The sequence below is a fragment of the Nelumbo nucifera genome, chromosome 4 (genome assembly GCF_055504915.1).
Source record: "Nelumbo nucifera cultivar China Antique chromosome 4, China Antique-T2T, whole genome shotgun sequence".
NCBI lineage: Eukaryota > Viridiplantae > Streptophyta > Magnoliopsida > Proteales > Nelumbonaceae > Nelumbo > Nelumbo nucifera.
This window is the reverse complement of record NC_142652.1, coordinates 65,916,431-65,975,939: the sequence shown is the minus strand read 5'-3', so window position 1 is coordinate 65,975,939 and position 59,509 is coordinate 65,916,431. Positions and strand designations below refer to the sequence as shown.

Below are 59,509 nucleotides of genomic sequence, written 5' to 3'. Positions count from 1 at the left end.
AGGCTGACACTGATGTGCCACCAAGTCGGTTGGGGTGGTCTGTCTCAGCCGCCAGGGTGAGACCCTTGGCACATACAGTGTAGGATTAATTGAATCTTTGAATCGGACCCGATTTCCAGTATTGCCCTAGACCTTGGAGATTAATGGGTAACACTAGAAAGTTACACCTGACCCCTAGACTTGATTATGTTACTGCACTAGGTGTTGGATTGGACTGTCTTTGATGTACCAATCAGTGAGATCTTTAGCGGGGGTCAAAACTTGGGTATGTTGGGACAGTTTGAAAATTCATCTGAGTGGGTGATCATAGTGACAGGATCAACCCCTTTGTCGGACAAAGGTAATGATCAGGATGCCCTCTCTCTGATGGAAACCAAGACTGCCGGCAGCCGATTTCAATCGTTGAGATTTGTTTTTGCAAAATATATTTTATATGAGATATAAAAGTATATATATTATGGTTTCCAAAATGTTTGCAAAAGCTTTTAATTCCCGGGATCCATATAAGCAGAGAGTGCAACACTGTTCCTTGTAGCCGAGGGAGAGGTCCTCTCTTGTCGGGCAGTGTTTGATCATTATGGGCTGAGAGGTTAAGTGTAAGACCATTGAGGGTAATACCTGATGGGCTAACCTTGCATCTTCCCACAATCCCTGGGTGTTACAAGTTGGTTTGGCCCAGGGACCACTTCAGGTAAGTGTTGGGCCCATAGAGCCCATGTGATGGGTTTTACGGGGTGCACTGTCCATAACAGTGTATTCGGCCAGGCCTTGTAACAAAGGCTGGGCTGAACCCATGTGGCTGATGTGTTGATCAATGTTTGGGTCCCACGCCATACAAGGAAGCCCAACTGGGCAGCAGTTAGGAAGGCTAAGTGAGCACATAATCTTAGTGGGCCTAAAGCCCATTTCGAACTGGGCTAATTTAATTAGTTAAATATGGGGTGAATTTTGGGAATGGATTGGCGGATAGGATACCTTTCTATTCAGTTCCTCGGCCTGTTGCAACATGTTGCTGAGCTCTTGAACGCTGAAATTCAGCTTGTTCATATTGTAATTCATTATGAACGGATTGAAGGACAGAGGCAAGGAGTTAAGAATGGCATCTATCTGTGTGACCAGATCTAGCCCAGAACCAAGGGCCTCCAGCTCGTTAATGTGACCCATCATCCGGAGACAATGGTCATGAACTTGCTGCCCCTTGGTCATCTGCGCGGTCATGAACTGCTTCAGGACCTTTTGTCGAGTAGAACGGTTCTACTATTCGTACATAGTCTTTAGACTATCCAATTTGTCCTTAGCGAGTTCGATCTGATCGAACTGCCTCTGTATCGGATTATCCAAAGAGGCTATGATCTAGCAGCGGGCTAAGGAGTTTTTCTCCTCCCGTTCTTGGTTTTCTCCCGCACGATTCGGTGTAGGATTCTTTGCCACCTTATCTAGTTTTTCTGAAGTCAAGACCAGCGTAAGGTTTCTGTACTAGTCAACATAGTTTGGGCCCTTAAGCTTGTTGTTGTCAAGCAACTTAGCAAATTGTCCATTTGCCATTTTTTGATAAAACAACAAAACGTCAGTCCACAACCTTAGTTTGATTCATGTTACCTACATAGATATGGCTTTTAATCAATGTTCCATTTCCATTTGTTCATCTTTGAGATTTCCCTCCTATCTCAGGGAAAGAGATGGTGAAATGTCTCTGCAAATGTGAGAAATCACATAGGGTGCGTGGAGCCAACTGTTTCAGCTGCATAACTGACAGGTTGTCGAAGCCCTCAAAATTAATTCTAGTCCCACCTTACTATAAACTTGTAGTAACTGTGGTACCAGGTCGAATCCCACAGGGAGCCAGTAATTAATTTCTCAGCTGAATGCGCAATATAAAGAGTGGGTAATTTGAATAATTTAAAATTCTAAAATAACAAAAGAGCAATTAACAACTAACAAGGAAAATTCAGTCTTACCGAATTCTGATCCAAGGGTTCGGATTGATTCAATTGGTCATTGATCATAGGTAAACTTCAGCAGTCTTGCAATTCAAGTATTTAACCTTAAGATTTATTAGGATAGCCATAATAATCCTCATATTTTCCTGAATTAGTTGACCAAACCCAGCATTCGATCAACACTTATCATTAACCGACTGGGTATGATAGCATTCCATATCAATTAATGATAGCAATAACCTTTGTGAAAACATTTAAACCAAAATAACAATAATTGAGATAGCTGCAATTACCTAATTGCTACTTGTACCACTATTCGTGACAATTACGGATCATCGAACCATGGATAGCAGTAGGAAGATCAACATTAATTAACTTGTCAGACTAATTAACATTAACATCCATAAGAGCATGCACAAGAATCAACGAATACTTGAATTAAAAGCTAGAATTTAAATTAAACACAGAACTTCATGATGACACAATTGAATCGAAAATCCCCCTTGAATCAGAAAAGAAAAGCTTAACCGCTCATGGTTGTCGACTCCCTCTTGCTCTGCTTCCCAGATGGATGGACTGATCTTCTGAATTGATTGAGTGCTTCAGTGATTGAGTGATGCCTAAAGCTGGTCCGACCCCCCCCCCCCCCCCCTTTATATAGCTTTAGGAGGAGGGGCTCTCTCCAACTCCTCTTAGGAGATTATCCTCAAAAATAGAAAGTTCTAATCAGTTTTGATCTAAATCTATCCTATCTCTTATCTAGTAATCTAATCTTATCTAGTAATCTAATCTCAATCATCTTATCCTTTTAGGATTACATTTGAAATTTGAATCTGATGGGACTCTTTATTCTTGAATTTGAGTTGGGCTCTTTAATAACTTGGGCCGCTACAAGGCTTTCCTGCGAATTGGGCTTCAGTTGTGAACTGGGCTTTACTATGAATTTGTTCCGACTTCGGGCCCAATTTTGACCTTGATGCAGACCGAATCTGTCAAAACCTGACACATGAGACTTGTGGAGTTATCCCTTATCTTTCCAGTGCATCTTGAGTCATCTCAATCGGAGTCCGGAGTTGAGAGTTATGCTCCGATTACTGAACGGTGCCAAAACTGTGCAAAATCATCCGATTAGCCTTGTTTTCCTCCATTTGCCTTTTTGCTTGTCCTAAATCGAAATACAAGAGTAATGAGTCTAATTAAGTGCTGATTTAATGTAAAAGAATGAATATTTGGGGATAAAAATATGATACTTTTTATTCCCATCAAATCCCCCCACACTTAAACCTTGCCCGTCCTCGGGCAAGACAAAACTCAAGCAAAAAAAAACAATCTAACTACCTACTGATTTTTAAAACTTTCTCTCTCAACATGATGCTTGGCCCCTCACATGCTTCAATCCAGACTTAATAATCTTTTCATTTTCCACTTCTTTCTCCTCTTTAACTTCTCAAAGAGTAATCTCAACTCACCATTCCTCATGAACCCAAGTTAATTCAATAGTCAAGGAAAACAAACATTCCAAAACTGAACATTTTTGGACTACAATAGGCACTCATTGTTTTAACAATCAAATGCAGCCAGATTCAAATATCTCTCTTTGTTTTTGAGGTATCATTAGTCTCTTAGGTCAAAACAAGGTATGTTATTACCATAAACTTGCTTATGTATCAAATCTCCTCCACTTAGCATGAGTTCAATGCATCAAAAATTGAAATGGAGTGCTAGGGGTGAGTGCATTTTATGCTCCATCTCACCCTTTTCTTTTGTTTCTAAATGTGAGTGCATCTTTTGCTCCATCTCACATTTGTCATTCGCTTCTAAATGTTAGTGCATTTTATGCTCCATCTCACATTTGTCATGATTTTTTTTTTTTTTTTTTGCACAACAGTAGACATCACCATTTCCTTTCCGATCCATGAACTCATTGGCGTGGTCTCAACATGACTACAAAGCAGGCCTTTAGGAGAAAAAAATGCTCATAAGGGTTACATTTGTATTGTATCTTGCTTATTCCCAAATTATGAGGTGCCTTACGTACTCAAAAAGTTTAGTTAGTCCTGCTTGCATCCTGTCTTGTCTATTCAACCTAAGCACATAAATCATGATAGTTTGAAATTACTCAAAGATAAGTTTCTAGGGAGCAGAAACTTCAAAAAGCAAGGTTAAAAAGTGATGATCGAAGCATGCTAGAGTTACCCCAGAAATTATCAAATTCCCCTAATCCCCCCACACTTAAGGTATACATTGTCCCCAATGTATATGACTGTGCATACGATAGAAAGATTTAAGGGATACTCCCTGAACGCCTTGTTGAGATCCTTCCGATGTGAAATCAGCTGCTAAACATGACCATGTTCCTAAATTGAAAACAATAAAAATAATTGAACAAAAATAACTAAACACAATGGGTTGCCTCCCACAAGCGCAATTGTTTAACATTGTTATGCTCGACAACCTTCTTTGCTTCCTTAATTCGATGAATAATGAAGAAGATTCAATGAGATGTCTTCCAAGGAGGAGACAATTGCGTCCTCATGGAACAACTTTAATCTATGCCCATTCACTCTGAAAACCTTATTTGTATCAAGACTTTTGATCTCCACTGCACCATAAGGAAACACATTAGTAACAACAAATGGACCTATCCACCTAGAACGCAACTTACCTGGCATGAGTTGGAGACGAGAATTATATAATAACACCTTTTGACCAACCACAAACTGTTTCCTTAAAAGCAAATTATTGTAATTGGAGCTTTCTCGAATTCTCATATGCTTCTAACCGCAACTCCTCCAATTCTTGTAATTGGAGCTTTCTTGCCTTGCCAGTTTCTTCTATGAACATATTGCAACGTTTGATTACCCAATATGCCTTATGTTCGATTTCAACTGGTAAATGACAAGATTTGCCAAAAACTATTCTATAAGGAGACATCCCTATTGGTGTTTTGTATGCGGTCCGGTATGCCCAAAGTGTGTCATCTAGACGTAGGCTCCAATCCTTTCAACCTGGATTCATTGTCTTCTCTAAAATGGACTTGACCTCTCGATTGGAAACCTCAGCTTATCCATTCGTCTGAGGGTGATAGGTAGTGGCGACTCGGTGATGCACCCCATACTTTTTCAGCAAGGCTTCAATGGCTCTATTGTAGAAGTGGGTCCCTTGATCACTTATGATGGCTCGAGGAATACCAAACCTACTAAAAATGTTAGATTTGATAAAACCTACAACACACTTAGAATCATCAATTTTGGTGGCTTTTGCTTCCACCCATTTTGAGACATAATCAACCACTAGAAGTATGTAAACAAAACCACAAGAGGAAGGAAAGGGTCTCATAAAATCAATACCCCAAACATCAAAAATTTCGCAAATAAGAATGGGGGTTTGGGGCATCTCATTTCTGCAAGACAATGCACCTGTTCGTTGGCATCTTTCACAATTTTTACAGAACAAGTATGCATCTTTAAATAAAGTTGCCCAATACAACCCACTATCTAAAACCTTCCTAGCAGTTCTTTTTGAAAGGGATGGTAGAATCCATCGTATGGACACCAAAACAGTTGCGGAATGGGTAGGCGAATTTCAAAAATTTTCTTCCTACCTTTCAACTGGGAATCGCATTCCCTAATTTTAGAATCAAGATTCAAGGATCCTATTTGAACCATAACCGAACCAGATCTGAACCAAAAGAGAAGGGAATAATTATACCTGATCCAGAGAAATAATATCTCCCAAAGTTGGTGTTCACGCCCAAAGAAGGCACCAAGATCTGCTCCTGTTGAAGATGGCACAGCAACGGTGGAACAGAACCAACAGAGTGCGTCCTACACACTAAATCCTTCACAAGAATCCTTTGGATGACAATGAGCACCAAACAGAATCAACCTTTCAACAAAGACTGATATCAAGAACTTTTCTGGATCTCTCTCTGACAGAGAAAATGAACTACAATAGATAGTGGCGGCTGCAACAGGAGGGAGCTAGAGAAGAAGATGGCGAACTGCTTTTTTTCTCTAGGGTTTCTGAGATCCTATCTCACAAAACTGCAGGGTGTTCTGTGTAAAATCCCCTAGGGTTCGAATTCTTTTCCTTTGAATATAGGGTTTCCTCCAGTTTACCCTTATCCAAATCTGTATTTGGATTAGGACTTTTCTTAATCCTATCTACAAATTTGATAAGCTTTTGGGCTCATCCTAATCTCAGATCCGTCCCTTGTTAATGACTGATCAAATCAGCCCAGTTTGAAATGGGCTTTAGGCCCAATAAGAATCAAGGAACAATGCTGCACTCTCTACTTACATGGATCCCGAGAATTAAAATCATTTGCAAATATTTTGAAACCATACTTAAATATATATCATATATTTAAATTTTGCAAAACAAAATTCCAACGATTGAAATCAACTACCGGTAGTTTGGTTTCCATCAGAGAGAGTGCGTCCCTGATCATTACCTTTGTCCGACAAAGGGGCTGATCCCGTCACTATGATCACCCACTCAGATGAATTCTCATACTGTCCCAACATACCCAGGTTTTGACCCCTGCTAAGGATCTCACTGATTGGTATATCAAAGACAGCCCAATCCGATACCTAGTGCAGTACCATAATCGGGTCTAGGGGTCAGGTGTAACTTTCCAGTTTTGCCCATCAATCTCCAAGGTCCAGGGCAATACTGGAAATCTGGTCCGGTTCAGGGGTTCAAAATCCTACACTGCATATGCTTTGGGTCTCACCTTGGCGGCTAAGACAAGCCACCCCAACAGTTGGCAGCACACCAGTGTCAGCCTTGGTAGGATAAATCTCCCCAGACTTATCCAATGGCTGTGAACATTTATAACCAACACAAGTCTCATTAACTGTCCAGTTTTAGGGTCTTACACACAGAAGTATACCATACAACATGAATCAAACATGTACTTCATTTATTTACATTAAATATCAAAAGTACATCAAAACTGATTGAAGGTAAGGCCATACAAGAACTATCCAACACTTTTGGGCCCAAAATGACCTCCACAAGCATAATTATGACAAAAATTCAAAATCGACATATGTTCACTTTCAGGGATACATCTCCTAATCACTTGATCAGAGAAAAATTTCCACAAATAAGGTTCATCCCAAACATAATATTTTGCCTCATACCAGATTTTGTCCTTCATCGACTTGCTAAGATAATTAGGCAAAATTCCAGTAACTAAGTAATTCACGATATCAACATATCAACGGACCATAACTTTTATTCAGAACAGTTGCTCATCAGGAAAAAGCTCAGAGATGGGTAAGGAGTCTTCATCTTTTACCAACTTGCTTAGATGGTCGGCCACTGAATTTTCAGCTCCCCTTTGATCCTTGATTTCTGAATCGAACTCTTGGAGCAAAAGTATCCACCGTATTAGCCTCGGCTTTGACTCCTTTTTCGCCAATAAGTATTTCAAAGCTGCATGATCAGAAAACACAATCACTTTAGAGCCAAGCAAATATGATTGAAATTTTTCTAAAGCAAAAACAATTGCTAGTAGCTCATTTTCGGTGGTTGTGTAATTGCATTGTGCAGCATTCAGCGTCCTCGAAGCATAGTAAATGACATGGCTCTTCCCATCAATCCGTTGACCTAGAACAGCTCCTACCGCATAATTCCTTGCATTGCTCATGATTTCAAAGGGCAAGTTCCAGTCTGGTGGTTGAATAACGGGTGCAATCGTCAGCAAATTCTTGAGCTTATCAAATGCTTCCTTGCATTCATCCCCAAAGTCGAAAGGCACATTTTTTTAAAGCAATTGGACAATGGTAGGGCAATCTTTGAAAAGTCCTTGACAAACCTACAATAAAAACTTGCATGTCCAAGAAAAGCACGCACTTCCCTAACATTTGTAGGGTAAGGTAAGCTCACAATTAAATCAACCTTTGCCTTATCGACCTCTATGCCTCTTGCAGAGATAACATGTCCCAACACAATGCCTTCCTCTACCATAAAGTGACATTTTTCATAATTCAAAACCAAATTAGTTTCCACACATCTATCCAGAATTTTACTCAAATTATCTAAACAATCATCAAATGAATCATCATAGATAGTAAAATCATCCATGAACACTTCAATGCACTTCTCAATAAAGTCCAAAAATATACTAATCATGCACCTTTGAAAAGTACCTGGAGCGTTGCACAGACCAAAAGGCATCTGTCTGTAAGCGAAAGTGCCGAATGGGCAAGTAAAAGTCATTTTCTCTTGGTCCTCTTGAGCAATAACGATTTGATAATAACCTGAAAATCCATCGAGAAAACAAAAGAATGCCTTGCCGGCTAACCTTTCTAACATTTGATCTATGAAGGTGATGAGACTTAGAAGAACCTTATTTTGTCCCCTTAATTTCATCCTTTTACACTATTTTAGCACTTAAATGCACTCATTACTCTTGTATTTCGATTCAGGGCAATAAAGAAGGCAATTGGAAGGAAACAGGCCAATTCGGGTGATTTTGCACAGTTTCGGCGACAGTCAGTAATCTGGGCCTAACTCACAGCTCTGGACTCCGAATTGGGAAATTCAAAAAGCATTAGAAAGAAGAAAGAAAATCCCACAACTTTACTGTTTTGGGTTTTGACTGATTCAGCCCGCATCGAGTACAAAAGCGGGCCCGAAGTCGGAGTAAGTTCGCAATCAGGCCCATTTAACAGCTGAAGCCCAACTCGCAGAAGAACATGAAAGCAACCCAAGTAGCAGAGAAGCCCAACTCGGATACAAGAGTCTAGAATCCTAATTCGAATGTAATCTCCCAAGAGGGAGAGAGTCTTATTAGATCTAAACTTTGAATGTAATCCTATAAGGATAAGAAGGTTGGGGATTAGATAAGAGATAGGATAGGATTAGTTCAAAAAAGATCAAGACTCCCTAAAGATAAGATGATCTCCTAGAAGGAGTTGGAAAATAGCCCTCTCCTTTGGCTATATAAAGAGGGGGGTGAACCAGCTCTAGCATCACTCATTCCAAGATCCAAGAGATCATCAAGAGGCCAAGAAGCTCAAGAAAGCAGTTCGGCTATGGAGAAGAAAGGCATGGAGATTGCGCAGATCATGAGTAGCTAAGCTTCTTTTTCTGGTTCAAGGGGGGAGGTTCGATTGTGTCATTGTGAGGTTCTATAGTTAATTTATTTTCTTACTTTTTAATTCAAGTATTCATTGATTCTTGAGCATATTTTTAGTGGATGTTAATGTTAATTAGTTTGATAGACTGAATTAATGTTGATTTTCTTACTGCTATCCATGATTTCGGTGATCCGTAATTGTCACGAATAATGGTACAAGTAGCAATTAGGTTGAAATCTTTTTGGGTCAATTGTTCGTGACAGCCTTTGACCAATGTTTTAACATGGTTCAATCTAAAAGGAATCAATGGAACAAGATTCAGTAATTGCAGCTATCTCAATTATTGTTATTTTGGTTTAACTGTTTACACAAATCTTAATGCTATCCCTGTTTAACATGGAACGCTATCGTACCCAGTTGAGTGGTGATAAGTGTTGATCGAATGCTGGGTTTAGTCAACTGAATTAGGAAAACACAAGGTTTATTATGGTTATCCTAATAAATCTAAGGTTAAATGCTTGAATTGCGAGAATGCTGAAGTGTACGTAGGATCGATGGTCAATCGATTCAACCTGAACCCTTGAACCAGAATTCGGTAAGACTGATTTTCTCTTGTTTGTTTAGTTTGTTATTCTTTTAATTTTAGTTATTTAATTTTCCCACACAATTACTTTACCCATTCGGCTAAGAGATTATTGATTTTCTCCCTGTGGGATTCGACCTAGAACCACTTTTACTGCAAATATTTTATTGTGGGACTAGTAATAATTTTGAGGGCTTCAACAAACCCATCAAAATTTTGGCGCCGTTGCCGGGGAGCAACGTTAATTTCTTAGCTATTACCTTCTTTTTGTTAACTTTCTTGTTTTATGACTCGTGCTTCTCAATGAGGTGAACTCGAGTACAACCCCGAAATTGAGAGGACCACCCGTCGTTTAAGGAAGGAGGCTAAGCAAAGGAAGAATCGTTCACCTAAGAGGTGAACTCAGATCTCGATCTACCCACTTGTGATTTTCCCATCTTCGAAGAAGTAGAAAGAATGGCTGACAGAGAGAGGACATTAAGGGAGTTGGCTGCACCAATTATGAACCAACAGCCCTTATGCATCACGTACCCCACTCTTGAGGTAGCCTTTGAACTCAAATCTGGTTTGATTCAATTATTGCCTCTGTTTCATGGTTTCCCAGGTGAGGACCCTCACAAACATCTAAAGGAATTTCATGTCGTCTGTTCAAGCATGAAACCCCACGGTATGACCGAGGACTAGGTAAAACTCATAGCCTTTCCATTTACTTTAAGAGATAAAGCAAAGGATTGGTTGTATATTCTCCCTCCCGGTTCAGTACGCACATGGGATGAAATGAATAGGATATTTTTAGATAAATATTTTCCTGCGTCCCAGGTTGCAAATATAAGAAATGAAATATGTGGAGTTCGGCAGTTTGGTGGTGAGACATTATATGAATATTGGGAAAGGTTTAAGCAACTTGTTGCTAGTTGTCCCCACCACCAAATTCCTGAACAATTGTTAATCCAATACTTCTATGAAGAGCTTCAGCCCATGGATAGAAGTATGGTCGATGCAACCAGTGGAGGAGCTCTAGTGAACAAGACACCTGAAGCAGCCAGGGAATTAATCTCCAATATGGCCGAAAATTCTCAGCAATTTGGTACAAGGACAGAAGGTACCATTAGAAGGGTTAACGAGGTAAGCCATGCAAATTTAGAAAACCAGATTTCTGATTTAACTGCCTTGGTTAAGCAGCTCGCAGCAGGACAGTTACAAACTGCCACGGTGTGTGGTATCTGTTCGATCCCTGGACATCCTACGGACATGTGTCCATCACTACAAGATGGCCCAATGTAGCAAGTCAATGCCGTGGGAGGATTCCCGGGCCATCCTCAACGAAAGTATGATCCTTACTCCAATCATTACAATCCGGGGTGGAGAGATCATCCAAACTTTAGCTACGGGACCCAAGGAGGACAGCAGAAATATCAGCCCCAATTTTTCAGTCGACAGCCCCAGTTTTCAACACCCATCACAGCGCAAGGCCAACCCCCGAATTCAGGTATGTCTTTGGATGAAATAGTTAAGGCTCTAGCTACTAATACTCCGCAATTTCAGCAGGAAACGAGAGCTAGATGCAATAAAACAAACCCCTAAATATGCAAAATTTTTGAAAGAGTTATGCACTAACAAGAGGAGGCTGTGAATTGATGAAAAGGTAAGAGTGGAAGAGAACGTTTCAGCCGTGATCAAGAGGACCCTGCCAGAAAAGCTTGCTGATCCAGGTATGTTTACCCTACCCTGTGTGATTGGTAATAAACGAATCGAGCGTGCCATGCTGGACTTAGGTGCATCTATTAATGTCATGCCATACTCGATTTACTGTGCATTGAGACTAGGTCCTTTAAAAGAGACTAGAGTTGTTATTCAATTGGCTGATCGTTCTAATGCATACTCAGAAGGGATTGTTGAGGATGTATTAGTGCAGGTTAACGATTTGATCTTTCCAGCTGATTTTTACATCCTGAAGATGGAAGAAGACACAACCACGAGTTCAGCCCCACTTCTATTAGGTCATCCATTCATGAAAATGGCCAAGACCAAAATAGATGTGGATGAGGGTACCCTCTCCGTCGAGTTTGATGGAGAGATTGTAAAATTTAATATTTTTGATGCAATGAAATATCCTAGTGAGTGTCATTCGATCTGCTCTATTGATACTATCGATTTGATTGTGCAGGAAGTCTTTGGAGAGGAGGACATGGATGATGAGCTAGAATATAAGGCACAATCGGACAGGGAGGAGGAGATCGATGCATCCTATGATACTCCGGAACCTGAACAGGAGGTAAGGACTTCTGATGTTCAATCGAAGGTTTCTCACACAAGGCTGCTGCCCTCTGTTTTGCAGGCTCCGGAGCTGGAACTAAAGACCCTACCTGATCACCTAAAATATGCCTACTTGGGCGAAAAAGAGACACTGCCTGTGATCATTGCAAAAGGGTTGACTGAGGAGCAAGAGGAGAGGCTCATCAAAGTCCTAAAGGACCATAAGGAGGCGATTGGCTGGACCCTAGCCGACATAAAAGGGGTCAGCCCCTCAATTTTCATGCATAGGATCCTTTTGGAAGATGATGCCAAACCGGTTAGAGAACCACAAAGGAAACTCAACCCGGTAATGAAAGAGGTAGTAATGAAAGAGGTGCTTAAACTGTTAGATGAAGGGATAATTTATCCAATTTCAGACAGCAAATGGGTAAGTCCTATTCATGTTGTGCCTAAGAAAATTGGGATGACTGTAGTAAAAAATAAAAATAATGAACTAATTCCCATGAGGGTACAAGGTGGCTGGAAAATGGTAATAGATTTTCGAAAACTCAACTTGGCCACTCGAAAGAACCATTTTCCCCTACCCTTCATTGATCAGATGCTAGAGAGGTTGGCAGGTAAGGCTTTCTTCTGTTTTCTCGATGGATTCTCCGGGTATTATCACATTGTTAATGCACAGGAGGACCAAGAGAAAATGACATTCACTTGTCCATTTGGCACCTTCGCCTACAGACGAATGCCCTTTGGTTTGTGTAACGCTCCGGGCACTTTTCAAAGATGCATGATGAGCATATTTTCTGATTTTATTGAAAAATGCATTGAAGTGTTCATGGATGATTTTACTGTTTATGGTGATTCGTTTGATGATTGTTTGAATAGTTTAAGTAAAATTATGAATAGGTGTGTGGAAACAAATCTTGTCTTAAACTATGAAAAATGTCATTTTATGGTGAAGGAGGGTATTGTGTTGGGGCATGTAGTTTCAGCTAGAGGAATAGAAGTCGACAAGGCAAAAATTGATTTGATTGTGAGTTTACCTTACCCTACAAATGTTAGGGAGGTTCGTTCTTTTCTTGGACATGCAGGCTTTTATCGCAAGTTCATCAAAGATTTTTCAAAAATTGCCCTGCCATTGTCCAGTTTGCTACAAAAAGATGTGCCTTTCGATTTTGATGTTGAGTGCAAGGAAGCTTTTAACAAGCTTAAAAATTTATTAACCATTGCACCCATCATTCAACCACCCGATTGGAACTTGCCCTTTGAGATCATGACAGATGCAAGTAATTATGCAGTAGGGGCTGTTCTAGGGCAGCGAATAAATGGGAAGAGCCATGTCATTCACTATGCTTCCAAAACGTTGAATGCTGCACAGAGCAATTACCCAACCACTAAAAAAGAGCTATTAGCTATTATGTTTGCTTTAGACAAATTTAGGTCATATTTGCTTGGCTCTAAAGTGATTGTTTTTTCTGACCATGCAGCTTTGAGATACCTACTAGCAAAGAAGGAGTCGAAACTGAGGCTGATATGGTGGGATACTCTTGCTCCAAGAGTTCGATCTAGAAATCAAGGATCGAAGGGGAGCTGAAAATTCGGTGGCTGATCACCTAAGTAGGTTGGTGAAAGACAAGGACTCCTCTCCCATTTGTGAGTTGTTTCCCGATGAGCAGTTGCTCCACATGAGAGGTATGACTTCATGGTATGCTGACATTGTGAATTACTTGGTCACGGGAATTTGCCTAATGACCTTAGCAGATCCATAAAGAATAAAATCAGGTATGAGGCGAAATATTATGTATGGGACGAACCCTACCTATGGAAATTTTGTTCTGACCAAATGATTAGGAGATGTGTCCCTGAGGAGGAGCAGATGTCGATTCTAAGGTTTTGTCATAATTTTGCTTGTGGGGGCCATTTTGGGCTAAAGAGGACTGCTCGAAAAGTCTTGGATAGTGGGCTGTATTGGGCCACCCTATTTGGAGATGCCTACTTGTTTTGTAAAAACTGTGAAAGATGTGAACAAATAGGTACACTATCTCGCAGGAATGAGATGCCCCAAACCCCCATTCTTATATGTGAAATATTTGATGTTTGGGGCATTGATTTCATGGGACCCTTTCCCCCCTCTTGTGGTTTTTCTTACATATTTTGGCAGTCGATTATGTCTCAAAATGGGTGGAAGCCAAAGCCACCAAAACTGATGATTCTAAATGTGTTGTAGGGTTTATAAAATCTAACATCTTCAGTAGGTTTGGCATTCCTCGAGCCATCATAAGCGATCAAGGGACCCATTTTTGCAATAGAACAGTTGAAGCCTTGTTGAGAAGATATGGGGTGCATCACCGAATTGCCACTGCTTATCATCCCCAGACTAATGGGCAAGCTGAAATTTCCAATAGAGAGGTAAAGTCCATCTTGGAAAAGACGGTGAATCCAGGAAGGAAGGATTGGAACCTACGTCTAGATGATGCTCTCTGGGAATATCAGACAACTTACAAGACCCCAATAAGTATGTCCCCTTACAGGTTAATTTTTGGCAAATATTGCCACTTGCCGGTGGAAATTGAACATAGGGCCTATTGGGCAATCAAGCAATGCAACATGAATATGGAAGAAGCAGGGAAGGAAAGGAAGCTCCAGTTGCAAGAGCTGGAAGAGTTGAGGTTAGAGGCATACGAGAATTCAAGAATCTACAAAGAAAAGACTAAATCGTTCCATGACAATGCACTCTTAAGAAAACAATTTAAAATTGGACAAAAGGTCTTATTGTATAATTCTCGACTTCAACTCATGCCAGGTAAGCTGCGTTCCAGGTGGATGGGTCCGTTTACTGTGACTAATGTTTTTCCCTATGGTGCAGTAGAGATCAAAAGTCTTGACACAGGTAAGATCTTCAAGGTGAATGGACATCGATTGAAGTTGTTCCATGATGATGCAAATGTCCCCTCTACGGTAGACATCTCGTTGGACATTCCACGGTATTCATTGGATTAAAGGAGCAAAAAGAGGACGTCGAGCATAACGACGTTAAACAATTGCGCTTCTGGGAGGCAACCCATTATGTTTAGTTAATTTTGTTATTTGGTTTTGATATTTGTGTTTAGCAGGAATCTCAAAAAGCGAACAGGGAAGTACCCCCAAATCCTTCTACTTTATGCATAATCGCATACATTGGGGACAATATATAACTTAAGTGTGGGGGGATTAGGGAAATCTGATGGAAATTTAGGATACCTTACCGTCTTGAAATTTCTGCTCCCGGAAACTTATCCTTGAACGATTTCAACTTATCAGGAATCATGTGCTTAGGCTGAATAGATAAGATAGGATGCAAGTATGACTAACTGAGTCTTTCTTGGCTGCATATGGTACCTCATGATCGATCAATAGGCAAGATGCATAAGGGTTTGATTGATTTTCACATAATTATATGTCAAACATGGGTTGATTATTCTAGAACTTGCTGTGTTAGGCATATAGAGACCACGATCAATGAATTCATGGATCAGGTAGTGAAACCCTATGATTCTTGTGAAAAAAAAAAAAGAAAAGAAAAAAAAGGAGTTTGAAAATAAAATCGTGACTAATGTGAGATGGAGCATAAAATGCACTCACATCTAGAAACAAAAACAAATGTGAGATGGAGCATAAAATGCACTCACCCTAGAACCCCAACCCCATTCTCACCTTCAGATCCTAGGAATTCACACTAAGTGGTGGAGATGTGATACATAGCAAGCTTATGGCAATAAGCACACCTTGTTTTGATTCAAAGAAAAGTAATTGCATCTGGCTGAATTGGTTTGTTAAAAGCAATGAGCACCCGTGCAGTCCAAGGAGTTTCAGCCCTGGAAGGCTTGCCTCCTTGACTATTGATTTAACTTGGGAGCATGAGGAATGATGATTTGCGATCACTCTTGGACAAGAAAAAGGGGAGAAAGAGATGAAAAGGGAAAGGTTACCAAGACTGGACTGAAGAATGCATTGGACCAGGCCTCGTGGAGAGGAAAAGAAGAGAGATTCATTAGTTAGGTTCTCCTGTTTTGCTTGAATTTTGCCTTGCCCAAGGACGGGCAAAGTTTAAGTGTGGGGGGATTTGATGAGACTTAGAAGAACCTTATTTTGTCGCCTTAATTTCATCCTTTTACACTACTTTAGCACTTAAATGCACTCATTACTCTTGTATTTCGATTCAGGGCAATAAAGAAGGCAATTGGAAGGAAACAGGCCAATTCGGGTGATTTTGAACAGTTTCGGCGACAGTCAGTGATCTGGACCTAACTCACAGTTCCGGACTCCGAATTGGGCATTCAAGAAGCATTAGAAAGAAGAAAGAAAAGCCCACAACTTTACTGTTTTGGGTTTTGACTGATTCGGCCCGCATCGAGTACGAAACCGGGCCCGAAGTCGGAGCAAGTTTGCAACCAGGTCCATTTAACAGCTGAAGCCCAACTCGCAGAAGAACATGGAAGCAACCCAAGTAGCAGAGAAGCCCAACTCGGATACAAGAGTCTAGAATCCTAATTCGAATGTAATCTCCCAAGAGGCAGAGAGTCTTATTAGATTTAAACTTTGAATGTAATCCTATAAGGATAAGAAGGTTGGGGATTAGATAAGAGATAGGATAGGATTAGTTCAACGAAGATCAAGACTCCCTAAAGATAAGATGATCTCCTAGAAGGAGTTGGAAAATAGCCCTCTCCTTTAGCTATATAAATAAGGGGGTGAACCAGCTCTAGCATCACTTATTCCAAGATCCAAGAGGTTATCAAGAGGCCAAGAAGCTCAAGAAAGCAGTTTGGCTATGGAGAAGAAAGGCATGGAGATTGCGCAGATCATGAGTAGCTAAGCTTCTTTTTCTGGTTCAAGGGGGGAGGTTTGATTGTGTCATTGTGAGGTTCTGTAGTTAATTTATTTTCTTGCTTTTTAATTCAAGTATTCATTGATTGTTGAGCATATTTTTAGTGGATGTTAATGTTAATTAGTTTGACAAACTGAATTAATGTTGATTTTCTTACTGCTATCCATGATTTCGGTGATCCGTAATTGTCACGAATAATGGTACAAGTAGCAATTAGGTTGAAATCTTTTTGGGTCAATTGTTTGTGACAGCCTTTGACCAATGTTTTAACATGGTTCAACTTAAAAGGAATCAATGGAACAAGATTCAGTAATTGCAGCTATCTCAATTATTGTTATTTTGGTTTAACTGTTTTCACAAATCTTAATGCTATCCCTGTTTAACATGGAACGCTATCGTACCCAGTTGAGTGGTGATAAGTGTTGATCGAATGCTGGGTTTGGTCAACTGAATTAGGAAAACACAAGGTTTATTATGGCTATCCTAATAAATCTAAGGTTAAATGCTTGAATTGCGAGAATGCTGAAGTGTACCTAGGATCGATGGTCAATCGATTCAACCTGAACCCTTGAACCAGAATTCGGTAACACTGATTTTCTCTTGTTTGTTTAGTTTGTTATTCTTTTAATTTTAGTTATTTAATTTTCCCACACAATTACTTTACCCATTCGGCTAAGAGATTATTGATTTGCTCCCTGTGGGATTCGACCTAGAACCACTTTTACTACAAATATTTTATTGTGGGACTAGTAATAATTTTGAGGGCTTCGAAAAATCCGTCAGAAGGGCAAGGGGAAATGGTCTTTTCTAGTGGCTAAATTAAGTTTTCGAAAGTCAATCACCATACGCCAGACATTTTGTACCCTCATTGGGACCAGTTCATTATTTTGATTTCTTACCACAGTGATCCCAGTTTTCTTGGGTACAACATGTATTGGACTCACCCACTTACTATCCGAAATCGGATAGATTATCCCTTCATCTAGTAACTTAAGCACTTCTTTCTTTACCACTTCTTTCATTGTCGGGTTGAGTTTCCTTTACGATTCTCTGACTAGCTTGGCACCATCTTCCAAAAGAATTTTGTGCATGCAGATTGAGGGGCTGACCCCTTTTATATCGGCTAAGGTCCAACCAATCGCCATCTTGTGCTCCTTTAGAACCTCGATGAGCCGTGCCTCTTGATCATCAGTCAACCCTTTTGCAATGATCATTGGCAATGTTTCTTTGTCACCCAAGTAGGCATACTTAAGGTGATCTGGCAAGGTCTTCAGCTCTAACTTCGGAGCCTACAAAACAGAAGGCAACAATTTCTTATGAGGAAACGATGATGGAATATTAGAATTTGTTACCTTTTGTTCTACTATCAGTTTCAAAGCTTCACAGGATGAATCTAGCTTTTCCTTCATATCCAATTGTGCACTTAATTCGAGCTCCGCATTCATATCCTCTTCCCCAAACATTTCCTGCATAATTGAGTCAACAATGTCAACTGAACAAATCGAATGACATTCATTGGGGTACTTCATTGCTTCGAAAATATTAAATTTAACAATCTCACTGTCAAACTCGATGGAAAAGGTATCCTCATCCACATCTATTTTGGTTTTGTCTGTTTTCATAAATGGCCTGCCTAATAGAAGTGAGGTTGAACTTGTGATAGTATCTTCCTCCATCTTCAAGATGTAAAAGTCGGCTGGAAATATAAGGTCATTAACCTGCACCAAAACATCTTCAACAATCCCTTCAGGGTAAGCGTTAGAACGGTCAGCTGACTGAATGACAACCCTAGTTTCTTTCAATGGACCTAAACTCAAAGCACAATAAATTGAGTATGGCATGACATTAATGGATGCACCTAAATCTAGCATGGCACGCTCAATTCTTTTGTTGCCAATCACGCAAGGTAAGGTAAACATACCTAGATCAACACGTTTTTCCGGCAGGGTCCTCTTGATGACAGCTGACACGTTCTCCCCATCCTTTACCTTCTCATCTCTCCTTAGCTTCCTTTTGTTAGTGCACAACTCCTTCAAAAATTTTGCATATTTGGGGATTTGCTTGATGGCATCTTACAAAAGATTTCTTGCTCGTACTCTTCTTTATTAAATTTTTCCAACCTACTAGGAAATGGTGGCACAATGGCATTAGACATCTTAGGTAGAGGGGGGTCGGGTTTTACCTTATGGGAGTTCTCATGTGATACTTGTTCCTCCTCTTCTTTCTGATCTTTATCCTCTTTCCTTGGTGAAGTAGGCTGTGACTATAATTCCTTCCCACTTCTCAGCACCACTGCACCCGCATTCTCCTTGGGATTGAGTATCGTCTGTGATGGTAGCTTTCCAGAATTCTGCGCCTCCAACTTGCTAATGGAAGTAGCAAGTTGACTGATTTGGTTCCCTAAGTTCTGGATGCTGGCCCTTGTTTCCTGTTGGAATTGTTGAGTGTTAGTCGCTAGAGCCTTAACGATCTCATCTAAAGACATACCTAAACTTGAGGGTTGATTTTGAGCTTGGGTATGTGCTGGAATTAGAGGTTGTCTGTTGAAAGCTTGGGGCTAGAATCTCTGTGGTCCTCCTTGATTTCTGTAGCTCAGATTGGGATGATCCCTCCACCCAGGATTGTAATAGTTGGAATAAGGATCATACTTGCATTGAGATTGGCCTAAAAATCCACCTACGACACTGACTTGCTGCATCAAACCATCTTGTAAAGATGGGCACATATCCGTATGATGCCCAGGAATCGAGCATATGCCACAAACCCTTGCCGTTTGTAATTTCCCTACAGCCAATTGACGAACCAAGGCAGTTAGATCAGATATTTGACTTTCCAAATTAGAATGGCTTACCTCATTAACTCGTCTGATAGCACCATCTGTTCTTGCTCCAAATTGTTGAGAGTTCTCAGCCATGTTGGAGATCAATTGCCAAGCCGCTTCGGGTGTTTTATTGACCAAGGCTCCTCCACTAGCTGCATCTACCATACTTCTATCCATAGGTTGAAATCCTTCATAGAAGTATTGGATTAATAGCTGTTCAGGTATTTGGTGGTGTGGGCAGCAAGCACGGAGTTGTTTAAACCTTTCCCAATACTCGTATAGTGTCTCACCACTAAACTGCCGAACCCCACAAATCTCCTTCCTAATATTTGTGGCTCGTGATGCAGGGAAATATTTATCTAAAAACATCCTATTCATTTCATCCCATGTACATATTGAACCAGGAGGAAGAATGTATAACCAGTCCTTTGCTTTGTCTCGTAAAGTAAAAGGAAAAGCTATAAGTTTTACCTAATCCTCAGTCATACCCTGTGGTATCATGCTCGAACAGACGACATGGAAATCCTTAAGATGTTTATGAGGGTCATCACCTGGAAAGCCATGAAAAGTAGGAAGCAATTGAATCAAACTCGATTTAAGTTCAAAAGCTACCTCGAGAGTGGGATAGATTATGCATAAAGGCTACTGATTCATGATTGGCGCAGCTAACTCTCTTAGCGTTCTTTCTCTATCAGCCATCCTTTCTTCATCTTCGAAAGTGGGTCGATCACAAGTTGTCAAATCAATATCAGAATTCACCCTTGGAGGTGAACGATCCTTCCTTTGTTTCGCCTCCTTTCTCAATCGACGGGTGGTCTCCTCAATTTCAGGGTTGTATTCTAGTTCACCTTGGTGAGAAGCACGAGTCATAAAACAAAGGAGGTTAACACAAACAAAAGGTACAAAGCTAAGAAATTAAAGTAGCTCCCCAGCAATGGCGCCAAAATTCTTACGGGTTGTTGAAGCCCTCAAAATTAATTCTAGTCCCACCATACTATAAACTTGTAGTAACTGTGGTACCAGGTCGAATCCCACACGGAGCTAGTAATTAATTTCTCAGCCGAATGCGCAATATAAAGAGTGGGCAATTTGAATAATTTAAAATTCTAAAATAAAAAAAGAGCAATTAACAACTAACAAGGAAAATTCAGTCTTACCGAATTCTGATCCAAGGGTTCGGATTAAGTCAATTGGTCATCAATCATAGGTAAACTTCAGTAGTCTTGCAATTCAAGTATTTAACCTTAAGATTTATTAGGATAGCCATAATAAACCTTGTGTTTTCCTGAATTATTTGACCAAACCCAGCATTCGATCAACACTTATCATTAACCGACTGGGTACGATAGCGTTCCATATCAATTAATGATAGCAATAACCTTTGTGAAAATAGTTAAACCAAAATAACAATAATTGAGATAGCTGCAATTATCGAATCTTGTTCCTTTGATCCCCCTTAGGTTAAAACATACCCATACATTGGTCAAAGGCTGTCACGAACAATTGACCCATGTAGGATAATAACCTAATTGCTACTTGTACCACTACTCGTGATAATTATGGATCATCGAACCATGGATAGCAGTAGGAAGATCAACATTAATTAATTTTTCAAACTAGTTAACATTAACATCTATAAGAACATGCACGAGAATCAACGAATAGTTGAATTAAAAGCAAGAATTTAAATTAATAACAGAACCTCACGATGACACAATTGAATCGAAAATCCCCCTTGAATCAGAAAAGAAAAGCTTAGCCGCTCATGGTTGTCGACTCCCTCTTGCTCTGCTTTCCAGATGGATGGACTGATCTTCTGAATTGATTGAGTGATGCCTAAAGCGGGTCTGCCCCCCCCTCCTTTATATAGCTTTAGGAGGAGGGGCTCTCTCCAACTCCTCTTAGGAAATTATCCTCAAAAATAGAAAGTCCTAATCAGTTTTGATCTAATCCTATCCTATCTCTTATCTAGTAATCTAATCTCAATTATCTTATCCTTCTAAGATTACATTTGAAATTTGAATCTGATGGTACTCTTTATTCTTGAATTCGAGTTGGGCTCTTTAATAACTTGGGCCACTACAAGGCTTTCTTGTGAATTGGGTTCAGCTGTGAAGTGGGCTTTACTATGAATTTGTTCCGACTTTGGGCCCGATTTTAACATCTATGCAGACCGAATCTGTCAAAATAAGAAACATGAGAGTTGTGGATTTCTCCCTTATCTTACCAGTGCATCTTGAATCATCCCAATTGGAGTTCGGAGTTGAGAGTTATGCCCCGATTACTGAACAGTGCCGAAACTGTGCAAAATCATCCGATTAGTCTTGTTTTCCTCCATTTGCCTTTTCGCTTGCCCTGAATCGAAATACAAGAGTAATGAGTCCAATTAAGTGCTAATTTAATGTAAAAGAATGAATATTTGGGGATATAAATATGATACTTTTTATTCCCATCAATAACCCCACCACCTTTCTGTGACGGATCATATCCACTCATCATATGAGTTTCCCTTTGGCCTCTGTTAGACAAGGTTCAGAGCCGTTTTCAGGTAAACCTTTCTGTCGAGTGAGTGCTCACCCATCATATGTTATGCCAAGGTACCATGAGAGAATTCCCATTTTCTGGTGAAGACCCTCCCACATCGGTCTATGACGCCCCTATCATCTTATGAAACACTCTAAATGACCCAACAACAATTGGATAGCCCAATTTTATGGTGCGTTTCCTCATTACTGAAGGACCCATCATCGTGCTAATGATGGAAGGCCTTTAGAGAGTCCATCATATGGATCTCCCAATCACATGCACTCATATTTGCTAGAGGGAACAAAAATTACGCCCTACTTAATTTAGGTCAAACTAGAGTGGCTCCCACTGACTTTCATAAAGTCAGATTTATGGTGGCCCAAATCGGCTATGGTTTCCGCACGCATCCCTTTTCAGGGTTGTGGGGCCCACCATGACAAGAAGCGGTCATCCAATGACCATAAGGGACACTATGGCAATGATGTGCATTCAACCACGATTTGCACAAGAGCCACTAACGAATCATCATGGGCCAAGTGCTTATGGTCCACGGACACAACACATCAAACATCCACACATCACATGAAATGGAAGAATTGATTCAATCAATTAACTACTGTAAAGCCCATTAATCAGCCCGTTTAAAGTCCATAATATTAACCATTAATATCATCTAGGTATATGGGCTGAATCGCAGTTAGCAGTTTGGCCCATATAACTTTTATGTAAAACTACGCTTTTGCAGTTTTAACCCCTTAAAACTAGGCTTTACAGGTTGGGCTGAATTGGTTCTTCCAATTAAAATTGATTTCAGACTTGAAAGTGGGAAATAACAGGACTGAATACAGCCCCTTTCGAACCCTAGATTTGGTCCAATCTGGTCCTAAACGGTCCAAAACCAATCTTTAATTCAAGAAACAATTCAATGAAAGATCTGAAATTAAAATTCTAAATTTTGACAAACACAAAACAGATCTGGACTGTTCGTACAACCTGCAAAACAGAGGTTAGTAATTAGAGTTGCAGTTTCCAAAACGCAGATAGCGAACTCTTCATCTGCGAACCTCCAGCGCCGCCACCTTTTTCAATCAAGAAAATAAAAAAAAGAAATCCTATTTCTATTAAATAGTTACATTCTTGATTGAATCCTATACATTTAGTCTAGAAAAATAAAAAAAATCATTTTACAGACCGAATAGAATAGAAATTGCAAATAAAGATTGCGCAGACAATCGGCGCCAATTCTGCACTTCGATCTCCAGGTACGAACAGTCCATTAAATCAAGAAATAAATTAAGAACAGTTTTAAATTAATTTCCGATTTAACAAAATTAATTTCAGATCAATCGCCCAAAACAAGAAACAATTTCTTGAAGCAAAAGTACAATCTGCGCAATACCCGGATAGAACAGCTTCTACCGAATTGCGTAGGTTCAGATCTGATCTTTCGGTTCAAGTTTCGAACCTGTGGCTCTAACACCACTGAAAGGAATGGTAGGATCCATCGTATGGACGCCAAAACTGTTGCGCAATGGGTGGGCGAATTTCAAAAATTTTCTACCTTTCTTCCAACTGGGAATCGCATTCCCTGATTTTAGAATCAAAATTCAAGGATCCTGCTTGAACCAAACCACACCAGATTTGAACCAAAAGAGAAGGGAGGGATTATACCTGATCCAGAGAAATAGTATCTCCCAACGTTGGTGTTCACGCCCAAAGAAGATCACAAGATCAACTCCCACTGAAGATGACACAGTGATGATGGAGCCGAACCAACTGCATTCGTCCCACGAACCAGGTTCTTCTGAAGAACTCGATGGAAGATTGTGAGCACCATATGAACAATCAAGAACCTTTCTAGATTTTCTCTGACTGAGAACTCGAACTGGCAGAAAAGGTGGTGGCGGGTGCTAGAGGAGAATGCTAGAGAAAAAGGTGGCGAACAACTATTTTCCTCTCTAGGGTTATCTGAGATCTTATCTCAAGAATGCAGAGTGTTCTGCGAAAAAGCCTTAGGGTTCGAATTCAAGTAATTCGAATTAGGGTTTTCCTCCTCTTTCTTAGTGATTAAGAAAACCTCCTAATCATATTAGGAGTTAACCTTATCCAAATCCGTATTTGGATTAGGACTCCTCTTAATCTTATCTATAGATTAGATCAGCTTTTTGGGCTTACCTAATCTCAGATCCGACCCTTTAAGTGACTGATCAAATCAGCCTAGATCGAAATGGGCTTTAGGTCCAATATGTATTAAGTGCTCAATAGTCTTCCAAACTGCTGCCTAGTTGGGCTTCTTTGTATGGCGTGGGACCCAAGCATTGATCTACACTTCAGCCACATGGATTCGACCCAGCCTCTGTTACAAGGCCTAACCGAATTCACTAGAAAGCCCAGTGAACCCCCTGAGCCCATCACATGGTCCCTATGGGTCCAATGAAAGAATGGTAGGATCCATCGTATGGACGCCATAGAGATTGCGGAATGGGTGGGCGAATTTCAAAAATTTTCCTACTTTCTTCCAACTGGGAATCATATTCCCTAATTTAAGAATACAATATTCAAGGATCCTATTTGAACCATAATCGAACCAGATCTAACCAAAGACAAGGGAGGGATTATACCTGATCCAGAGAAGCCCAAAGTTGGTGTTCACGCCCAATGAAAGAATGGTAGGATCCATCGTATGGACGCCATAGAGATTGCGGAATGGGTGGGCGAATTTCAAAAAATTTCCTACTTTCTTCCAACTGGGAATCATATTCCCTAATTTAAGAATACAATATTCAAGGATCCTACTTGAACCATAATCGAACCAGATCTAAACCAAAGACAAGGGGGGGATTATACCTGATCCAGAGAAGCAGTATCTCCCAAAGTTGGTGTTACAAGGCCTAACCGAATTCACTAGAAAGTCCAGTGACCCCCCTGAGCCCATCACATGGACCCTATGGACCCAATGAAAGAATGGTAGGATCCATCGTATGGACGCCATAGAGATTGCGGAATGGGTGGGCAAATTTCAAAAATTTTCCTACCTTCTTCCAACTGGGAATCATATTCCCTAATTTAAGAATACAATATTCAAGGATCCTACTTGAACCATAATCGAACCAGATCTAAACCAAAGACAAAGGAGGGATTATACCTGATCCACAGAAGCAGTATCTTCCAAAGTTGGTGCTCATGCCCAAAGAGGACACCAAGAACCGCTCCTATTGAAGATGACACAGCAATGAATGGAACGGAACCAACAGAGTGCATCCTACACACTGAATCCTTCGCAAGAACCCTCTGGAAACTCTATGCACCAAATCTTTTCAGTCTTTTCTGCAAAACTGATTTCTTGATTTCGTTCTTCTTCAAAGATCAAATCTTGTTAGAAAGAATGGCGGTGGCTGGAGGAGAATTCTTGAGACGAAGATGGCTGAATTTGCTTCTCTTCTCTTTGGAGTGTGTATGAGATCCAATCTCAATTCGCAGGATAATTTCTTGCACAAAACCCGAGGTTCGAAATCTGATTATGATCTCTCAGGGTTTCTCCTCTTTTCTTCATGATTAAGAAACCTCCTAAAAAGGAGTTATCCCAATCCAAATTAGTATTTGGATAGGCGATAATCTTAATCCTATCAGCAGATTAGGTTAGTTTACTCCTGATCTTATCAGGAGGTTACCAGATTCAAATCTAATTTGAATTTGGTCTCCCAGAGTGGATAAGGTTAAAGGCCCAACCCTTTTGCTAACCTTAATCCCAGATCTGCCCCATAGATGGGTGATCATATCAGCCCAGCTCGAAATGGGCTTTTGGCCCATTAAGTGTTCAGTGCTTAACTAGTTTCCAATCAGCTGCCCATTGGGCTTCTTTGTATGGCGTGGGACCCAAGCATTGATCTACACACCAGCCACATGGGTTCGGCCCAGCCTTTATTACAAGGCCTAGCCTAATTCACTGAGAAGCCCAGTAAACCCCTGAGCCCATCAAATGGGCCCTATGGGCCCAACACTTACATTAAGTGGTCCCTGGATCAAGCCATCTTATAAAAACCCAGGGACTGTGGGCAGGTGCAAGATTAGCCCATTAGGTATTATCCTAAGTGGCCTTACACTTAACCTCTCAGCCCATAATGATCAAGCATTGCCCGACAAGAGAGGACCTCTCCCTTGGCTGCAAGGAATAGTGCTGCACTCTCCACTTACATGGATCCCGGGAATTCAAACCATTTGCAAACATTTTGAAACCATACATATATATATATATATATATATATATATATATATATATATATATTAATTTTGCAAAACAAAATTCCAACGATTGAAATCAACTGCCGGCAGTTTGGTTTCCATCAGAGAGAGTGCATTACCGATCATTACCTTTGTCCGACAAAGGGGCTGATCCTGTCACTATGATCACCCACTTAGATGAATTCTCAGACTGCCCCAACTTGCCCAGGTTTTGACCCCCACTAAGGATCTCACTAATTGGCATATCAAAGATAGCCCAATCCGACACCTAGTGAAGTATCATAATCGAGTCTAGGGGTCAGGTGCAACTTTCCAGTTTTGCCCATCTGTCTCCATGGTCCAAAGCAATACTAGAAATCTGGTCCGGTTCAAGGATTCTAGTAATCCCATACTGCATGTGCCTTGGGTCTTACCCTGGTGGCCGAGATAGGCCATCCCAACACTTGGTGGCACACTAGTATCAGCCTTGGTAGGATAAATCTCCCCAGACTTATTCAATGGCTGTGAACATTTAAAACTAACATGAGTCTCAATAAGTGTCCAGTTTTAGGTTCTTGGATAGAATTATACCAAACAATATGAATCAAACATGCACTTCATTTATTTACACTAAACATCAAAAGTACATCAAATCAGATTGAAGCTAAGGGCATACAAAACTGTCTAATAGCTCCCACTTGCACATAGGTCCAATCTGGTACAAGCCGGAGTCCCATACTTTCCACGTGTTTTTCAAACACCTTCTGTGTCAGTGGCTTAGTTAATGGGTCTGCCACATTATCCGCTGATGCTACCTTCTGAATCAGGACGTCCCCTCTGCCAACGATCTCCCGTAGTACGTGGTACTTCCTCTCGATGTTCTTTGACTTCGAATGGGCCCGAGGCTCTTTAGCCTGGGCGATCACTCCATTGTTGTCACACAACAATGGGATGGGTGATGTGCTTTGACTTCGTGTATGAATTTATTCATCCACATGGCTTCCTTGGTAGCTTCACTTGCGGCAATGTACTCGGCCTTGGTTGTGGAATCTGCAGTGGACCCCTATTTGCTGCTTTTCTAGCAAATAACACACGATCCTATCGTGAAAACATACCTAGATGTAGACTTTCTATCATCTGGATCCGACTGGAAATCGGCATCAGTATACCCTAGAACTTGTAGTGAACTACCATCAAATACCAGACAAAACTCTTTTGTCCTTCGAAGGTATTTAAGTATGTTCTTCACAGCAGTCCAATGCTCCTGCCCTGGGTTGGCTTGGAATCTGCTTACCACACTCACCGCCTGAGCAATGTCCGGGCGAGTGCACAGCATGGCATACATGGTGCTCCCTACGGCTGAGGCATAGGGAATGTCTCTCATGCCCTCAATCTCCTCAGAAGTCTTGGGAGACATCTTCTTGGAGAGAGTGACTACGTGCCTGAAATGAACATTTCCTTTCTTGGAGTTCTCCATGCTGTATCTTTTGACAATTTTGTCAATGTAAGCAGCCTGGGATAATCCAATTATCCACTTTGATCTATCTCTATAGAGTCGAAGACCCAGTATATATGAAGCTTCTCCAAGATCTTTCATGGAGAACTGCTGTGATAGCCATACCTTGACCGAAGTCAACATTCCTACATCATTCCCAATGAGTAGGATATCGTCCACGTACAACACCAAGAAGGTGATCTTATCCCCACTGGACTTTCTGTAAACACAGGGCTCATCCGGATTCTGCTCAAAGTCTAACGTTTTGACGATAGAATCGAAACGGATGTTCCAACTCCTAGAAATCTACTTAAGTCCATATATGGATCTATTAAGTTTACATACCATGTGTTCCTGACCAGCAACAATGACGCCTTGTAGCTGCTGCATGTAGATATCTTCCCTAAGATCTCCATTTAGGAATGCGGTTTTGACATTCATCTGCCAAATCTCGCAGTCATGGTATGCTGCTACAGCTAGTAGGATCCTAATGGATTTAAGCATGGCCATGGGCGAAAATAGGTTTCCTCATAATCGATGCATTCTTTCTGAGTATACCCTTTTGCCACCAAACGAGCCTTGCAGGTCTTAATATTGCCATCAGGGCCCTTCTTTCTCTTGTAGATCCATTTGCAATCAATTGCTTTTACCCCGGAGGGCGGATCTACAAGAGTCCAGATTCCATTGGTCTCCATCGAGTCCATTTCAGCTCTCATGGCCTCCACCCACTTCTGGGAATCTATGTCTAACATAGCTTCCACGTAAGTTACGGGATCCTCCTCACTAGTCAAGGCTTCCACCAGGTAACTATCCTAGTTATAGCCATATCGGACAAGTGGCCTCGATACCCGAGTGGATCTTCTAGGTTGGTCACTACCTGGAACTCGTGGGACATCTCCCACTGCTCTTGAGCTCTCCTCATCAAGAACTATTTCCTGGCGATGGGTGTCCAGGATGTACTGGGTTTCTAAGAATTGGGCGTTTTGACTGCAGAACACTTTCTGCTCGCTTGGGTCATAGAATAGATAACCCACCGAATCTTTTGGGTAGCCTATAAATAGGCAACGACTGGTTTTGGATTCCAACTTGTCCGCACTCGTTCTTTAAATGTTCACTAGACAACCCCAAATCTTCAAGTGTCTTACACTTGGCTTCCTTCCGGTCCATAGTTCATATGGAGTTTTCGAAACTGATTTGGTTGGAACCCCATTCAGCACATAGATAGCAGTCTCCAATGCATATCCCCAAAAGGATGTGGGTAATTGTGAGCATATGAGAAGCGACTGGACCATGTCCAACAAGGTCCTATTCCTCCTCTCTAAAACACTGTTGAGTTGAGGTGTAGCAGGAGGAGCTAATTGTGACACTATCCCGTTGACCTTCAAGTAGTCCCTGAATTCGTCAGAGAGATACTCGCCACCTCGATCCGATTGAAGGGCCTTAATTTGTCTCCCCAACTGTTTCTTGACCTCGTGTCTGAACTCCTTGAACTTTTCAAAAGATTCAGACTTGTGCCTCATTAGGTACACGTAACCATATCGTGAAAAATCATCTGTAAAGGTGATGAAATACACGTGTTGGTTCCGTGTCCTAACACTCAGGGGACCACACACATCTGTATGTATAAGGTCAAGTGTGCCTGTACATCTTTCAGGCTTACCGTCAAATGGCCACTTAGTCATCTTACCTTGAAGGCAAGGCTCACAAGTGGGAAGATTTTCTACGGTTAGAAAATCCAAAGGACCATCCTATACCAGTCTAGTGATTCGGTCAACATCGATATGGCCATGTCGGTAATGCCATAGGCATGTGGGACTTATTGTATCACGAGTTCTTTTCTTGGGATTTTCAACTAACGTAATTTCAGTTAGGTTAGTTTCCAAAGAAGGATGTAGAACATAGAGACCGTTTTCCAGTTCCCCACATGTGATGAATTTGTCATTCCATTTAACAGTAATCATATTACTAAAATAAATAGTATATCCATCAGCACACAGTTTAGAAACAGAAATCAAATTTCTTCTTAAGTTCTATACATATAGACAATCTTTAAGTACAAGCACTCATTCTCTAAGGACTAATTCTACGGTTCCTATTGCCGCCGCTGCAACACTTGCAGTCGTTCCAAGAATAGTGTCACTTCTCCTTCACTCAATCTTTTGCTAACTTTGAACACCTGCAGTGAGTTACACGCATGAGTTGATGTTAGACAGTTTATGTATGCCCTTAGCATCAATCTGATTTGATGTACTTGTTATTTAGTGGAAATAAATAAAGTGCATGTTTGATTCATGTTGTTTGGTTTAATTCTGCGTAAAACCCTAAAACTGGACATTTATAGAGATTCATGTTAGTTTTAAATGTTCACAGCCGTTGGATAAGTCTGGGGAGATTTATCCTGGCAAGGCTGATGCTGGTGTGCCACCAAGTGTTGGGATGGCCTGTCTCAGCCATCAGGGTAAGACCCGAGGCACATGCAGTATGGGATTACTTGAATCCTTGAACCGGACCAGATTTCCAGTCTTGCCCTGGACCTTGGAGATAGATGGGCAAAACTGGAAAGTTACACCTGAACCCTAGACTCGATTATGACACTTCACTAGGTGCTGGATCAGGCTACCTTTGATATGCCAATCAGTGAGATCCTTAGCGGGGATCAAAACCTGGGTATGTTGGGGCAGTTTGAGAATTCATCTGAGTAGGTGGTCATAGTGACAGAATCAGCCACTTTGTCGGACAAAGGGTAATGATCAGGAATGCACTCTCTCTGATGGAAACCAAACTGCCGGCAGTTGATTTCAATCATTGGAATTTTGTTTTGCAAAATTAATATACTTATATTATATGAATGGTTTCAAAATGTTTGCAAATGGTTTTAATTCCTGGGATCCATGTGAGAGGAGAGCGCAGCACTGTTCCTTGCAGCTAAGGGAGAGGTCCTCTCTTGTCGGGCAGTGCTTGATCATTAAGGGCTGAGAGGTTAAGTTTAAGACCATTTAGGATAATACCGATGGGCTAATCTTGCACCTGCCCACAGTCCCTGGGTTTTTATAAGATGGCTTGGCCCAGGGACCACTTAATGTAAGTGTTGGGCCCATAGGGTCCATATGATGGACTCAAGGGGTTCATTGAGCTTTTCAGTGAATTCGGCTGGGCCTTGTATTAAAGGCTGGGCCGAACCCATGTGGCTGGTGTGTAGATCAATGCTTGGGTCCCACGCCATACAAAGAAGCCCAACTGGGCAGCAGATTGGAAACTAATTAAACACTGAATACTTAATGGGCCAAAAGCCCATTTCGAACTGAGCTGAGATGATCACCCAAAGATGGGGCGAATCTGAGATTAATGTTAGTGAAAAGGATGGGGCTTTTAACCTTATCCACTCTGGGAGACCAAATTCAAATCAGATTTGAATCTGGTAACCTCCTGATAAGATCAGGAGTAAACTAACTTTATCTGCAGATAGGATTAAGATGATCCTCTATCCAGATACTGATTTGGATTGGGATAACTCCTGATTAGGAGGTTTCTTAATCAAGAAGAAAAGAGGAGAAACCCTAAGAAAATACATCAGATTTCGAACCACCCTTTTTGGATACACAAGGGATACCTTCTGCGATTTTTGAGATCAGATCTCATACTCTCCAGAAAAGGAGAAAAAGCAGTTCAGCTTTTTCGGTTTTGGTTCTCTCCTCCTGTCGCCGCCATCTGCCATTGCAAGATTGGATCTTTGCAGAAAAGAAAGTCAAGAAATCTGTTCTTGACATCAGTCTTGCAAGAAAGACTGAAAAGGTTACAGTGTTTAGTTCTTCCAGAGGATTCTTGTGAAGGATCCAGTGTGTAGGACGCACCCTGCTGGTTCTATTCCATCCACAGCTGTGTCATCTTCAGCAGGAACAGATCTTGGAGCATTCTTTGGGCGTGAACACCAACTTTGGGAGATACTGCTTCTCCGGATCAGGTATATTCCTCCCATTTTCCTTTTGGTACAGATCTGGTTTGATTATGGTTCAAGTAGGATCCTTGAATAATATATTCTAAATTTAGGGAATATGATTCCCAGTTGGGAGAAGGTAGGAAATTTTTGAAATTCGCCCACCCATTCCGCAACCTTTATGGCATCCATTGGATGGATCCTACCATTCTTTCAGTGGTATCAGAGCCACAGGTTCGAATCTTGAACCAAAAGAAAATCAGATCTGACCCTGCGCAGATGGATAGAAGGTGTTCTTTCAAGATTTGTGCAGATTGTTTTCTTTTTTTTTTCAAGAAACTGTTTCTTGTTAAGGGCGATTGATCTGAAATTAATTTTTATTAAATCCAAAATTTTATTTAGAATTGTTCTTTATTCATTTTGATTTAATGGACTGTTCGAACCTGGAGATTGCAGTGCAGATTTGGCGCAGATGGTCTGCGCACCCTTTTTCTTTTCTATTTATTTATTTCATTTAATTCGGTCTGTAAATAATTTTTTTTTTTATTTTAGACTGAATGTATAGGATTTGATCAAGAATGTAATTAATAGAAATAGGATTTCTGTTTTTTTTTTTTATTTTTCTTGATTAATGAAGAAGGAAGAAGAAGGCGGCGCTGGAGATTTGCAGTTGGAGAAATCGCTTTCTTCGATTTGCAGTTTGTGAAACTGCAACCCTTGTGATTAACCTCTGTTTTGCAGGTGGTGCGAACAGTCCATGGATTGATTTGTGATTGTTTGAAATCAAAATTATTAATTTCAGATCTGTCGTGAATTAATTCTTGAATTGAAAATCAGTTCTGGATCCTCTCGGACCAGATTGGACCAAAACTGTTTGGACCGAATATGGGGTTCGAAAGGGACTGTTTTTCAGTCCATATTTCTCACATTTATTGTTCCAAATCTGATGTTCAATTACAGGGATTAATTCGGCCCACCTGTAAAGCCCAGTTTTAAAGGATTAAAACTGCAAAAGCCCATTATTGTGAGATGAGCTGTATGGGCCGAACTGCTATCTGCGATTCAGCCCATACACCTAGTAGACATTAATTGTTAATGACTTGGATTTTAAATGGGCTGTTCAATGGGCTTTATAGCAGTTAATTGATTGGATCAATTCCTCCTTTACATGTGATATTTGGATGTTTGATGTGCTGCGACCATGGGCCATAAGTGCTTGGCCCATGAAGACTCGTTAGTGGCTCTTGCGCACACCATGGCTGAATGCACATCATTGCCATGGTGTCCCTCAAGGTCATTGGATGACCCCTCCTTGCTTGGTGGGCCCCACAACCCTGAAAAGGGATGCGTACGGAACCCCTAGCCGATTAAGGCCCACCAGAAATCTGACTTTATGAAAGTCAGTGGGAGCCACTCTGGTTTGACCTAAATTAAAAATAGGGCGTAATTTTGTTCCCTCCGGCAAATATGAATGCATGTGATAGGGAGATCCATATGATGGACTCTCTAAAGGCCTTCCGTCATTAGCACAATGATAGGTCCTTCAGTAATGAGGAAACGCACCATAAAATTGGGCTATCCATTTGCTGTTGGATCTATTAGAGTGTTTCATAAGATGATAGGGGCATCATAGACTGATGTGGGAGAGGCTTCACCAGAAAATGGGAACTCTCTCACGGTACCTTGGCGTAACCTGAATATGATGGGTGTACACTCACTGGACAGAAAGGTTTACCTGAAAACGGCTCTGAACCTTGTCTGACGGAGGCCAAAGGGAAACTCATTTGATGAGTGAATATGATCCGTCGCAGAAAGGTGGTGGGGTTATGCAGCTAAAACAGTTGGCTTAACGCACCCCATGTGATTTCCCACATTTCCAGAGACATTTTCGTCGTCTCCATCGCTGAGAAAGGAGGGAAGTCTCAAAGATGAACAATTGGGAATGGAACATAGATTAAAAGCCATATCTATGTAGGTAACATGAATCAAACTAAGGTTGTGGACTAATGATTTTGCTGTTTTATCAAAAAATGGCAAACGGTCAATTTGCAAAGCTTCTAGACGATAACAAGCTTAAGGGCCCAAACTATGCCGACTGGTACAGAAATCTTATGCTGGTCCTAACTTCCGAAAAGTTAGACAAGTTGGTGAAAAATCCTTCCCCAGAACGTCCGGGTGATAGGGCTTCTGAGGCCCGTAGGAGGGACTACCAAGATTGGGAGGATAAGAACTCCCTAGCCTGCTACTTTGTCATTGCCTCATTAGACAACTCAATACAGAGGCAGTTCGATCAGATCGAACTAGCCAAGGACATATTGGACAGTCTAAGGACAATGTATGAAGAGCAGAATCGTTCTACTCAACAGAAGATCCTGAAATTGTTCATGACCGCGCAGATGACCAAAGGGCAGAAAGTTCATGACCATTGTCTTCGGATGATGGGATACATTAACGAACTTGAAGCTCTTGGATCCGGGCTAGATCTTGGCACGCAAGTGGATGGCATCCTAAATTCTTTGCCCTCTTCCTTCAATGCGTTCACTATGAACTACAATATGAATAAGCTGAATGTCAGCGTCCAGGAACTCAGCAATATGTTGCAGAGGGCCGAGGATTTACTCAAGAAGGATGAGCCTGTGGTTATGCTTGCTGAAGCTAACAAATCAGGCAAGAGAAAGAGAAAGGCAAAGAAGCCCCAGAAGAAGACTACCAAAGCTAAGAAGCAGAAGAAGAACAAGGCATCTGATGTCTGTCACTTCTGCAAGCAGACCGGCCACTGGAAGAGGAATTGCCCTGCCTACCTGGAATCTAAGAAAGGTAACATCGAAACTTGTGTCATAGAAACTAATATGTTAGTTATTTCTGTGTCCTGGTGTGTTGACTCCGGGGCTTCAACTCATGCGTGTAACTCACTGCAGGGGTTCAAAGTTAGCAGAAGGTTGAGTGAAGGTGAAGTGACACTGTTCTTGGGAACGACTACAAGTGTTGCAGCTGCGGCAATAGGAACCGTAGAATTAGTTTTTAAAGAAGGAATACTTGTACTTAAAGATTGTCTTTACGTACAGAACTTGAGAAGAAATTTAATTTCTGTTTCAAAATTGTGTGCTGATGGATATACTATTTATTTTAGTAATATGATTACTGTTAAACGGAATAATAAATTCATCGCATCCGGGGAACTAGAGAGCGGTCTCTATGTTCTACATCCTTCTCTGGAAACTAACGTAACCAAAACTACGTCGGTTGAAAATCCCAAGAAAAGGAATCGTGATACAGTAAGTCCCACGTGCCTCTGACATTACCGACTTGGCCATATCGGTATTGACCGAATCACAAGGCTGGTAAAGGATGGTCCTTTGGATTTTCTAACCGTAGAAAATCTTCCCACTTGTGAACCTTGCTTCAAGGTAAAATGTCTAAGCGGCCATTTGACGGTAAGCCTGAAAGATCTGAAGGCACACTTGACCTGATACATACTGATGTATGTGGTCCCCTGAGTGTTAGGACGCGGAATCAGCACGTGTACTTCATCACCTTTACAGATGATTTTTCACGATATGGTTATGTGTACCTAATGAGACATAAGTCTGAATCATTTGAAAAGTTCAAAGAGTTCAGACAAGAAGTCGAGAAACAGTTAGGGAGAGAAATTAAGGCCCTTCGATCAGATCGAGGTGGCGAGTATCTCTCTGACGAATTCAGGGACTACTTAAAGGCCAATGGGATAGTGTCACAACTAGCTCCTCCTGCTACACCTCAACTCAACAGTGTTTCAGAGAGGAGGAATAGGACCTTGTTGGACATGGTCCGGTCGCTTCTCGTACACTCACAATTACCCACATCCTTTTGGGGATACGCATTAGAGACTACTATCTACGTGCTGAATCGGGTTCCAACCAAATCAGTTCCGAAAACTCCATATGAACTTTGGACCGGAAGGAAGCCAAGTGTGAGACACTTGAAGATTTGGGGTTGTCCTGCACACGTTAAAAGAACAAGTGCGGACAAGTTGGAATCTAAAACCAGTCGTTGCCTGTTTATAGGCTACCCAAAGGATTCTATGACCCAAGTGAGCAGAAAGTGTTCTGTAGTCGAAACGCCCGATTCTTAGAATCCGATTACATCCTGGACACTCATCGTCAGGAAATAGTTCTTGATGAGGAGAGCTCAGGAGCAGTGGGAGATGTCCCACAAAATCCAGGTAATCACCAACCTAGAAGAACCACCCGGGTATCCAGACCACCAGTCCGATATGGCTATGACCAGGACAGTTACCTGGTGGAAGCCTTGACTAGTGAAGAGGATCCCGTGACTTACGCGGAAGCTATGTTAGACATAGACTCCCAGAAATGGGTGGAGGCCATGAGAGCTGAGATGGACTCATTGGAGACCAATGGAGTCTGGACTCTAGTGGATCCGCCCTCCGGGGTAAAAGCAATTGGTTGCAAATGGATCTACAAGAGGAAGAAGGGCCCCGATGGCAGGATTGAGACCTTTAAAGCTCGATTGGTGGCAAAAGGGTATACTCAGAAAGAAGGCATCAACTATGAGGAAACTTTTTCGTCCGTGGCCATGCTTAAATCCATTAGGATCCTGCTAGCTGTAGCAGCGTACCATGACTACGAGATTTGGCAAATGGATGTCAAAACAGCGTTCCTGAATGGAGATCTTAGTGAAGATATCTACATGCAGCAGCCGCAAGGCTTCATTGCTGCTAGTCAGGAACACAAGGTATGTAAACTTAATAGATCCATATATGGACTTAAGCAGGCTTCTAGGAGTTGGAACATCCGTTTTGATTCTGCAGTCAAAACGTTTGACTTTGAGCAGAACCCGGATGAACCCTGTGTTTACAGGAAATCTAGTGGGGATAAGATCACCTTTTTGGTCTTGTACGTGGACGATATCCTACTCATTGGGAATGATGTAGGAATGTTGACTTCGGTCAAGGTATGGCTATCACAGCAGTTCTCCATGAAAGATCTTGGAGAAGCTTCGTACATACTGGGTCTTCGACTCTATAGAGATAGATCGAAGCGGATAATTGGATTATCCCATGCTGCTTATATTGACAAAATTGTCAAAAGATACAGCATGGAAAACTCCAAGAAAGGAAACGTTCCTTTCAGGCACGGAGTCACTCTCTCCAAGAGGATGTCTCCCAAGACTTCTGAGGAAATTGAGAGCATGAGAGACGTTCCCTATGCCTCAGCCGTAGGGAGCATCATGTATGCCATGCTGTGCACTCGCCCGGACATAGCTCAGGTGGTGAGTGTCGTAAGCAGATTCCAGGCAAACCCAGGGCAGGAGCATTGGACTGCTATGAAGAATATACTCAAATACCTTCGAAGGACAAAAGAGTTTTGTCTAGTATTCGATGGTAGTTCACTGCAAGTTTTAGGGTATACCGATGCCGATTTCCAGTCGGATCCAGATGATAGAAAGTCTACATCTAGGTATGTTTTCACGATAGGATCGTGTGCTGTTTGCTGGAAAAGCAGCAAACAGGGGTCCACCGCAAACTCCACAACCGAGGCCGAGTACATTGCCGCAAGTGAAGCTGCCAAGGAAGCCGTATGATGGAAGAAGTTCATACACGAATTGGGAGCGATTCCATCCAGCACATCACCCATCCCGTTGTTGTGTGCCAACAATGGAGCGATCTCCCAGGCTAAAGAGCCTCGGGCTCACTCAAAGTCAAAGCACATCGAGAGATCGTTGGTAGAGGGGACGTCCTAATTCAGAAAGTAGCATCAGCGGACAATGTGGCAGACCCATTGACTAAGCCACTAACACAGAAGGTGTTTGAGAAACACATGGAAAGTATGGGACTCCGGCTTGTACCAGATTGGACCTAAGTGCAAGTGGGAGCTGTTAGACAGTTTATGTATACCCTTAGCTTCAATCTGATTTGATGTACTTGTTATTTAGTGGAAATAAATAAAGTGCATGTTTGATTCATGTTGTTTGGTTTAATTCTGCGTAAAACCCTAAAACTGGACATTTATAGAGATTCATGTTAGTTTTAAATGTTCACAGCCGTTGGATAAGTCTGGGGAGATTTATCCTGCCAAGGCTGATGCTGGTGTGCCACCAAGTGTTGGGATGGCCTGTCTCAGCCATCAGGGTAAGACCCGAGGCACATGCAGTATGGGATTACTTGAATCCTTGAACCGGACCAGATTTCCAATCTTGCCCTGGACCTTGGAGATAAATGGGCAAAACTGGAAAGTTACACCTGACCCATAGACTCGATTATGACACTTCACTAGGTGCTGGATCAGGCTGCCTTTGATATGCTAATCAGTGAGATCCTTAGCGGGGATCAAAACCTGAGTATGTTGGGGCAGTTTGAGAATTCATCTGAGTAGGTGGTCATAGTGACAGAATCAACCACTTTGTCGGACAAAGGGTAATGATCGGGAATGCACTCTCTCTGATGGAAACCAAACTACCGGCAGTTGATTTCAATCGTTGGAATTTTGTTTAGCAAAATTAATATACTTATATTATATGTACGGTTTCAAAATGTTTGCAAATGGTTTTAATTCCTGGGATCCATGTGAGAGGAGAGTGCGGCACTGTTCCTTGTAGCCGAGGGAGAGGTCCTCTCTTGTCGGGCAGTGCTTGATCATTAAGGGCTGAGAGGTTAAGTGTAAGACCATTTAGGATAATACCTGATGGGCTAATCTTGCACCTGCCCACAGTCCCTGGGTTTTTATAAGATGGCTTGGCCCAGGGACCACTTAATGTAAGTGTTGGGCCCATAGGGTCCATATGATGGACTCAAGGGGTTCATTGAGCTTTTCAGTGAATTCGGCTGGGCCTTGTATTAAAGGCTGGGCCGAACCCATGTGGCTGGTGTGTAGATCAATGCTTGGGTCCCACGCCATACAAAGAAGCCCAACTGGGCAGCAGATTGGAAACTAATTAAACACTGAATACTTAATGGGCCAAAAGCCCATTTCGAACTGGGCTGAGATGATCACCCAAAGATGGGGCGAATCTGAGATTAATGTTAGTGAAAAGGATGGGGCTTTTAACCTTATCCACTTTGGGAGACCAAATTCAAATCAGATTTGAATCTGGTAACCTCCTGATAAGATCAGGAGTAAACTAACTTTATCTGCAGATAGGATTAAGATGATCCTCTATCCAGATACTGATTTGGATTGGGATAACTCCTGATCAGGAGGTTTCTTAATGAAGAAGAAAAGAGGAGAAACCCTAAGAAAATACATCAGATTTCGAACCACCCTTTTTGGATACACAAGGGATACCTTCTGCGATTTTTGAGATCAGATCTCATACTCTCCAGAAAAGGAGAAAAAGCAGTTCAGCTTTTTCGGTTTTGGTTCTCTCCTCCTGTCGCCGCCATCTGCCATTGCAAGATTGGATCTTTGCAGAAAAGAAAGTTAAGAAATCTGTTCTTGACATCAGTCTTGCAAGAAAGACTGAAAAGGTTACAGTGTTTAGTTCTTCCAGAGGATTCTTGTGAAGGATCCAGTGTGTAGGACGCACCCTGCTGGTTCTGTTCCATCCACAACTGTGTCATCTTCAGTAGGAACAGATCTTGGAGCATTCTTTGGGCGTGAACACCAACTTTGGGAGATACTGCTTCTCCGGATCAGGTATATTCCTCCCATTTTCCTTTTGGTATAGATCTGGTTTGATTATGGTTCAAATAGGATCCTTGAATAATATATTCTAAATTTAGGGAATATGATTCCCAGTTGGGAGAAGGTAGGAAATTTTTGAAATTCGCCCACCCATTCTGCAACCTTTATGGCGTCCATTGGATGGATCCTACCATTCTTCTAGTTGAATCCTCGGAGTCAACACACCAGGACACAGAAGTAACTAACATATTAGTTTCTATGACACAAGTTTCGATGTTACCTTTCTTAGATTCCAGGTAGGCAAGATAGTTCCTCTTCCAGTGGCCGGTCTGTTTGCAGAAGTGACAGACATCAGATGCCTTGTTCTTCTTCTACCTGTTGGGCTTGGTAGCTTTCTTCTAGGGCTTCTTTGCCTTTCTCTTTTTCTTGCCCGATTTGTTAGCTTCAGCAAGCATAACCACAGGCTCATCCTTCTTAAGTAAATCCTCGGCCCTATGCAACATATTGCTGAGTTCCTGGACGCTGACATTCAGCTTGTTCATGTTGTAGTTCATTGTTAACGCATTGAAGGAAGAGGGCAAAGAATTTAGTTTGGCATCCACTTGCGTGCCAAGATCTAGCCCGGATCCAAGGGCTTCGAGTTCATTAATGTAACCCATCATCCGAAGACAATGGTCTTGAACTTTCTGCCCTTTGGACATCTGCGTGGTCATGAACAGTTTCAGGACCTTCTGTCGAGTAGAACGGTTCTGCTCTTCATATATTGTCTTTAGACTGTCCAATATGTCCTTGGCTAGTTCGATCTAATCGAACTGCCTCTATATTGAGTTGTATAGTGAGGCAATGACAAAGCAGCGGGCTAGGGAGTTCTTATCCTCTCAATCTTAGTACTCCCTCCTACGGGCCTCAGAAGCCCTATCACCCGGACGCTCCAGGGCAGGATTTTTCACTACCTTATCTAACTTTTCGGAAGTTAGGACCAGCATAAGATTTCTGTATCAGTCAGCATAGTTCGGTCCCTTAAGCTTGTTATCTTCTAGAAGCTTTGCGAATTGGCCGTTTGCCATTTTCTGATAAAACAACAAAGACGTTAGTCCACAACCTTAGTATGATTCATGTTACTTACATAGATATGGTTTTTAACCTATGTTCCATTCCCATTTCTTCATCTCTGAGATTTCCCTCCCTTATTAGTGACAGAGATGGCGAAATGTCTTTGGAAATGTGGAAAATCACATAGGGTGCGTGAAGCCAACTGTTTTAGCTACAAAACCCCACAACCTTTTTGTGACAGATCATATCCATTCATCGTATGAGTTTCCCTTTGGCCTCTATCAGACAAGGTTCAGAGCCATTTTCAGGTAAACCTTTCTGTCCAGTGAGTGCTCCCCCATCATATTCAGGTAACGCCAAGGTACCGTGAGAGAGTTCCCACTTTCTGGTGAAGTCCCTCCCACATCGGTCTATGACGCCCCTATCATCTTATGAAACACTCTGACAGATCCAACAGCAATTGGATAGCCCAATTTTATGGTGCGTTTCCTCATTACTGAAAGACCCATCATTGTGCTAATGATGGAAGGCCTTTAGAGAGTCCATCATATGGATCTCCCTATCACATGCACTCATATTTGCTAGAGGGAACAATATTACGCCCTAGTTCTAATTTAGGTCAAACCAGAGTGGCTCCCACTGACTTTTATAGAGTCAGATTTCTGGTGGGCCTTAATCGGCTAGGGTTTCCGCACGCGTCCCTTTTCAGGGTTGTGGGGCCCACCAAGTAAGGAGAGGTCATCCAATGACCTCAAGGGACACCATGGCAATGATGTGCATTCAGCCATAGTGTGCACAAGAGCCACTAACGAGTCATCATGGGCCAAGTCCTTATGGCCCATGGTCGCAGCACATCAAACATCCAAACATCACATGTAAAGGAAGAATTGATCCAATCAATTAACTGCTGTAAAGCCCATTGAACAGCCCATTTAAAATCCAAAACATTAACAATTAATGTCGACTAGGTATATGGGCTGAATCGCAGTTAGCAGTTCGGCCCATATAGTTTTTCTCACAAGAGTGGGCTTTTGGAGTTTTAACCTTTTAAAACTGGGCTTTACAGGTGGGCCAAATTAATCCCTACAATTGAAAATCAGATTTGGAACTACAAGACGGAAAAAATTGGACTGAAAATAGTCCCCTTCGAACCCTAGATTCGGTCCAAATAGTTTTGGTCCAATCTAGTCTGAAATTGTCCGAAACTGATTATCAATTCAAGAATTAATTCATGAAAGATCTTAAATTAATAATTTTGATTTTAAACAATCACAAATAAAATATGGACTGTTCGCACCACCTGCAAAATAGATGTTAATCACTAGGGTTGCAGTTTTACAAACTGCAAATCGCAGAAAGCGATCTCTCCATCTGCAAATCTCCAGCGCCGCCTTCTTCTTCCTTCTTCTTCAATCAAGAAAATAATAAAAAAAACAGAAATTCTATTTCTATTAATTAATTAATTCTTGATCAAATCCTATACATTCAGTATAGAAAAAAAATTATTTATAGACCAAATGGAATGAATAAAATTAAAAGGGTGCGTAGACCATCTGCGCCAAATCTGCACTGTGATCTCCAGGTTCGAATAGCCCATTAAATCAAAATAAATAAAGAACAGTTCTAAATAAATTTTGGATTTAACAGAGATTAATTTTAGATCAATCACCCTTAACAAGAAACAGTTTCTGGAAATAAAAAAAATAATTTGCGCAAATCTTTGGCAGAACATCTTCTGTCCATCTGTGCAGGTTCAGATCTAATTTTCTTTTGGTTCAAGATTCGAACCTGGCTCTGATACCACTGAAAGAATGGTAGGATCCATCGTTTGGACGCCATAGAGATTGCGGAATGGGTGGGCGAATTTCAAAAATTTTCCTACCTTCTTCCAACTGGGAATCATATTCCCTAATTTAAGAATACAATATTCAAGGATCCTATTTGAACCATAATCGAACCAGATCTAACCAAAGACAAGGGAGGGATTATACCTGGTCCAGAGAAGCAGTATCTCCCAAAGTTGGTGTTCACGCCCAAAGAGGACACCAAGAATCACTCCTGCTGAAGATGATACAGCAATGAATGGAACGGCACCAGTAGAGTGCGTCCTACACACTGAATCCTTCGCAAGAACCCTCTGGAAACTCTGAGCACCAAATTTTTCAGTATTTTCTGCAAAACTGATGTCAAGAACTGATTTCTTGATTTCGTTCTTCTTCAAAGATCGAATCTTTTTAGAAAGAATGGTGGCGGCTGGAGGAGAACTCCTGAGACGAAAATGGCTGGATTTGCTTCTCTTCTCTCTGGAGTGTGTATGAGATCCAATCTCAATTCGCAGGATAATTTCTTGCACAAAACCCTAGGTTCGAAATCTGATTATAATCTCTCAGGGTTTCTTCTCTTTTCTTCTTGATTAAGAAACCTCCTAAAAAGGAGTTATCCCAATCCAAATCAGTATTTGGGTAGGGGATAATCTTAATCCTATCAGCAGATTAGGTTAGTTTACTCCTGATCTTATCAGGAGGTTACCAGATTCAAATCTAATTTGATTTTGGTCTCCCAGAGTGGATAAGGTTAAAGGCCCAACCCTTTTGCTAACCTTAATCCCAGATCCGCCCCATAGATGGGTGATCATATCAGCCCAGCTCGAAATGGGATTTTGGCCCTTTAAGTGTTAATTGCTTAACTAGTTTCCAATCTGCTGCCCATTGGGCTTCTTTGTATGGCGTGGGACCCAAGCATTGATCTACACACCAGCCACATGGGTTCAGCCTAACCTTTATTACAAGGCCTAGCCGAATTCACTGAGAAGCCCAGTAAACCCCTGAGCCCATCAAATGGACCCAATGGGCCCAACACTTACATTAAGTGGTCCCTAGGCCAAGCCATCTTATAAAAACCCAGGGACTGTGGGCAGGTGCAAGATTAGCCCATCAGGTATTATCCTAAGTGGCCTTACACTTAATCTCTCAGCCCATAATGATCAAGCACTGCCTGACAAGAGAGGACCTTTCCCTCGGCTGCAAGGAACAATGCTGCACTCTCCACTCGCATGGATCTCGGGAATTAAAACCATTTGCAAACATTTTGAAACCATACATATATATATATTAATTTTGCAAAACAAAATTCCAACGATTGAAATCAACTGCCGGCAGTTTGGTTTCCATCAGAGAGAGTGCATTCCCGATCATTACCTTTGTCCGACAAAGGGGCTGATCCTGTCACTATGATCACCCACGCAGATGAATTCTCGGATTGCTCCAACATGCCCAGGTTTTGACCCCTGCTAAGGATCTCATTGATTGGCATATCAAAGACAGCCCGATCCGACACCTAGTGAAGTATCATAGTTGAGTCTAGGGGTTAGGTGTAACATTCTAGTTTTGCTCATCTGTCTTCAAGGTCCAGGGCAATCCTGGAAATCTGGTCCGGTTCAAGGATTCTAGTAATCCCATACTGCATGTGTCTTAGGTCATACCCTGGTGGCCGAGAGAGGCCATCCCAACACTTGGTGGCACACCAGTATCAGCCTTGGCAGGATAAATCTCCCCAGACTTATTCAATGGCTGTGAACATTTAAAACTAACACGAGTCTCAATAAGTGTCCAGTTTTAGGGTCTTGCACAAAATTATGCCAAACAATATGAATCAAACATGCACTTTATTTATTTACACTAAACATCAAAAGTACATCAAATCAAATTGAAGCTAAGGGCATACAAAACTGTCTAACACCCAACACTCACACTAAGTGGTCCCTGGGCCAAGCCATCTTATAAAAACCTAGGAACTATGGGCAGATGCAAAATTAGCCCATTAGGTATTTTGGTAAATGGCCTTAGACTTAACCTCTCAGCCCATAATGATCAAGCACTACCCGACAAGGGAGTATTTCTCCCTCGACTGCAAGGAACAGTGCTGCACTCTCTACTTACATGGATCACGGGAATTAAAACCATTTGTAAACATTTTGAAACCATATATAAGTATATATCATATATATAAATTTTTCAAAACAAAATTCCAACGATTGAAATCAACTGCCGGTAGTTTGGTTTCCATCAGAGAGAGTGCATCCCCGATCATTTCCTTTGTCCGACAAAGGGGCTGATCCCATCACTATGATCACCCACTCAGATGAATTCCCCAACATACCTAGGTTTTGACCCCCACTAAGGATCTCATTGATGGCATATCAAAGACAACCCAATCCGACACCTAGTGCAGTACCATAATCGGGTCTAGGGGTCAGGTGTAACTTTCTAGTTTTTCCCATCAATCTCCAAGGTCCAGGGCAATACTGGAAATCTGGTCTGGTTCAAAGTTTCAAGTAATCCTACACTGCGTGTGCCTTGGGTCTCACCCTGGTAGCTGAGACAAGCCACCCCAACAGTTGGCAGCACACCAGTGTCAGCCTTGGTAGGATAAATCTCCCCAGACTTATCCAACGGCTGTGAACATTTAAAACTAACACAAGTCTCATTAAGTGTCCTGTTTTAGGGTCTTACACAGAAACATACCACACAACATGAGTCAAACATGCACTTTATTCATTTACACTAAATGTCAAAAGTACATCAAAACTGATTGGAGATAAGGGCATACAAAACTGTTTAACAGGTTGGGCAAAATTTCAAAAAATTTTCTCTCTCTCTTTCTCTCATGTGGTAATCACATTCCCTATTTTAGAAATATGCATTTTCAAGGATCAATCTTGAAACCATACTGGACCAGATCTGAAACCAAAAGGTAAGAGAGGGATATACCTGATACAGAGTAATAGTAACTCCCAATGAAGGTGTTCACACCCAAGGAGAAAACCAAAGACTGCTCCTACTGAAGATGACACAGTGTGAGGTGGAGCAGAATCAACAGGATGCTCTTAAGCAAGAACCAAATTCTTCAGCAAGAATGTAATGGAGGGCTGGTGAGCACGACTTCAAATTATCTTTTCTACCAAAAGGTAATATCAAGAACCTTTCTTGATCACTTCCACAGGTGGAGATCAAACTGACAGGGGCGACAAGAGTAGGGAAGAGCAGAAGACAGGAGCAGTCAAACTGCAGATTCTTCTCTCTATGTAATCTATGAATTGAGTATTGTCTCTTGGAGGTTTGCCCTGCTCCTTTATTTATAGCCTTTAAAGAGAGCATCTCCTAATCCCATTAGGAGTTTCCTAATCCAAATCTTGTATTTGGATCTGGACTCTCTTTAAGAGATAAGAATAATCCCTTATCTTATCTATAGATAAAGATTAGCCTTCCTAATCAATTTAGGAGTTTCCTGATCCAAATCTTTATTTGGGTCTGGACTCTCTCAGTGGATAGGGATAATCTCTTATCCTATCTACGGATCTAAATCCTAGAACCGCCCCTAATTAATAAGTCTTATTAAGTCGGTTCAAATTGGGCTTTAGGCCCATTAAGTCTATGTGCTCACTTAACCTCCTAACTGTTGCCCAGTTGGCTATCCTTGTATGGTGTTGGACCCAAATATTGATCTATACATTAGGCACATGGGTTCAACCCAGCCTCTATTACAAGGCCTAGCCGAATTCACTGTAGGAAACAGTGAACCCCTGAGTCCATCACCATGGGCTCTTAATGGGCCCAACATTTATACTAAATGGTCCATGGGTCAAACCACCTTATAAAAACCTAACGACTGTGGGCAGATGCAAGATTAGCCCATCAGGTCTTACCCTCAATGGTCTTACACTTAACCTCTCAGCCCATAATGATCAAACACTGCCCGACAAGAGAGGACCTCTCCCTCGGCTACAAGGTACAGTGCTGCACTCTCTACTCACATGGATCCCGAGAATTAAAACCTTTTGCAAACATTTTGAAACCATAATCTATATATATATATATTATATATATATATATATGTATATCTCTATATAAATACATTTTTCAAAACAAATTTCAATGGTTGAAATCAGCTGCTGGCAGTTTAGGTTTCCATCAAAGAGAGTGCATCCCCGATCTTTCACTTTGTCTGACAAAGGGGCTGATCCTGTCACTATGATCACCCACTCAGATGAATTCTCGGACAGTCCCAACATACCCAGATTTTGACCCCCTCTAAGGATCTCATTGATTGGCATATCAAAGATAACCCAATCTGACACGTAGTGTAATACCATAATCGAGTCTAGGGGTTAGGTGTAACATTCTAGTTTTGCCCATCTATCTCCAAGGTCCAGGGCAATACTGGAATTCTAGTCCGGTTCAGGGTTTCAAGAAAACCCACACTACATGTACCTCAGGTCTCACCCTATCAGTTGAGACAAGCCACCCTAACCAACTTGGCGACACATCAATGTCAACCTTGGCAAGATAAATCTCCCTAGATCTATCCAATGGCTATGAAGATTCTAAACTAACACGAGTCTCATAGGTGTCCAATTTAAGGGTATTACACAAAAACACACCATAATAACATGAATCAAATATGTACTTTATTCATTTACATTAAATGTCATAATGTACATCATTTTGATTGGAGCTAAGGGCATACACTGTCTAACAGAACGAAGTGCACAAAATCAATTGTGGGGATGTCACAAGTACCCTATTTCAAAAAGTGCAAAGGTTAGGGTATTACTAGCCTATGATGAACTAGGACTCTACCAAGGTGTAGCGGTAATGCAATAAATGCATCCCACAAGTGGATGATAGAGAATGCCTCATGGTTTGTCAGGAGGACTGAAGGAGGATGCATATAGGCTATCTGAAAGACCAGACGTTGCCCATTGACACTACACTAAGGAGGAGGCTACTACCCAAGGCTAGGCAATTTTACCTCCAGGATGGAATGCTATACAAAAAATCACACACTAGAAAGCCTTTGCGATGCCTAGTTGGTGACGAGATCGACGAGGTACTAGAGGCAGCTGATGAGTACATAGTTTACTTACAACTTATTCAGTTTTTGTATGAATTTTATGCCAGTTTGATTGAATTTCACCCTATCTTAGCTTGATTTCGAGAAAGAATTCAGGGGAAACCAACTCAAGAAAAAGAAGGCATAAAGCAAGAAAAGAGAGCCAAAATTTAATCAATTTAGCCCACCCCAGCCAAGAGAACACTGGAGGAGAAATCATCCCATGTAGCCCATGCTACACTCTTTGGGGGAACCTAAAGAGAGAGCCTAGCAAGCAAAAGCAGCCTAGAGTACAGCCAAAATATGCTCAAAACTCAGCTTAGTTGCAGCCCAAAGTGCAGCAAAAAAGGAGCAAGGGATGGCAACTTTTAGAGGTTTCAAGAAGAAGAGAGAAGAGCAATTGACGGGTTGTCAAAGCCCTCAAAATTAATGCTAGTCCCACAATAAATTTGTAGTAGTAGTGGTACTAGGTCGAATCCCATAGGGAGCTAGGGAAATAATTTCTCAGCCGAGTGTGCAATATAAAGAGTGGGAAAATTAAATAATTAAAATTCAAAAGAATCAAGAGAACAATATCAACTTAAGAGAAATCAGTCTTACTGAATTTTGAATCAAGGGTTCGGATTTAATCAATTGGTCATTGATCCTAGGTAGACTTTGGTAGTCTTGCAATTCAAGCATTTAACCTTAGATTTATTAGGATAGCCATAATAAACCTTGTATTTTCCTAAATCAGCTGACCAAACCCAGCATTCGATCAATACCTATCACTAATCGACTGGGTACGATAGCGCTCCATATTAACTAGTGATAGCATTGAACTTTGTGAAAACAGTTAAACCAAAATAACAATAATTGAGATAGCTGCAATTATCGAATCTTGTTCCATTGATTCCCTTTAGGTTAAAACATGTCAATACCACTATTCATGACAATTACGGATCACCGAACCGTGGATAGCAGTAGGAAAATCAATATTAATTAATCTGTCAGACTAATTAACATTAACATCCATAGAGAATAAGCACAAGAATCAACGAATACTTGAATTAAAAAGCAAGAACTTGAATTAAATACTGAACCTCATGATGACACAATCGAACATCCCCCCTTGAACCAGAAAAGAAAAGCTTAACTGCTCATGATTTTCGAATCCTCCATGCTCTACTTCTCAGAAGGCGGAACTGATCTTTCTTGATTGATCGAGTTGCTTGATGCTTAATTGATGGATTTTTTTGATTGATGCTTAAAGCTAGTCCACTCCCCCCCTTTATATAGCTGAGGAAGAGGGCTGTTTTCCAACTCCTTTTAGGAGATTAACCTTAATTAAGAAAGTCCTGATCTGTTTTGAACTAATCCTATCCTATCTCTTATCTAGTGATCTAATCTCAATCATCTTATCTTTCTAGGATTACATTCAAAACTTAAATCAGATAAGACTCTCTTTCTGGAGATTACATTCAAAATTGGGACTCTTGGCTCTTGAATTCGAGTTCGGCTGCCTTAATAACTTGGGCTGCTACAAGGCTCTTCTATGAATTGGGATTCAGCTGTGAAATGGGCATTGCTGTGAACTTGCTCCGACTTCGGGCCCAATTTCATCTTCGATTAGGACCGAATCTGTCAATGTCCAAAACATAAAAGTTGTCGTTGGCCTATCCCTCTTCTTTCTAGTGCATCTTGAATTATCCAAATCGGAGTTCGGAATAGAGAGTTATGCCTAGATTACTGAATGGTGCCGAAACATGCAAAATCATCCGATTAGCCTTGTTTTCTTTCAATCGCCTTCTTGCTTGCCCTGAATCGAAATACAAGAGTAATGAGTCCAATTAAGTGCTAAAATAATGAAGAAGGGTGAATATTTGGGGGTAAAAATAGTGTACTTTTTAGTCTCATCAAATCCCCCCACACTTAAACTTTGCCCGTCCTCGGGCAAGGCAAAATTCAAGCAAAATAAAAGAAACTACCTACTGATTTTTAATCTCTCTTTCTCTCAACATAAGGCCTGATCCATTGCATGCTTCAGTCCAGACTTGGTAATCTTCCCATTTTCATTTCTTTCTCCCTTTTAACTTGTCAAAGAGTGATCCTAAATCACCATTTCTCATGATCCCAAGTTAAATCAACAGTAAAGAAAATAAGCCTTTCACCGACTTAACATTCTTGGACTAAACAAGCACTCATTGTTTTAACAAACCAATGCAGCCTGATTCAAATACCTTCCTTTGTTTTTTATGTCAAAACAGGGTATGTTATTGCCATAAGCTTGCTTATGTATCACATCTCCACCACTTAGCATGATTTCCAAGGATCTGAAAGTGAGAATGGGGTTGGGGTTCTAGGGTGAGTGCATTTTATGCTCCATCTCACATTAGTCACGAAAATTTATATATATATATATATATATATATATATATATATATATATATATATATATATATATTGTACAAGAATCACAAGGGCATCACCATTCTGATCCATGAACTCATTAACGTGGTCTCAACATGTCTAACATAGCAAGTTCTAGAATAATCAGACCGTGTTTGACATACATTTAGGTGAAAATTAAGCACACACTCATGCGGGCTAAATTTGTATGCATCTTGCCTATTGATCATTTAAAATAATGAGGTACCTTATGCAGCCAAAAATTCCAATTAGTCATGCTTGCATCCTATCTTGTCTATACAACCTAAGTACATAATTCCTGATAGATTGAAATCATTCAAGAATAAGTTTCTAGGAAGCAAAAACTTCAAAAGGCAAGGTAAAGAAGTGATGAACGAATCATGCTAGAGTTACCCCAAAAATTATGAGTTTCCCCTAATCCCCCCACACTTAAGGTATACATTGTCCCCAATGTATATGATTATGCATACGAAAGAAGGATTTAAGGGAACTTCCCTGAACGCCTTGTGGAGATTCTTCAAATGTAAAATCAGCTGCTAAACACGATCATGTTCCTAATATTGAAAACAATAACTGAACAAAAAACAACCACACACTGTGGGTTGCCTCCCACAAGCGCAATTGTTTAACATCGTTATGCTCGACGTCCTCCTTTGCTTCCTTAATTCAATGAATAATGAGGAAGGTCCAATGAGATGTCTACCATAGAGGAGACATTTGCATCCTCATTGAACAACTTCAATCGATGCCCATTCACCATGAAAACCTTGTCTGTCTCGAGACTTTTGATCTCTACTACACCATAAGGAAATACATTAGTAACAACAAATGGGCCCATCCACCTGGAACGCAACTTACCTGGTATGAGTTGGAGTCGAGAATTGTATAATAAAACCTTTTGTCCAATTATAAATTGTTTTCTTAAAAGCAAATTATCATGGAACAATTTAGTCTTTTCTTTGTAGATTCTTGAATTCTCATATGCTTCTAACCGCAACTCCTCCAATTCTTGCAATTGGAGCTTTCTTGCCTTGCCAGCTTCTTCCATGTCCATATTGCAGCATTTGATTGCCCAATAGGCCTTATGCTCAATTTTGATTGGTAAGTGACAAGATTTGCCAAAAATTAACCTATAAGGAGACATCTCTATTGGTGTTTTGTATGTGGTTCGGTATGCCCAAAGTGCATCATCTAGACATAGGTTCCAATCCTTTCTACCTGGGTTCACCGTCTTCTCTAAAATGGACTTGACCTCTCGATTGGAAACCTCAACTTGTCCTTTTGTCTGGGGGTGATAGGTAGTGGCAATTTGGTGATGCACCCCATACTTTTTCAGCAAGACTTCAACGACGCTATTGTAGAAGTGGGTCCCTTGATCACTTATGATGGCTCGAGGAATACCAAACCTACTGAAAATGTTGGATTTGATAAAACCTACAACACACTGAGAATCATCAGTTCTGGTGGCTTTTTCTTCCACCCATTTTGAGACATAATCGACTACCAAAAGTATGTAAACAAAACCACAAGAGGGAGGAAAGGGTCCCATAAAAACAAAACCCCAAACATCAAAGATTTCGCAAATAAGAATGGGGGTTTGGAGCATCTCATTTCTGCGAGACAATGCACTTGCTTGTTGGCATCTTTCACAATTTTTACAAAACAAGTATGCATCTCTAAATAAGGTTACCCAATACAGCCCACTATCTAAGACCTTTCGAGCATTTTTTTTGGCCCAAAATGACCACTACAAGCATAATTATGACAAAAATTTAAAATCGATATATGCTCATTTTTAGGGACACATCTCCTAATCACTTGATCGGTGCAGAATTTCCACAGATAATTAGGCAAAATTCCAGTGACCAAGTAATTCACGATATCAGCATACCAAGGGACCATACCTTTTATGTGGATCAGTTGCTCATCCGGAAAAAAACTAAGAGATGGGTGGGGAGTCTTCATCTTTTACCAACCTGCTTAGATGGTCTACCACCGAGTTTTCAGCTCTCCTTCGGTCCTTGATTTCCAAATCGAACTCTTGGAGCAAAAGTACCCACCTTATCAGCCTCAGTTTTGACTCCTTTTTCGCCAGCAAGTATTTCAAAGCTGCATGATTAGAATATACAATCACTTTAGAGTCAAGCAAATATGATCAAAATTTTTCTAAAGAAAAAACAATTGTTAATAACTCCTTTTCAGTGGTCCTGTAGTTGCATTGTGCAACATTCAGTGTTCTCGAAGCATAGTAGATGACGTGGTTCCTCCCATCAATTCGTTGACCTAGAACAACTCCTACTGCATAGTTGCTTGCGTCGCTCATGATCTCAAAGGGCAAGTTCCAGTCAGGTGGTTGAATAATGGTGCAATTTTCAATAGATTCTTGAGCTTGTCAAATGCTTCCTTGCACTCATCTCCAAAGTCAAAAGGCACATCCTTTTGAAGCAATTTGGATAATGGCAGGGAAATTTTTGAAAAGTCTTTGATAAACCTATGATAGAAACCTACATGTCCAAGAAAGGCACGTACTTCCCTAACATTTGGAGGGGGTAATACCATTATAAAAAGTCTGAATTTGAGGCCAAGTTGGTATCCCATGGTGATGACACTTCCTAAGCATCTCCTTGAATCGTTCCCATGCTTCATACAAAGATTCCCTCTCAAATTGAGCTAAAGTAGTGATATCATTAATTAGTTTTACTATTTTAGAGGGTGGGAAATACTTAGCCAAAAATTTTTGGGTTAGATCATTCCAAGTGGTGATACTTCCTGCAGGGAGTGAGTTAAGCCAATCTTTAGCTCTATCACACAATGAAAACGGAAATAATCTAAGCCTAATAGCATCATCACTAACTCCATAATGTTTAATTGTATCACATATTTCTAGGAAGTTAACAATGTGTGCATTAGGGTCATCACTTGGCAACCCACTAAACTGAATACTTGTTTGAATCATCTAGATGATTGCAGGCTTGATTTTGAAGTTATTAGCATGAATTGTTGGCTTGCAAATACTGGAAGTCGCCCCATCAATGGTTGGACAGGCGTAGTCCAAGAGGGTGCGATTTGCTTTTGCTATCTCTTCTTCAATCTCTATTGCTAGTTCGCCAATATCAACCTCCTCTCTTGTTCTACCTCTATTGGCTCTTTGCAACAAGCGAAGGGTCCTCTCTATTTCTGGATCGAATTCTGCTAGTCCTTCTCTTATAGTGCATGTCATGCACTAGTAAATCTGAACAAAGCAAGAATTTGAACAAACTAAAAAATGGTAAACAAAATAAAAACAAAAATAAAAATCCAAATTAATCAAGGTTAACAAGTTCTAATTTTATTTTAGGATTAAATCCCCGGCAACGGCGCCAAAAACTTGATAGCTATAAATATAACCCTAGCAAGTGCACTAGTTATCAAGTATTATAAAAATATCATTCCCATGAGGATTTAACAAAATAAGTATTAGAACTATAATCTTCCCTAATTATTTGGACAATCGAATTTCAGATTTGAGAATAAGAACTAATGAAAAAAACAAAAACAGGAAAACAAGTGCAAAAGTAACAATGCTGAAGTATGTAACGATTGGTTGAATTCGCTAGGGCTTTCAGTCCACCTAACCATTCCAATGAATATTAATGGATGAGATTATCCAAGATAATTTGTCATTCCCATAAGCTGAAGTATTTCCAATTTTATTTAATACTCTCTCTCGAGATATACTAAAACTACTTCTATCAGGTAACCCCTCGATCTCTCGACTAGAATTCTCAAGGTCCAAGGAAAAATTATTATATTCAGATGAATCATGTGTATATACCCCTATATACCATTCAATTCACACAATGAATTATGTGGTCAGTTATGTGAATTCCTCTCTCGATTCATTCACATACGCCTGATCAATTAAGAGATGGTCACTCCTAATAACATTAAGCAAGATAATTCATACACTATCTGGAAATCACAATCTTGAATAAATCAGAATAAAAATATACTCATTGATATGATTAGGCTTTCCATAACCCTAACTACAGATAAATTAGTTCATACTAGCAGAAATAAAACAAACAAGAGGGAAGAAAGAATTCATGGTTTCGCCCTTGGAGTTGAGATCTCCTCTTCTCCTTGCTGCCACCTCCTTCTTGCAGACTTCTTGCTTGATAGCTGTATTGCTCCTCTCCTTCTTGATACCTCTCTAGTCCGCCCCCCATCCCTTTATATAGCTTAAAGGGGAGGGAGTGGTCTCCAACTCCTTCTTGAAGTTTATCTTTCAAAAATAGAAAGTCTTAATCTAATCCTACTCTTATCTCTTTATCTAGTAAACTTAATCTCTTTATCTTTCTAGGATGATATCAGAAAATTAAATCTGGTAGGACTCTTCTCAGTTTCTTGTTCTTGCATTCGTATTAGGCTTCCTCTGCGAATTGGGCTGCTACAAGGTTTTTCTGCAAGTTGGGCTTCAGTTGCGAATTGGGCCTTCCTGTGAATTTTCCCCGACTTCAGGCCCAGATTGGACTTCGATTCAGACCGAATTGGTGAAAGCCCAAAACATGAAAGTTGTAGCTTTCTCTCTTATCTTTCCAGTGAGTCATGAATCAGCCCAATCGGAACTCGGATACGAGAGTTAGGCTCAGATTACGGAACGGTGCCAAAACTATGAAAAATCATCCGATTTGCCTTGCTTTTCTCCTGATGCCTTTTTTCATGTCCTGAACCGAAATACAAGAAATATGAGTCCAAATAAGCACTAATTCAGTATAAAAGACTGAATATTTGGGGATAAAAATATGTTAAATTTTATTCTCATCAAATCCCCCACACTTAAACTTTGCCCGTCCTCGGGCAAGACAAAACTCAAAAAAAATAAAACAGGAACAAACTAACTATCCTATCGATTTTTAAACTCAACTCTCGTTCATCTTTTTCCACAAATATTCTAGGTTAACTATTGCAAACCGTTAAATCAACACAACTAAGTCATACACGACTCATTCATCAGTCAATCCAATTCTTGCTACTACAAACCAGGTAGTAAACTAGGGAAAACATTTTTATCTCCTCTCTATCTTTTTTTTCTTTTTTTCTCTTTTTTTTTCTCTCTTTTTCTCTTTGGTGGAAGTGAGTGCATTTTATGCTCCATCTCACTTTTAGGATTACTTGGTTAGTAGGTGCATTTTATGCTCCATCCTACTATTACTTGGTTGGTAGGTGCATTTTATGCTCCATCCTACCAAAAATATTCACCCTATTTACTTAAACCTGAATTTATGACTAGCTTAACTAGAAATGGCTTCAGATAGGTCGTGTACTTCTTAATTGTACCTCATTACTAGGTCCACAAGAATTTTCCTAGAATATTGTTTTAATTGATTCCAAAAGAGTTGAGTCTTTTTTTTTATGCAGAAAAACACAACCTAAATTCTAACCTAAATCCTAAATCCCCTCCCCCACACTTAAAACTTACATTGTCCCCAATGTGAGGTTAAATACAAAGAAAGGGCAGAAAAACTAAACTAGAAATGTAAAAACAAAAAGAAAAAGGAAAAACAAACTTCCCTATTTTTAATAAACATGAATCGGATCCTCTAACTCTTGTGGTCGCAACTTTCGATGTGCTCCCCTTCCATCCATCATGGGCGGGTTCAAATCTAGAACAGGGGCCTGCAAAACAGAGGGTAACGGTCTCTTATTAGAGATCGGCAACATAATATAATGAGCATTACCTTGTCCTTCTTGACCGTACTCCAAATAGTTCAAAACCTTCTTAACTTCCTCATCCAAGTTAGCTTTCAAACCTCTTTCTGGGTAGGGGAGAGGAAGTTTAATAGCATCTAAATTTAGTTTAGGTGTACTCCCTTCAGTCTCCTTTTGTGAATCGGCTACCTCAACTTTTTGATTGTCATCTTAGGTCTCGTCAATTGTCTTCCCACTTCTCAAAGCTATGGCATTTACTTTCTCTCTTGGATTCTTCTCTGTATTGCTAGGCAGCTGTCCCTCCTTTCTTTCCGACAACAGGTTCACAATTTGTTCCATTTGAACTTCTAAGTTCTTGATTGATGCTTCTTGACTTAAAATTCTCTTATCATGTTCCTGGAATTTTGCTTTAGTAGCATTGATGAACTTAGAAATCATCTCTTCCAAATTACTCTTTTTTTCTTGTGGGGGCGGCTGTTGTTGGAATCCCATGGGTGCCTTTTGCTGGTTGTTGTTCCATGAAAAATTTGGATGGCTCCTCCACCCTGGGTTGTATGTGTTTGAGTAGGGGTTGAAATTTGGCCTACCAGTATGAGAGATAAAATTAGCATTCTCATGTGAAGCAAAAGGACTACCTAATGGACAATCAGAATTAGTATGTCCAATTTAACCATAGAAATCACATGGGATGCTAGATGATGTATTTATTGCTGCAACATTAAGACTATCTAATTTTTTATTCAAATTAGCAAGTTGAGCGGATATAGCAGCAAAGGAATCGATATGGTGTACTCCCCTCTGATTGGTGCGGTCATTGCTCCATTGGTAGCTGTTTGACACCATCTCCTCCACTAGGTCATAGGCTTCCTCTAGTGTTTTTCTCATGATTGTGCCACCTGCAGCTGCATTAATAATAGAACGATTAGAGGGGGTAATACTATTATAAAAAGTCTGAATTTGACGCCAAGTTGGTATCCCATAGTGAGGACACTTCCTAAGCATCTCCTTGAATCGTTCCCATGCTTCATACAAAGATTCCCTCTCTAATTAAGCAAAAGTAGTGATATCATTAATTAGTTTTTCTGTTTTAGAGGGTGGGAAATACTTAGCCAAAAATTTTTGGGTTAGATCATTCCAAGTGGTGATACTTCCTGCAGGGAGTGAGTTAAGCCAATCTTTAGCTCTATCATGCAATGAAAATGGAAATAATCTAAGCCTAATAGCATCATTACTAACTCCATTATGTTTAAATGTATCACATATTTCTAGGAAGTTAACAATGTGTGCATTAGGGTCATCACTTGGCAACCCACTAAACTGAATACTTGTTTGAATCATCTGGATGATTGCAGGCTTGATTTCTAAGTTATTAGCATGAATTGTGGACTTGCAAATACTGGATGTCGCCCCATCAATGGTTGGATAGGCATAGTCCAAGAGGGTGCGATTTGCTTTTGCCATCTCTTCCTTCTATTCCTTATCTGCCTTCCTTGGTGAGGTAGGTTGTGGCTGCAATTCCTTCCCGCTTCTCAGTACCACTGCACTAGCACTTTCCTTGGGATTAACTACCGTCTACGATGGTAGCCTTCCAGAGTTCTGCGCCTCCAACTTGCTAATGGAAGTAGCAAGCTGACTGATTTGGTTCCCTAAGTTCTGGATGCTGGCCCTTGTTTCCTGTTGAAATTGTTGAGTGTTAGTAGCAAGAGCCTTAACGATTTCATCTAATGACAACTGAACTTGAGGGTTGACTTTGCACTGAGATAGGTGCTGAAATTGGGGGCTATCTGTTGAAAGCTTGGGGTTGATATCTCTGTGGTCCTTCTTGATTTCCGTAGCTCAGATTGGGATGATCCCTTCACCCAGGATTGTAGTAATTAGAACAGGGATCATACTTGCGTTGAGGTTGGCCCAGAAATCCTCCTACGGCACTAACTTGCTGCATCGAACCATCCTGCAATGATGGACACATATCCGTAGGATGCCCAGGAATCGAACAGACATCACATACCCTTGTCGTTTGCAATTTCCCTACAGCCAATTGTCGAACCAAGGTAGTTGGATCAGAAATTTGATTTTCTAAATTAGAATGACTTACCTCATTAACACGCCTGATAGTACCATCTGTTCTTGCTCCGAATTGTTGTGAATTTTTGGCCATGCTAGAAATCAATTCCCTAGCCACTTCGGGTGTTTTATTGACCAAGGCTCCTTCACTAGTTGCGTCTACCATACTTCTATCCATAGGTTGGAGTCCTTCTGAAGGGATGAGAGATCCATCGTATGGACGCCCAAATCTTGTGGAATAAGGTGGGCGAATTTCAAAAAAAAATTCTCTCCCTTCAATTGGGAATCTCACTCCCTATTTAGAAAATCATATTTTCAAGGATCAATCCCGAACCATAAACTGAACCAAATCTGAACAAAAGCAGTAGGAGAGGATTATACCTGATACAGAGAAATAATATCTCCCAATGAAGGTGTTCACGCCCAAGGAAGGATCCAAAGACTGCTCCCACTAAAGATGGCGCAGTGTAGGATGGAGCAGAATCAGCAGTGTTCTTCTTCAAGAACCTAGTCCTTCGCAAGAAACAACAGAATGGCACGTGAGCACAGCTTCCTATCAGTCCCTTCACAAGAAACTGATATCAAGATCAAATCTTGATTTCTCCCACTGAAAAGGAGGTCGAACTGGCAGGTGAGGTGGCGGAAGGAAGGAGGCGGCAAGAGAGAATTTTCGTAGGTATGCTGAATTCTCTCTTCTGTGATTTCAACTCTAAAGACTTGCACTGATCTGATGATCTCTTGATCATCTAAAGGCTGCCGCCCCTTCCTTCTTTTCTAACCTTAAAGGATCAGCTCCTAATCCCATTAGGAGCTACTGATCCAAATCATATTTGGATCAGACATCCCTTTAGGTGATAAGGATAAAACCTTATCTTATCTGTAGATTGGATTTGCCTTCTCCTAATCTCATTAGGAGGTTTCCAGATCTGAATCACATTCAGATCTGAACTCTCTGTGTGGATAGGGTTAAGACCCTATCCTATCTGCTAATCCATTTCAGAATTCGCCCCTTATTTAACCATTTAAATTAGCCCAGTTCGAAATGGGCTTTAGGCCCATTATGGTCAAGTGCTCACTTAGCCTTCCTAACTACTGCCTAGTTGGGCTTCCTTTTATGGCGTGGGACCCAAAGCATTGATCTACACATCAGCCACATGGGTTCAGCCCAGCCTTTGTTACAAGGCCTGGCCGAATACACTGTTATGGACAGTGCACCCCTGAAACCCATCAAATGGGCTCTATGGGCCCAACACTTACCCTAAGTGGTCCCTGGGCCAAGCCACCTTGTAACACCTAGGAACTGTGGGCAGATGCAAGATTGCCCATCAGGTATTATTTTCAATGGTCTTACGCTCAACCTCTCAGCCCATAATGATCAAACACTGCCCGACAACAAGAGAGGACCTCTCCCTCGGCTGCAAGGAACAGTGTTGCACTCTCTGCTTATATGGATCCCAGGAATTAAAACCTTCTTGCAAACATATTGGAAACCATAATATATATATACTTTTATATCTCATATAAAGTATATTTTGCAAAACAAATCTCAATGATTGAAATCGGCTGCCGGCAGTCTTGGTGGCACATCAGTGTCAGCCTTATCAGGATAGGTCTCCCCAAACCGACCCACTGGCTGTGAACATTCTAAACTAATACGAGTCTCATTAAGTGTCCAGTTTAAGGGTATTACACAGAAACGTACCAAAGGAACATGAATCAAATATGTACTTTATTCATTTACAATAAACTCATAATGTACATTATTCTGATTGAAGCTAAGGGCATACAAAAACTATCTAACACCTTCATAAAAGTATTGGATCAAGAGCTGTTCGGGTATTTGGTGGTGGGGACAGCTAGCACAAAGCTGGTTAAATCATTCCCAATATTCTTATAGTGTCTCACCACCAAACTGCCAAACTCCACAGATTTCCTTCCTAATTTTTGCAGCTCGGGATGCAGGAAAATATTTATCTGAAAACATTCTATTCATCTCATCCCATGTACGTATCGAACCGGGAGGAAGAATGTATAACCAATCCTTTGCTTTA

The 59,509-nt window shown here is 40.9% G+C and overlaps 1 protein-coding gene and 3 non-coding genes across 4 annotated transcripts; 2 read left to right on the top strand and 2 right to left on the bottom strand.

Moving 5' to 3' along the window:
* Positions 1–10,442: 10,442 nt before the first annotated feature.
* On the bottom strand, positions 10,443–10,549 carry LOC148800657 (small nucleolar RNA R71). The gene has a single exon (XR_016071106.1). It is a non-coding gene; the product is annotated as a small nucleolar RNA R71 (small nucleolar RNA).
* A 7,225-nt stretch (positions 10,550–17,774) lies between these two features.
* On the bottom strand, positions 17,775–19,648 carry LOC104591007 (uncharacterized). The gene is made up of 4 exons (XM_010249776.2): positions 19,586–19,648; positions 19,438–19,518; positions 18,087–18,764; positions 17,775–18,023 (listed from the first exon to the last, which is right to left on the bottom strand). Exons 1-4 carry the CDS (start codon positions 19,646–19,648, stop codon positions 17,775–17,777), a joined length of 1,071 nt encoding a protein of 356 aa, XP_010248078.2.
* Positions 19,649–52,294: 32,646 nt separating this feature from the next.
* LOC148800656 (small nucleolar RNA R71) lies at positions 52,295–52,401 on the top strand. The gene has a single exon (XR_016071033.1). It is a non-coding gene; the product is annotated as a small nucleolar RNA R71 (small nucleolar RNA).
* A 3,966-nt stretch (positions 52,402–56,367) lies between these two features.
* On the top strand, positions 56,368–56,474 carry LOC148800655 (small nucleolar RNA R71). The gene has a single exon (XR_016071028.1). It is a non-coding gene; the product is annotated as a small nucleolar RNA R71 (small nucleolar RNA).
* Positions 56,475–59,509: the final 3,035 nt, after the last annotated feature.

Excerpts from the sequence above, each read along its gene's own strand:
- LOC104591007 (XM_010249776.2), bottom strand. The coding sequence starts at position 19,648 with ATGGCTGAGAACTCTCAACAATTTGGAGCAAGAACAGATGGTGCTATC. Across the intron at positions 19,519-19,585 it reads CTATCAGACGAGTTAATGAG|GGAAATTACAAACGGCAAGG; the intron begins GTAAGCCATTCT and ends AATTGGCTGTAG. Across the intron at positions 18,765-19,437 it reads GTGCCCATCTTTACAAGATG|GAGTTGTGCACTAACAAAAG; the intron begins GTTTGATGCAGC and ends AAATTTTTGAAG.